Source organism: Spermophilus citellus (assembly GCF_964194105.1).
Source record: "Spermophilus citellus genome assembly, chromosome: 5".
NCBI lineage: Eukaryota > Metazoa > Chordata > Mammalia > Rodentia > Sciuridae > Spermophilus > Spermophilus citellus.
Window position 1 is genome coordinate 41,822,161 of NC_138186.1, and position 72,089 is coordinate 41,894,249.

The 72,089-nt window shown below is 36.8% G+C and overlaps 3 protein-coding genes and 1 pseudogene across 4 annotated transcripts; 1 reads left to right on the forward strand and 3 right to left on the reverse strand.

Moving 5' to 3' along the window:
- Nucleotides 1-4,280: 4,280 nt before the first annotated feature.
- Nucleotides 4,281-5,237, forward strand: LOC308650361 (olfactory receptor 11A1-like; the record flags this gene model as incomplete). Its single annotated transcript, XM_081296416.1, has 1 exon — nucleotides 4,281-5,237. One exon carries the CDS (start codon nucleotides 4,281-4,283, stop codon nucleotides 5,235-5,237), a length of 957 nt encoding a protein of 318 aa, XP_081152542.1.
- Nucleotides 5,238-7,663: 2,426 nt separating this feature from the next.
- Nucleotides 7,664-40,447, reverse strand: LOC308650362 (uncharacterized protein; the record flags this gene model as incomplete). Its single annotated transcript, XM_081296417.1, has 3 exons — nucleotides 7,664-8,624; nucleotides 39,210-40,130; nucleotides 40,398-40,447. 3 exons carry the CDS (start codon nucleotides 40,445-40,447, stop codon nucleotides 7,664-7,666), a joined length of 1,932 nt encoding a protein of 643 aa, XP_081152543.1.
- Nucleotides 40,448-43,601: 3,154 nt separating this feature from the next.
- Nucleotides 43,602-44,424, reverse strand: LOC308649874 (large ribosomal subunit protein uL18-like; annotated as a pseudogene). The gene has a single exon. The product of its transcript is annotated as a large ribosomal subunit protein uL18-like (transcript).
- Nucleotides 44,425-57,205: 12,781 nt separating this feature from the next.
- LOC308649854 (olfactory receptor 2G3-like) lies at nucleotides 57,206-58,138 on the reverse strand (the record flags this gene model as incomplete). The annotated part of the gene is made up of 1 exon (XM_081295703.1): nucleotides 57,206-58,138. One exon carries the CDS (start codon nucleotides 58,136-58,138, stop codon nucleotides 57,206-57,208), a length of 933 nt encoding a protein of 310 aa, XP_081151829.1.
- Between the last annotated feature and the right edge of the window lie 13,951 nt (nucleotides 58,139-72,089).

The following is a 72,089-nucleotide window of genomic DNA, read 5'->3' on the forward strand; positions in this document are numbered from 1 at the left end:
TTCAAGTTCAGCTTTATTCCTTGGCATTTCACAACTCAGTAGCTTCTGCTATTGCTTGACCCCATTCTGTTTTTAAGGAACAAAGGCCTTTCATCCACCCTGCTGTTGCTATGTGTTTCCCATTTCTTTATAGTCCTCACATCTCACTACCTTCTACTTTATCCTCCTCTCCACTCCCAACACTTTGAACAATAGGGCTGGAAATATGGTGTTCTAAAAATTCAGGATGATGCTTGTTTCTTACATGAGAATAATATACATATGGAGGAACTTTTACACATTTCAAAGAACAATATGGCTATGGAGATGAATACAGCCATATATCCATATACATTGTTCACAGACTATGAGCACACACACACACACACACACACACACACACACACACATTTGAATTAGGAGTCCAATTTGGAGATAGAAAGTATAAGGATTTGTTTGTTTGTTTGAGGATGACTAGCTCTTGTGCAAGTGGGTTTTACTACTTTGGCCTCATTTGAAAAATTTCTTCATACCCTAAGTTGTCTATAATAGTTTGAATGTGAGGTGTCCTCTGAAAGCTTATGTGTGGAATGTAGGAATGTTCAGAGGTGAAATTATTAGATTATGAAGCTTATCACCTAATTCAGTGGATTAATCCGTTTGTAAAGACTACTTTACTGGGTGGTAACTGTAGGCAACTGGAGTGTGGCTAGAGAAAGAAGGTCACTGGGGCATGCCTTTGAGGTTTTTATTTATTTTTTCTTTATTTTTAATTTGTTTTAATTAGCTACACATGACAGTACAATGATCTTGACATATCATACATTTGAATCAGATGGGATATAATTTCTCATTTTTCTGAGTGTACAGGTTGCAGAATTACAATGGTCATGCAGTCACGTATATACCCACAGCAACGGGAAAAAAAAGTGAGGTTTTTATTTTGTCCCTGTGCACTCACACTCGCTCACTCCCCGCAGCCCCCCTGGTTTCCTTCAGCTGGGAAACTTTCCTCTGCTACACCATAGTGTTCTGCCCAGAACAATGGAACTAGCTGATCATTGTTCTGCAATCATGAGCCCCAAATAAACTTTTCACCCTCTAAGTTGTTCTTTTAAGGTATTTTGATCTAACACACTGTCCATACAATTTATATTTCAAGTTTTTTCTTTACTTTTTTTCCTCTAAGCTGTTGTTTTTTAACAACAAATCATTATTGTTTAACCTTGTTCAGTGGCTTATGAAGGTAAGTGGTGCCTGGAGATATTACAAATTTTTCTCTTTCCATATTGGTTAAGGGTGATATATTCAAGACTGTAGTCTTTGTGATGTCCTATGGATTGTCACCCTGGATAGATGACTTCAATTTCCTACTCTCTTTACTTTTGCATTTAGAAGTTAATGAAATGTCTTCTTTTTATTTCCCGACTTGCTATTGTCCTAATTCTGCATTTCTTGAAATAGACTGTCCAGAATGATTGGAATGAGAGTGATGATAAAGGTTTCTTTTGAGCAAAGTCATCAAGTAGATTGGAATAGGCACAGGTCAGCTTTACAAAAAATAATTGTGACATTTTCATTTGTCCTTACTACCCTTTCTTCTATCCCTCCTCTTATAAATTTCATGGAACTAAAGGGCTGTCACAAAAAAGGAATTTTCTTTATGAACTAGAGCATAAATGAGAGGAAACTCTCGGAAAGCAAAACCTGGCTCACTTTAGAAACAAATTGCCAAAAGTCAGTGTGGTCCATGATGACACTGGGGGAGTGGTGGTGGTGAGCTTTTTATTGCTGAAAGTGTTCTAGCCTGATTTGTATACTCACTTCTCTTCTGTGAAGGATAATGCATAAATAACCCAAATGGCAGATTGGATGTGGACCAGATAAAATAATCTAGGAGTCAAAGGAAATCCCAGAGGAGTGCTAAATTCATATCACAAGGAAATGCAGATGGGAACAGAGGGTAAGGGAATAGCTTCTAGAGGTAAGAGTTGGAAAATGGTTACAGAATCTGTGGATTTTATGGTCTATAAAGTAAAGAACTTTCTACTTGTTGCATACTGTAGTAGATACAAACTTCTAGTTCCTGGGCTGGGGATGTGGCTCAAGCGGTAGCGTGATCGCCTGGCATGCGTGCGGCCCAGGTTCGATTCTCAGCACCACGTACAAACAAAGATGTTGTGTTCGCCAAGAACTAAAAAATAAATATTAAAAAAATTCTCTCTCTCTCTCTAAAAAAAAATTCTAGTTCCTATCCTAAATAAATTTGTAATCTTTTGGGAAAGAAAAGTGCATACAATAAAATAATTAATGAAGAATTCAAGGCAGCATGCATTTGCACACCAAGTATCAGTTGGGTGGGGACATCTTTTCTTTCCTTCTTGCTACCTGGGATTTAGCATCTGATCTAAATATAGGCTAAGCCATTCCATTCTACTGTTTAAAAGCCTTCAGCTGTACCTTGTTGCCTCTAGGATACAGCTGCTGGTGCTGGCCCTCCTCTCTTGTTATTCACCTGCATCCTAATGCTCCCTCAGAGACGAGTTTAATTAATACTGGATACTTAACCCCCCCCCCCCCACCTCTTTTCCTCTTCACTTTCTGCTGTTTTTTGGCCTCAGTGTCTACTCATGGTTTTCTTTTTACCTGGAATGCTCTCTTCTCCATTATTTCCATTTTCCAGAGTAATGGGGAGTTAGTCTAGCTTCACTTCCTCCTGGAAGATTTCTTTTGGGTTGAGTTCCCTAACTTTCTTTCAGTGTATTGCCATTATCTGATGATGTTACATAAGATTATAAACTTCTTAAGAGCATGGACTCAATTTATTTGACCTGGTATCCTTGGAAACTAGTGTAATATCTTCTACAGACCAGATACTTAGTACTTGATTACTCAAGAAATAAAGGGCTCCATTAGTGAAGGAGGCTTCTTGGGGAGATGAAATTTAAGCTGGTCTTTGAGAATTTAAAAGTGAACAGGGGAGTGGAAAATGGGATTCCTTGCCTTAAAATAACATGCAGTGAGAAGTCTCCCAATGCCTTTGGCCCTGAGTCATTCATTTTCCCACCTCTTAGGTAATTGCCATTCTATGCTGTTTGCATTAAAGAACTTACATTTTATATGATGATAAATATAATATGTTTATGAATCTCATAATACAGAAATCAACACTTAAATTTTATATATGTGAACATATATGATTAGTTCTATTTTTTCCTCTATTATTCTCCTATGCTCTGAATTATACAACATATTCTCATTGTCTTTAGTAAAAAGCACACATCATCTTGGATAGTATCCAAAAATCTGCCCTAATGGTACACAGATTAATTTTTAATATCTTAAAAAATGCCATGCTCAATTATGCCTCCTGACTTTCATATATGCTCTCCTGCTAGGGGTACCTTGCCCAGTTCCCTACCTTTTGCCTGGTCCTCTCTTACCTGGCTTCAAAACAGCCTATAAGTTGCATTCTTCAGGAAGACTTCCCTGACCTTGATTCCTATACCCTTTGCTCCACAGCCTTGGTTGGGGTTTGTTTTATCTCTGCACCCATACTTCCCTCTCATAATCATTTATCACATTTTTACTATTAACTCTTGCACAGTATTGAAAGAATGAAGCTAGTATTTCAAGAAAGTTATTTTGGTAAGAGAGAGTCATAAACAGAGACTAGACGACTACACAGTAGATCATCAGCCTCACGTAAGAGTAGGAAGAGAGGGAGAAATATATATAAATTTCTCAGGGAATAGTTGATGACATTTCACTGATTGGAGAAGGAGAAGAGAAAAGGGTGTTGAACTAAAGATGACTCTGAGACAGTGACCACGGGATTCACATAGAACTTTAAAGCTGCTCATAAAAATGCTGGCTATAGCTGTGGAGGATAAAAGGGTCTGTTGTTTTGGAATATGTCTACCAGACATTTGGAGGAAATTACACTGGTGAAGATGGAGGAAACCATGACTGATTATAGAGATTTGGCTGCTAGAATTCACTGCAGGTGGAATTAGTAGGTCAAAGGGTTTTGAGAGACTAAAGTTGTGTTAAATTCTCTTGAACCTTGAACATGCACAATTAAGGAAGGCAGAGAAGAAAGAGAGCTGGAGAATGAGTAACAACTGAAGAGGGGATAGACAAAGACTTTTTAAAAGTAATTCTCATTTGAAGACCCATTTTCATCCTTTTTGTTTTAGTCCTATGAATCTTACGTTTGCTATAGAAGAAATAGAGATGCACAACAATTTCTCCTAGAGATGCACTAAAATTTCTCCAATTACTGCCAAATAGAAACCTGGATGATCCACATGGAAATTGCCTCCTTAGAAAACCAAACTATTGCTGAATTTGTCCTCCTTGGCTTCTACGACATCCCTGAGCTGCATTTCCTTTTCTTTATTGTGTTCACTGTTGTCTACGCCTTCATTGTCATAGGGAATATGCTGATCATTGTGGTAGTGATTAGCTCCCAGAGGCTGCACACACCCATGTACTTCTTTCTGGCTAATCTGTCCTTCCTGGAGATCCTCTATACATCCACAGTGGTGCCGAAAATGCTGGAGGGCTTCCTGCAGGAGGCAGCCATCTCTGTGACTGGTTGCTTGACCCAGTTCTTCATCTTTGGTTCTCTAGCCACAGCAGAATGCTTCCTACTGGCTGTTATGGCGTATGATCGCTTCTTGGCAATCTGCTACCCACTCCGCTATCCACTCCTGATGGGGCCTAGATGGTGCATGGGGCTGGTGGTCACAGCCTGGCTGTCTGGCTTCATGGTAGATGGATTGGTTGTGGTCCTGATGGCCCAGCTGAGGTTCTGTGGCTCCAACCGCATAGATCACTTTTACTGTGACTTCATGCCTTTGGTGGTCCTGGCTTGCTCAGATCCCAGAGTAGCCCAGGTGACAACGTTTGTTCTCTCTATAGTCTTCCTCACTGTTCCATTTGGACTGATTCTGACATCCTATGCTCGAATCGTGGTGACTGTGCTGAGAGTTCCTGCTGGGCCCAGCAGGAGAAAGGCTTTTTCCACATGCTCCTCCCACCTTGCTGTAGTGTCCACCTTCTATGGAACTCTCATGGTCTTGTATATCGCGCCCTCGGCTGTCCACTCCCAGCTCCTCTCCAAGGTCTTTGCCTTGCTCTATACTGTGGTCACTCCCATCTTCAATCCTGTCATCTACACCCTCAGGAACAAGGAGGTTCATCAGGCACTACAAAGGCTTCTTCAAATTAAAAAAACGGAAACAGTTGGTTGAAGAAAGAGGGTAGTGAAGATTTTACTTTGGACTTTGGACGTCTCCACCGAGAAGTCTCCAGAATTGGCTGGAAAGGAATAACTGTTCTATTCCAACCTTCCCCTTCGGCTCTCCTGTAGTTAAACCAAAATATACCAAAAAAGAAGATGCAGAGCAGTACTTTTCAAATGCTAGTTTAAAAACTTATTTAAGGGCTGGGGAATGTGGCTCAAGCGGTAGCGCGCTCGCCTGGCATGCGTGCGGCCCGGGTTCGATCCTCAGCGCCACATACCAACAAAGATGTTGTGCCCGCCGAGAACTAAAAAATAAATATTAAAAATTCTCTCTCTCTCTCTCTCTCTCTCTCTCCCTCCCTCCCCCTCCCTCCCCTCTCTCATTCTCTCTTAAAAAAAAAAAAAACTTATTTAAACTTCTTTTAGTTTTTTTATTAAATATGCCATAAATATTTCCCTGATTTGATCATTACCCATAGTATATGCTATATATGTATTGAATATGAATATATGAATTGAATTATCACGTTGTACCCCATAAATATATATAGGTAAAATAATAATAAGAAAAATGAAAATATAGAAGCAAAATAGTAATATCAAAACAAATTTAGAAATATTATTGCTAGATGATATTTCAAAATTTCTTTTTACTTATTTATGTATCATAGAGCTTGAAATCTGGTTTTCCATTGAGCACTATGTCATGAACAACTTCCTATATTAAAAAATATCTACTTCTTTATTTTTTTGGGCTTCGTAGTATGGATAACCATGATTTGCTTAAATAATCTTCTATTGGTAGGAATGTTTTAGTTGTAATTAGTTCTTTTATTATGTGTACATTGTGAACAATCAGGTTTTTCTATAATAAATTTTTTGGACATAAATTGCTAGGTCTAAGGATATGTATATTCAAAAATATTTAAAGATGAATTCATTTTACTTATTTATTTTTAATTTTTTATAGTAGAAGATTTAAAATGTATACAAAAATAGAGAGAATGGCACAATGAGTCCCAATTTGCCATCTGGCTTCAACATAAACATTTGGCTAATTTTGTTTGAATTCTCTACAGCTCCTTTTTGCTTGTTTGTTTTGCTAGAAAATAGCACCACACAAATAAAAGTAGATGTAAAGTAATGCATTCTGTCTTATCAATGGGAAGGAAAGAAACAAATTCCAGATGCTGGGTAAATATGTTGTGCACATATATATTCCACATGTATTTAGTATATTCCTTTCCTGATACAGACATTAAAAAACCATGCCCACCAGGCCATTAGAGCACTTAACAAAATTATCAATATTTCCTTAATATCATCTAATACACAAGACATATTCAAATTTCTCCATTGATCTTTAAATAATTTCTTAAAATTAGCCAGAGGATATATCATCTTGGATTATCCATTCAATCATTATTTGCTTGAAAATAATTTTTGAACACCTGCTCTGGCAAGTCATTAGATTAGAATTGAAAAGAAGGTATTAACTTCTAGATGACCCAGGAAGAAAGTCTAGATTAAGATGTGAACGTGGAAAAGAGAATGCAGTCTGAGAACTTCAGAAATATTCTTCTTAAGGCAAAGTTATATCTACCCCTGTATCAATTTATTCATCAACATAGAATTAATCATTAAGTGTTTCAACTGATCATATAATTCATAATGTACAATAATATGAAATATAGTGGATGATACAAATTAAGAAAACATATAGTCTTCTTTTTGATATAATGTATATGGTGTATAAAGGAACACAGGCCAAAAACATCATAATGACTAAAAAAATAATGTGTACCGTTTTTATAATGCAAAGATATCACCCACATCACCTGTTGTCAGTCTGTATTTGAAAGATCAGTTCATTCATAGAGCAATGAACTATTTTATTGTTTTCACTTAAAACAATAAACACAAACATATGTAAGAAATATTCATTTATTCTATCACAAAAAAGAAGTCTTTTCAAAAAAAGTCCTCCTGCTTTTAGCTGTCTTCCAATTCTCAGCCATAGAATCAGAAACTAATCAGAAAGTCTCAAACACTGCACAAACACATGGATATATAAAACATTCTGAAAAGAGAGGACTAAAGGGGGAAAACTGCATTGGCCCAGTTTCCTTTCTCTTATTATTGATGATGGTACTGATGACATCAATTATCTTTTTTGATGACAGCAAAGATGACTTTGACTGTAGCAAGGTGATGGGGAGGATCTTCAATATTAAACCCCAGAGAGAAATGCTCATGGTTATCAAATGTTGCAGTGATGTGAATGTATAATCAAAAGCTATTTAACGAAGAGCCAATTCAATCGAGTATTCTTTTCAGTGGATCATATAATGCTCTAGTACAGCCATGATTTTGACCAACTCTCTTTGTTACTGTGGTAGTGAAATAGGGAGTAACTTTTCTAAAAGTACATGGTTATTGGAATGATCCATAATCCTGAGAACTCTCCATGCCCAGGATCTTTTTCAATGAACTCTTTACATCCTTATTCCTCAGACTATAAATGAAAGGGTTTAGAGTGGGAGTTACCAGGGTATACATGACAGCAGCAACCAGCTCCCCAGAGGAGTGAGAAGTTGATGGGGGCTTCAGGTAGGTGGCAAATACTGTGCTGTAGAAGAGGATGACCATGGAGAGGTGGGAGCTGCATGTAGCCAGAGCTTTCCTTTTCCCCTGTGCTGATGGAACTCTGGCCACAGCATGGAAAATACGGGCATAGGAACTTATAACACAGAAGAGAGCACTGATTCCCAAAACCCCAGCCAGAGCCATTGTCAGGTCCTCATTGAGTTGGGCATCAGAGCAAGAAAGCCATAAGAGAGGGCCAAAATCACAAAAAAAGTGAGGAATATCTTGATTAACATGGAAAGATAGCTGGGATAGCAACAAGATATGGACTAAAGAGACCAAGTGGGCTACTCCCCATGATATACCTACAAGCACTCCACATCTGCAAGGTCTCATTACAAGTGGGTAATGCAGTGGATAGCAAACAGCAGCATAGCGGTCAATGGCCATGATCGCTAAGAGTAGGTTGTCCATGTCAGCAAAAACAGCAAAGAAGTATAATTGGGTCAGACACCCAGAGAAAGAGATGGATCCATTGTGGGTCCACAAATCCTCTAGCATTTTAGGGGCTGTGGTAGTGGTGAAGCAGAGATCCACCAGAGAGAGCTGGCTGAGGAAGAAGTACATGGGAGTGTGGAGGTGAATGTCAATGCCAATGGCCAGCAGAAGGAGTGAGTTCCCAAGGAGGCCCAACAAATAGAGAGCCATAAAGAGACAAAAGAGGAACTGCTGGTTTTCTGGATCACTGGACATCCCTGAGAGGACAAAGTCAGGAGTCTTGCTGCAGTTCATTCTGGTCCTTATTGTGCTTCAAGAAGGATTTGGTGTGAAGAGGATCCACTCCTTGCAGACACAAATGTGCAGTAACCTGGATTCTGTCTTCTGTCAACGTGTCTCTCTTACACCAACTGAGGCTTGAAAACTAAAATATCAATGGGAGGGACAAGAGTTGGAATTTTGAAAGGACAGCCAACTGAGGAGGCACAAAGACAATGGAGTGAGGGGAACAGAGTTTCCCTAGCATTCTATAAGTATGCAAGTTCTGTGTGGATTAAACTTTGTATTATGTGATATTATAACCACTTGTTTGTGATTCTGGTTTTTTTAATATTTATTTTTTAGTTGTAAGTTGACACAATACCTTTATTTTATTTTTATGTGGTGCTGAGGATTGAATTCAGTGCCTCATGCATGCTAGGCAAGTGCTCTACCTCTGAGCCACAACCACAGCCCCTTGTGATTCTGTTTTTGACCATGATTTCTTCAAAAGCAAAAGCTGCATCTCAATATTTAGCTCAGTGTTTGGCACATAGTTGCAGCTCAATAAATGGTAACTATTCTGGTTCATGCTTTGGTTGATTGACTAGAATATCACCAGCCTTCCATCTGGTGTACCATGCCCATTCTTGCACCATCTAATGTGTTGTTCACAATGCGACAGAATCATCTTTTCAGAAAAGAAAATAGAACTATGTTATTTTATTTAGGTAGGCAACCACGGAACCATTGCTTTTATGCAAAATGCACAATCTTTATCATGTGTTACAAATCTCAATGGCTTTTATTTAAAATTTTTTTTTTGTAGTACTGAGGATCAAATCCAAGGCCTTGTACACTAAACAAGGGCTCTATCTTTATACTTTATTCCCGTTCCTCCTCAGTGTATCTGGTTTTGAGGTACCTCCCCAGCCTCATATTACACCACAGTACACTCATTGTCTGTTCTGTAGCCACAGTGGCTGTGCTGTATTCCCTCAAGCATACCCTCTTGCTTCCTTCCACTCTTAGCTTCTACTCATTATATTCGTTTGTCTTCTGTTGATAATAACACAATACCATAGACTGAGTAAGTTATTAAAAAAAGGTTTATTTTGGCTGACAGTTCTGGTCCAAGTTTGAGGCGCTGTGTCTGGTGATGGATTTTTCTGGCAGTGCCCCAAGTTTGTGCAGAGCATCTTATAGAAAGACCTCTGTGTGTGTGTGTGTGTGTGTGTGTGTGTGTATGTGTGTTTTATGTTCTCTTTCTTCATATAGTACCAACAGTATTAAATCATGGGGCTCTACCATAATGACCTTTTCTAATCCTAACGACCTACCAAAGTCCCACCTCTATACACCATAATCACTCTCTTACTACCTCGCATGAGAAATCATATCTTCAATGAATTGTTCTTTGGAGTTTGGGTGGTGGAAAACCATATTCAAGCCATAATATTTCACTCCTGTTTTCCTAGTCTCCTTCTCACATACAAAATACAATGATTCCATCTAAACAGTCCAAAGTCTTTAATTCCTTCTAGAATTAATTCAAAACTTCAAAGTCTAGGGTCTCATTTGATACTATGGCTAACTTCTTCCAACTATGAGCTTATAAAATCAAAACAAGTTATTTACTTCCAATATTTAGTAGTGGGCACAGGGTAAACATTCCATTCCAAAAGGGAAGAATAGGCAAGTATAAGGAGTAACTAACCCAAAGTGAGTTCAAAACCCAGGAAGATAGACATTCACTCTTAAAGTGACATTTCTGGCATCTTGCACACAGTGGGACTAGGGCTGGGCCTCACAAGGCCTCAAGAAGCCCCACCTCCATGGCTTTGTTGGGCTTATCCCACACTTTAGCTCCTTTGGTTTGGAACCTCATGATTGCAGTTCTCTCAGGCTACAGTTCTGGGGTCTTGAGGGTTCTGTTCCCACAGCTTCATTAGGTAGTGTCCCAGGGGGCTCTGTGCATTTCTGCCCATGTGTCAGGCCTCTGTCTGGCCTCCTAGATTTTCCTTTCAACTCTCAGTGGAAGTGGCTATGACCTCATCATTGTGGTGGTAAGCCTGCCTGAACCATGGCTGGAGTGGCTGTGGTGTGCTTCACCAGAGAGCAGGGAGCCAAATCCCAAGTTGGCCCTAGGTAGTGAGCCCATGAAGAGCACACCACCTTTACTCCTTGAAACAGTTCTGCCCTTCTAGGCCTCTGGTTGTGATGGCCTGTGATGGGAGATGCCTGGTAGGCCTTTACCCCTTCTCCTGGAGATTTTAGTGCTTGGCTCTCTTTTATCCATGCTAATTTTTTTAGGAAAGTGGCTCTTGGGTTACATGCTTTTTCTTCTTTCTTTCCATGGTCAGATTTTGAATTTTTCTTAGGTTTTGGTTTTCTTTTCCATTTAATTATGTGCCTGAGTCTGCCTTCAGGTCATACAATTGCTGCTTAATCCTGTTGTATACAGTTATCAAGAAAAACCATGACTGGATTTTATAATGTTGTTTATATATTTTCTTCACTAGCTATCCCAGTTCATCACTTTTAAACCTTTCATAAATCCCTGTGGTATGGACATAGTCCAGCCAAGTTCTTTGCAATGGTGTAGCAAGTGTGGCCTTTACTTTAATTTCCAATAGAAAACCACTCATTCGCACCAGTGTTTTGATCATAACCACTTATCCCACCTGTAAGATGTTCAAGCTCTTCCCTAGTCTTCATGTCTTCTTCTAAACCCTCATCAGAATTTAGCCATTTTATAGCCTGCTCTTCCAAATTCTTCCCACCTGTGCCCATTACCCATTTCCAAAGCCACTTTCACATTTTAAAGTATTCTTTACTAGCAACAGCCTACCTGATCAGTACCAAATTTCTATATTAGTCTGCTTTATGTTTCTAATAACACAACACCACAGATAAAGTTATAAAAAAGGGGTTTATCCAGGCTTACAGTTCTGGTTGAGCGGCCGTATCCCTTGATAGCCTTCTTGCTGATGGAGTCCTAAGGCGGTACAGAGCATCACATAGCAAAAGAGAGTGTGTGTGTGTCTTCTGTTCTTTTCTTATAAAGCCACCAGTATTCAATTATGGGAACTGCACCTTAATGACCTTATCTTGTCCAAAAGACCTCCCCAAAGGCCCATTTCTAAATATCACACTTAGACTAATTTCTACCCTCTTAATATCTCACAATGAAAATTAAACTGCAATATTACTTTCAGAGGTAACAAATCACATTCAAACCACGTACTTATCCTTGCGATCTCAGTTCAGTTGGTGTTATAGAATTTTGATTTTTTGATCATCACATCTACCCTTTATATCCTGACATCATACCTTTATAGATTACCACAGTTGTAATATAGTGGATGCTGTCATATTTATTTTCTTTAAACATTTAGGATTTTTAGTTAACATCGGTCTCCTTCACAAGGCACTGAGGTACATTGTGGCAGAAAGTGCATTTAGTTTTCCTCTCTAAGGTACTCCCTGTGCTTGACAGGAAGAATTTGTCACAAAGTATATAAGTTAATTGATGGAGATGAAAGGCAGGAGAGGATAATACATTGTACTGAACAAGTAGTTCCTTTCCATTTCAATATTTCAAGAATAAAACTCCTTTTCTTCAGGTATTGTCCCAGAAGCATGGGTTGGAAACATTGGTTTATCTATTTCTTTCATTTCTCTCAAGTCCAAATTGAGTGTTTTACATATTTTTTTAAAAAAATGTTTTTCACTTCAGTTTTTTATCACCTTTTGTAAACCTTCTAACTTTGGCTCATGAACTCACTCCCAGCTTATTTCATTAGAAGTTTAACTGGCTCCCCTGACTTCATATTCTCTAATTACTATGAGTCATGCTGCAAGCATTTCACAGAAATTATAAAACTTTCTATGTTTGGCCTGATTTTTCATTGCTTAAATGCCTCTAGCCTTCTTATTTCTTATTGATCATATGTGCCCATCTGTGCCCATCAAGAACTTCTACATATGGTTCTCATACCTACCAACCAAGACTTCACATTCTTCACCATTTTCCTTTCTCTTTGGCTGATCACCTATAGTTCCACTAATATTATCATTTCTAACCTCTTAGACTTACTCCTGTTGGCTTTAACCCCAGTTTTCTTCTTAGTGTTTTTCCTGTCTCACCCAATATTATCAGGCCTTCATGGCTAGTTATAATTTTACCTCCCTCCCCGCCATGAAGCTACCCTTGAATATTCTATCCTTCATTATCTCGTGTCTTCTTAAATATATAGGTAGAATGACATAGTCCTTAATTGGATACTATCCGAATAAGCTTTCCAGTTTCTCTGACATAAATTTTCTCATCTCAATTAAATTATAAATTCCTTGAGAGTCAGAACCATATTTTATTTTTAAATGTTATTTATAGTAGCAGTCAAAGAATTAAACACATAGTCTCTCTCAAGCATTACTGTTCATTGTTCTCTAACAATGAGATTGTCTAATTCACAAGTATAGGTGGGAGAGAAAGTGTCCTTTAGATCATACTTGGCAAATAAATAGGCAAAGTTATGACAATTGGAAATAATTATAACTGAAGACAAGATTTATTAAGATGTGACTTTCATATTCTTTTAAAATGAAGCATCTGTGATTGAAGGCTTATGATGGATCTCATGACAGACACAGTTTTCTTCTCTTTTTCCATTTATATATTTATCGCCTCCTTGTTTGTAGCAACCTTTAGGTGTTCCAAAGGACAAGTGCTTTAGGATAAAGGGACATTGTCTTTCCCCTCTTTTTCCAGGGCATTTTTGACTATATAAGAGCAGAGCATCTAAAACTTTGACATATTTAAGAATCACATGGAAACCTAGTTAAGTCAAGGATATATGGTTCCATCTTAGAGACTGTGTTTTAGTAGGTCTGAGGTGAGATGTGAGAATTTGTGTTTCTAATATCCAGTGATGCTGATGGGGTTAGTCAGCTGAGCTGAATTAAAAATGTAGGGCATTCTATTCTGTTCTTATATATAACAAATTATAATAAAAAACTTTAAAAGAATGTAGGGCATTCTGATATTGGCCAAATTATATTGTTATATTGTGTGTATGCATAAATATGTAGCAACACACCCCATAATTTTGTACAACTACTACACATCAATAAAAATGTAGAAAAAATTAGGGCACTCTATCAACCATAACTTTATCACTCTTTTCCATCTCTTTTTATTTTCCTTCCCATTTTATTGAGAATTGGAAGATTTCTTTTTCTCACGCAAGATGAAGTCTTACTCTTTGATCTCTCAAGAACAATACTTCCTTCAGCCAAAACAGTTCTGTCCCTCTCATGCTTTCACATTTCTTCCTAGATTGGATCATCTTGATGATTTTGCTTGAATACTCTAATTCTATGTTCACCTTTGTCAAATTCATACAGAACATATATTGTTCACATTGGATCTCAGGGCAGGTGTGGTTCAGTATTGAGGCTGAGTAATATTTCAGCATCTGAGTTGTGAGATCCTGTGCATCCATCTCTTAAATTTCATCCTCTGATGGACCAATCTGAAAACCCTGAGGTATCCTCCAGACCTCAATAGCTGTTTCTACACTTTTCTGTGACCTAAAAAAATACATCAAAACCCTAATTATTTCCTGCACTCATTACTTTCCAATTGTTTTATTTTCCATATTCTCATGAACCCTGTTAAACTTTTGAAATTATCATTCCTCTGAAATCACTCTTGTTAATATCAAAATTCAAAGGTCAGTCTTTATTTGGTCTCTTAATAAGACTTAATGCAGTTGATTCTTCTCTATTTCATCTTTTTTTTTTTTTGCATGAGTTTGTGTGATGCTGGGGATGCATTATGCATCTCATACATGCTGGGCAAGTGCTCTACTGTTGAGCTTCACCCCCAGCCCATTTCAAACACTTTCTTTGTAATTTTCAGAACACACACAATACTCTTATGGGTTTCCAGTAATATCATTGATGATTCCTCCTCAATCTCCTTGGCTGGTTTATCTTCCTCTTTTTAATTACTTCCTCTTTTTAATTAAAAATGCATAACATGCATTATGTATGAGGTGCATAATGCATCCCCAGCATCACATAAACACATGCAAAAAAAAGATGAAATAGAGAAGAATCAACTGCATTAAGTCTTATTAAGAGACCAAATAAAGACCTCTGTCATCTAGTTTCATGCTTTAAATATCTATAAACAAATAACTCCCATTATGTTTTTAATTCCAACTTCTTTTCTTAGCTCTAGATGTGCATAAATATATATATGTACATATTATATGTGTATCTACATATAAAACTTCCTAGTAGATATTTCTACAGGAGCAATTTTACCATGTAATATCTATATCTATCTATCTATCTATCTATCTATCTATCTATCTATCTATCTATTTAAAGCAGGTCTGGCTTACATACTACTTTGGATACATACACATAAATAAAATGTCCTTTCACTTGCACCTTCTATGTTCTCTATGTTCTATTATGAAATATGAGTTCATTATTCTGTCAAATACCATATTTGACACTTACCTACTGGCTTCCCTAAATCTCCACCTCATGAGTGATGACCTTAGAAATATTCATTTTATCCAGTGCTGCTGGTGGACCAGTGGAACAGGCGAGAAGCCAGGCCATTTGCCTATGTTGCTGAGACCATATATGAAGGTAGAGATGATGCAGTCTAAAAACTGAACATTACCCAACTTTGTCTCTCTTGGGATCAGAAGGGATTTGGCTGTAGAATGAATCTTTCTTGGCCTTTGAGACCCAGTTTCCAGAGTTACTCATTAGTGGCAAATATGGAAGAATTTTCCATTGAGAGAGTTGCCTGTGGATGGTGTCGAGGAGTAAAATCTCAAATTAAGCAGAAGCATAACATTGATGATGTTTTGGGAGTAAAATTGGAAAGATTACTTAAAACTCACAGCCTATCTCTGGTCATATCCTGCCTCCTTAAGTCAGAAAAACTTGAATGGTGGACATATGGTTATAACATTTTATAGCCTTTAATAGAAACCACTCTATTTAATGTCCATATTTTGGGTTGCCCTCTTTTAAACATATACATTCAAATATTCATGTTGCCTATTGTGTCATCCATTCTTAGACATCGGATGCATCTCAAACTTAATTCTATCTAAATGAGAACTTTTGTTTCAACCCCTTTCATCTTCTCCCTTTCTCACCAATATTCAGCGTTTTAACTAATGGCTCTATAGTATATCATTTGTTGAAGTCAGCTAGAAATCATATTTAGCTGTTGAGTTTTAAATATGTAAAAGCTTATTTTTTTTTCTCATACAAAGGAAGTCCAGAGGTTGGTACTATAGATAGGATGTAGTATATTATAAGGGTAAGAATTATCTTTTTATATCTGCTGTTTTTCAAGTGACTTTAACTATAAATAGTCAATCTGCCAGGGCATATTTTTAACTCCTTCAAGAGGATATGGCCTGTCACATGGCAGGTGTCTAGTGACATTCCACCTACCATGAACAAATACTAATGCTCCTTGACCAATGTTGGGATTACATCTTGATAGACCCATCTCAAGTTGAAAATAGTGTAACTAAAATACATTTCGTACATAGCTGTGATGTCAGAGTAGCATATTTTAAATGTGCCCAGAACGCTTATATTGCTTACAGTTGGACAAAATCATGTATCACAGCCTTACTTTGTAATAAAGTGCTGAATATAGCATGTAATTTACTAAGTACTGCTCTGAAGCTGAAAAACAGCATTGTTGTATGGGTGTATTTTTTCACCATCATAAAGTTAAAAAGATCACAAGTAAGACCATTGCAAGTCAGGGACCATCTATATAATCAGGGGCTTCTTTTCAATCTATGAGGCACAAAGATAGGAAAAAAAAGTGACAATGGTAAGGATAAAGCTAACAGGACATGGCTAAAAATTTTAGCTGTAGGACCAGTCTCCTTCACCATCCAGTTTCATATTTTCATTTAACCACTTTTAAGACAAAGGCAATCAATCACTCATCACAAGGGCACTCTGAGAAGCAGACCACTGATTCAACAAAAGCTTCTGCTGGAGATACAATTTATCAGATAAGACAGAGCTATTGTTATTAGATGTTCCAAGTTCAATGAACCAGATGTTTATGCTAAAAATTAATGAGGCCCCATCTACTGTGTGTGTAAATAAAATGAAGAGTATGCTGTTGAGAAGGAGTGTGAATTTTCTTGGTGTGCTCTGAGTTGCAAACAACATAATTCATTTTGCCTAAGATAAGCTGATCATTATTTATTTAATCATATTTGGCAGCTCACAGACTGTCCTGGGAAATAATGAAAGTCAGACTAAATTTTTCTGTTAAAAGTGATACCAAGGAATGTTGAGAGAGTCTGTCTGGAGAAAATATCTCTGCCATTGAATAATAGCTTTTAGACAACTTGGGACTAAATTCTAGATCTGTCACTCATGCTCCAGGCGAACCAGATTTCACTGCCCCATGTAGAGAAGACATTTCCACATATATAATATTGCTCATGCCTCAGTTTTTAAATTGGTATATTATAGTTGTAAATTTTGATGGTATTTATTGTTACATATTTGCACATGCACACAACATAACTATATAATTTGTCCAATATTACACCCCAGCACTTCTCACACCTGTTTTTAGCTGTTAAGAAATCTAGGGAATGATCACAGTGAAATGAGGGTGTTCATAGATGTTATAAGACATAGTTTATGAATGTCTAGTTGTAATGGTTAATTTGAATTGTCAACTTGACTGGATTAAGAGATGTCAAAGATTAAGAAGCTTCTGGGTGTGTCAATAAGGGTTGTCTAGGAATGATTGGCATGTGGGATAGTGAACTGAAATGGAGACCCTCCCTAAGCATGGGCAGCACCATCTAAGAGGATGATGGCTTGGGTGGAATAAAAATTGGAATAACAAGGAACCAGCAGCAGATGCAAGCTTTATTCTTCTTGAATGGGTTCTTGATTGCTGCTGCGATCACCTGAGGATATCAAACTCTCACTCCTTTATTCTTCTAAAGAGGACTCTTCCAGTGATTCTTCAGGGAGTTTTCAAAGCCTTCAGTCTCAGACAAGGGTTTTTTCCTCTTGTTCTGAGGCTTCAGTCTCTTGGACTGGTTCCTTCAACTCTCCAGCCTTCGGGCAGCCATTATGGACTATCCAGCTTCTGACTGTATAAGACAATTTAAAAAATCTCATTTTTATAATCATACCTCTTATTGATTCTATTTCTCTAGAGAGCCCTGACTAATACACTAGGCAGGGTATAGAAGGATAATGTTGGCTATGAATTTTAATTAAATTTCAAACATGCCAAAAATGTTCTTTCATTTGTATTTCCTCCCACTACTCCCTGTGCTGCCTATGTTATTTTAAAGCAAATTTGAGTCATTATATTATTTCATTTGTTAGTTGGCATGTGTATATAAGCATTAAGTGTTCTGTTTTTTTAAAAAGTAACTTTGCTATGTTTATTTTACTCCAAAATGTAGACATATTTCAGTTATCTTTCTGTTATTGATTTGTAGCTAAATTTCATTATAGTCTGAGAGCAGATATTGGATGATTTGCATTCTTTTAAATTTATTATGATGTACGTTTAGAGCTCAGAATATGGGCTACTTGTTGAATTCTCCATGTGAGTTTGAGAAGAACACATACTCTGGTGTTTTGGGTAAAATAGTCTACAGCTGTTAGTTATATCCAATTGATTGATGGTGTTATGATATTCACTCTTGTCCTTACAGATTTTCTGACTGCTGAATCTTTCTATTTTTGAAGGAGGGGTTCTGAAATCTCTTCCTCCTCCTCCAACAGCAACACAACAACAACAACAACAACACATATGATACATTTATAAGCATATATGATTAAAAACCTTGTACTATTGTTATTTTGAATAAAATGTTGTAGGTCAATGGAGAATGAAAGTTTTTCATTTACCTTCACTTAATCCCTTCTTCCATGATCTCATTTCTTATGTATGTCTAAATTTCTCATGTGTGTAAATTTTGTCTCTCATTTTAACATTTTTGAATTTTTTATTTGCACATTTGAAGGATAGTTTGCAAGTAGGCAATTACAGATTTTTTTGTTGCTTCCTATATGAGGTAAAAAAGGAATAGCATAATTTTTGGTAGTACTGCAGATTAGTACAACCACTCTGAAAAGCAGTATGGAGATTCAACCCCCAAACTAGGAATGAAACCACCATATGACCCAGGTATCCTACTCCTTGGTATGTATCTAAAATAACTTTGACAGCATATGACAGCATATGACAATGATGCAACCACATTAATGTTTGTAGCAGTGAAACTCACAATAGCCAAGATATGAAACCAGCCCAGATATCTGTCAATAGATGAATGGAAGATGAATGAATTAAGAAAATATGATTTTACATAGATATATTTGTTAAATAATTTATAATATATAATCATATACAGATATATATTTCTGTCCCTGGTGCCCCCTTTCCTCTCCCTTTATTCTTCCCCATTCCCTTTCCTCTATTCTACTAGTCTTCCTTTAGCTCATTTATTTATTTTGAATTGATGCTTTGTAGATATACATATAGGTGGAATTTACTATGCTATTTTATACATACATGTAGTGTATTTTGTCAAATTCATTATACATTTTCTCCCATTTCCTATCCTGTCCCATTCATATATATACATACATACATACATACATATATATATTCTATTATATATTTATTATATATCTCTATATATTTGTATATAGATCCTATATATCATATATAATCATATAAATTTTTATTTACTCAAGTATATTTATATTTACTCAAACACAAAGAAGAGTTTTTATTCAATAAAGAGTTTTTATTCATAAAGAAAATTGAAATTATGGCATTTGCTGGTTAATGGATACAACTGTAAAATATCATGCTAAGTGAAAAAGCCAGACTTGGAAAATCAAGAGTGGAATATTTTTTTTCTGACATGCAAGAGCTACAGCAAAGTAAGAAGTGGGTTGTTGAATAACATAAACATAGAAGGAAGATCAGTGCAGCAGAAAAAAGAGATTGGGGGGAGGAAGAAAGGACAGGAAAGGGAAGAAAATGTATAATGAATTTGACAAAATATACTATGTGTATGTATAAAATACCACAATAAATTTCACGTATATGTATATCTACAAAGCACCAATTAATAATAAATAAATGAGTAAAAGGAAGACTAGTAGAGTAGAGGAAAGGCAATGGAGAAGAATAGGTGAGAGGAAAGGGGACACTGGGGACTGAAATGGAGTAAATTAAATACCAGGCATGTATGATTACATCAAAATTAAACCAATTATTATGTGTAACTTTAATACACTAATGAAAGCATAGAAATTTAAAAATTTACATCATAACAGGTGTAAGATGATATCTCATTGTGCTTTTAATTTGCATTCCCCTGATGATAAATATATATGTTGGTCATTTGTATATCTTCTTTTGAGAAAACAACTGTTTTGATCCTCTGCCCATTTCTTAAATGGATTATTTTTTTCTTAATATCAACTTGTAGGAGATTCTTTTGTATTTTGAATATTAGCCTCTTATTGAGACATAGTTTTATAAATATTTTGTCTAATTTCATAGATGGTCTTTTCATTTTATTAACTCTTTCCTTTGCTGAGTAGAAACTTTTTACTTTGTCATAGTCCCACGTGTCTATATTTGCTTTTGTTTCTGAACTTTTGATGTCAAATTGAGAAATCATTACCAATAACAGTGCCAAAACATTTTCTCATTTTTTTCTAGGCATTTACTTTTTCACTTCTTCAGTTTTCATCTTTAATCATTTTGAGCTGATTTGTGTGCCCATATGTGTGTGGCCTACAATAAGGATCCAATTTTATTTTTTTGGCACATGGATATTCAGTTGTTCCAACACCATTTATTGAAGAAATTGTCATTTTCCCTATATGTGTTTTTGACTCCCATGTATATTAATTATATATGGTTTTATTTCTTTACTCTTTTTTGTTCCATTGGTCTATGTCTGACTTTATGCTGTACTATCATAATTAAGTAAAAGGTATTAAAATCAGAAAAGAAGTAAAATTATATGGAGATAGCCTTAAAAACTCCCCAAATCTCTTAGAACAAATAAATAAATTCAGTAAGGTTTTAAGATATAATATCAACACAAAAATTGGATGGGTTTCTATAAACTGACAATGAATTATCCAAAAATGAAATAAGACATCAATCTTACTTAAAATAGCATCAGGAATAAAAATTTAAAATAAGGTAAAACAAAAAGGTGAAAGACTTGTACACTGACATCTAGAAAATACTGATGAAAACTACAGCAGACACAAACAAATAGAAAGACATACTTTGTTCATGGATTGGAATAATTATTATAGCTAAAATGTCTACATTACTCAAAGCAATCTACAGATTCAAGGAACTCCCTATCAAAATCTCAGTGGCATTTTTTTCTAGAAATAGAAAAAATTTATGAGTTTCCTAAAAGACCCAGATCTTTTTTTAATTCTAATTTGTTATATATGATACCAGAATGCATTAAAATTCATATTTTATATAAAGAGCACAATTTTTTATACCTCTGGTTGTACACAAAGTAGAGTCACACCATTCATGTCTTCATATATGTACTTAGGGTAATGATGTCCATCTCATTCCACCCTCTTTCCTACCCCCTATCCCCTTTCCTTCCCCTCCATCCCCTTTGCTCTATCTAGAGTTCATCTAATCCTCCCATGATCCCCGCAAACCCAATTATGAATCAGCATTCTTATGTCAGAGAAAATATTTGGCATTTGGTTTTTGGGATTGGCTAACTTCACTTAGCATTATATTCTCCAACTCCATCCGTTTACCTGCAAATGCCATGATTTTATTCTCTTTTAATGATAAATAATATTCCATTGTATATATACCACATTTTTTATCCATTCATGAACTTAAGGGCATTTAGGTTGATTTCACAGTTTAGCTATTGTGAATTGTGCTGCTATAAATACTGATGTGGTTGTGTCCCTGTAGTATGCAGTTTTTAAGTCCTTTGGGTATAGATGGAGAAATGGGATAGCTGGATTGAATGGTGGTTCCATTACCAGTTTTCAAGGAATCTCCATACTGCTTTCCATATTGGCTACATCAATTTGCAGTCCCACCCACTAGCAATGTATGACTGTCATTTACCCCTACATCCTTGCCAACACTTATTGTTGTTTGTATTCTGAATAACTGCCATTCAGACTGGAGTAAGATGAAATCTTAGAGTAGTTTTGATTTGCATTTCTCTAATTGCTAGAGATGTCCAACATTTTTTCATATATTTGTTGATTGATTGTATATCATCTTCTGAGAAGACCCAGATCTTTAAAAAGAAGAACAAAGCTGAAGGCATCATACATGCTGATTTTGAAATATATAATGAAACTACAGTGAATAAAACAGCATGATAGGACATAAAGATAGACAGATGGGGATTTTAAAGGTGTTGTTCCATAATATTCCGACTCTCAGCCTAAGCTATAGAGAAGCTGTCTTAAGGACATTTGTGGATATGGTATTTGTCTAACTGACTAAAACCCCCAAAGAATCCCTAAATTATGTTAAAAAAGAATTGTTTTGGTATTATCAATTTCAATTATACCATCCTGCAATATGGAAGACAGAGTAAGAAAAATGTCCACAACCAGATTTACAATGGCTATGTGACAGTTATGGGCTGAATTTAGATGAGAAGAAAACAAAACAAAACAAAATACTGAACTTTGAGTTGATGCTATAATGAGATGAGAATCTAGAATTTTAGGTAGAGGTAGTAAGTGAAGTTTGCATACGGCAACAATGCGAATTTTTAGCAGTCAGAAGTGGGAGTGTGGATCTGCGGGAAGATGGCGGTGAAGGGAGTGCATCACCCCCGTGTGCCGCGTCACTGTGCGGGAGAATGATGAGTTAAAACAGCTGAAGGCTGTCTTGTTGGGAATTTCCAGCGAAATTGAGGTGCTCCAGAATCTAGTGGAGGGATTTTCATCGCGTGAGGATTGGCTGCGGGGGCTCGATCGTGGGCGATTTCTCCGCACGGAGGGTCGCATGGCTTGTTCGGCGGATTGCCCCGCTGCAAGAGTCTGCAGCGCGCGCTGGGAAGCGGCGAGGTGGCGGCGAGGAGGTGCAGTGCTGCGGATTCTGTGGGCTCCTGCCAGTGGTGCAATGGCTGCGCTCAGTGCTTAGTTCTGGGTTTGAGACGGAGGAGGGAAGCGGTCCAGTTCCGTTCTCCACACCGGTTGGTCCACGGAGGAGGCCAGCAGCCGCCATCTTTGAGAGCTGATGTAATCATCCCTGTTTTCTACTGATCTCAGCTCATTCAGCTATGGAACAGGTGATTTCAGGCTGTTATTTGCCTGCTTCTCCTAGACAGATAGCACAGGCTCAGGGCTAGAGAACCCGCGGAGACAGCTTCTTGGAGCTCGCCCCTAGCAGGGCGTGCACCGAGCTCTGAGCAGCCGGGTTCTGGCTCCCAGAGCTGCTTTGGCCCAGGGATGGGGAACCCATGGAGACTGCTTCTTGGAGCCTGCTCCTAGCGGACCGTGCACTGAGCTCTGAGCAGCCGGGTTCTGGCTCCTGGAACTGTTTTGGCCCAGGGCTGGGGGAACCCACGGAGTCTGCTTCTTGGAGCCCGCTCCCAGCAGAGCGTGCACTGAGCACGGGGTGGCCGGGTTCTGGCTCCCGGAGCTGCTTTGGCCCAGGGCTGGGGATCCCGCGGAAACTGCTTCTCGGTCTGGGTCCTGCTGGGTGCTGTGGGGGCCAGAGGGGCAGAATGGAGCTGCCGCCTGCACCCAGAACAGGCCAAGCAACCCGCCGGTGTGGTATCACGTCACCCCAACTGCAGCTGGGGCTGAAGAGAGCAGCCGCCCACGCCTGGATCAGGTCCAGCGACCCGATGGCGTGGTAGTCAAGTCACCCCATTTGGAGTAGGGGCCGAGCAGAGCCGCCACCCGAGCCTGCAAGGTAGGCAGACCTGCGACCCACCGGCGGGACAGGCCCGGTGGCCTGCCAGCGTGGTGGACACGTCTCACCGATTGGAGTGGGGAATGAGCGGGGCCACTGCCTGTGCCCGGAAAAGGGCCAGTGACCCACCGGCGTGGCAGTCAAGTCACCCCATTTGGAGTGGGGGCGGAGCAGAGCCGCTGCCCGAGCTCGCAAGTTAGGCAGACCAGCGGCCCACAGGCGGAATGGGCCTAGCGGCCGGCTGGCAAGGCAGACACGTCACACTGGTTGGAGTGGGGGTGGAGCAGAGCCGCCGCCCGTGTCCAGAAAAGGCCCAGCGACCCACTGGAGTGGCAGTCAGGTAGCCCCATTTGGAGTGGGGGCCGAGCAGAGCTGCCGCCCGAGCCCGCAAGGTAGGCAGACCTGCAACCCACTGGCGGAACAGGCCCAGAGGCCTGCCAGCGTGGTAGACACGTCACACCAATTGGAGTAGGGGCTGAGCAGAGCCGCCGCCTGCATCCGTATCAGGCCCAACGACCCGTGGGCGTGGTAGTCACGTCACCACAATTGGTGTGGGGCCAGAGCAGAGCCGCCACCCACGCCCGCAGGGTGGGCAGACCTGCGACCGACCGGCAGAGCAGGCCTAGCGGCCCGCCAGCGTGGTAGACAGATCACCCCAATTGGAGGAGGAGCACAGCCACTACCGGCCCTGCAAGGGAGATTTTTCAACTATACAAGAGCAATATAAATAAATAGGGGGAAAATTTCAAAAACACAACAGTTTTACCAAGCAGAAAGAAACGCGAGCAGTATGAAAAGACAAGGCAAGAAAGGACCACAAGCAATGCAGGTCAACTCAACTTTAGAAGAGGTAATAGCTGCAAAAGATGGAATGTCAGATAAAGAATTTAGGATAGGCCGCCGCCGCCTCCCGCGGAGCGCCATAGAGCAGACTCTTCACCGCGCGAGTGAGCTGCCGAGTTAAATGAAACAGCTGATGAGATGAGTGACAATTTAAAATCTAAGTGATCTGAGAACACACACTGAGCCCTGATCGGCTGAATTCAAGCTCCCGTTCACCTGCTTCCCGCAAACAGCTGTGATTCAGCATTAATCCATCCGGCTGAAACAACTGGTCAGCCCTTCTCATCCTACGGAGGTAAATGCCTACCGAGCCTTCATAAGTAGTGGCCACAGGTTTGAAACGGGGCTTGGGAGAGACAGTAAGGACCCATCCGTTGCATTGGTCGCCCGGCAAAGGGAAACGAACTGTTGCCATTTGCAAGAGACACCACTATGGCAGAGAACTGACGTCATCAGACTGCGGCAGAGGAGATAACTTCATTGAAACCTGCGGCTACAGGTGTGTAATCCCCTAGCCTTCCCTCTCCACACATCGGGGAAACCTGAAGGGCCCCTCCCAGCTCTCCCATGAGTGCTACAGCCAGCCCGAGGGAATCAGAGGTGGTGCGAGACGCGGGACTACCGCTCCCACCAGGGCTGACGGCAGAGGTCTCTTGCACCAGCTACGGGGGAATGGCTACCGGAGAGCAAGTAAAATTCGCTGAGGATTCTCAGCCCCAAGCTCTACAAACTTAGGGTCTGAGGGAATGGCAAACTGGAAGAGTGTGCCCAGTCGTCCATGAAAACAGGGCTCCCGGGAGCAGTAGACCTGGCGTGTAGCCAGTATTGTGGTGAGCGGCACCCGTGAGAGGGGCCTGGCTAGAGGAATAGTGGGAAGTGACTAGACACAAGAGGAGGCCCTAGACACTCAGGATTGGAGACTCGCCCAGTCTGGGAGGAGCTGCTGCACAGTGATTGGTTCTCGCGTATTGACAGGAGAAACTTGACCTGGTGGGCACAGCGCCACCTACTGGAAGAGAAGTTAATCAAACTCTAAGACTGCATTTATCAGGTTTTTTTTCTTTTTTTCTTTTCTCTTTTTTTTTTGATTTGGGTTTTTCTTTCATTTTCATTTTTCTTTCTTGTTGTTTTTTAATTTTTTTTTACAATTTTTTAAAATTTTTTTTCTTCTAATTTTAATTCTAATTTTTTTTAATTATTATTATTTTTTTTAATTTTTTTCTTTTTTTAGTTCCTATTTTCTTCTTCTTTTGTCTTTTCATTTTTCTTATCCCCCTTCCTTGAATTCTACCTGCCTACTCTCATTCTCTTTAGTGACTTCTTCCCTTCCCTACTAATACCTTTCCTCCCAAGCATCAAATTAATTTATAGGAGTAAACAGTAACTCAGCAGTCAAACAGAACAAGAAGTAACATGAGCAGCTTCAAAAAGCAAGGAAGAAAAGGAGTACAAACAATGCAGGACAGCCTAAATATTCAGGAGGACCTAGAGTCATCAGAAAAATGGTCATATAAAGAACTCAAGGAACACCTTAGACAGATGGAATGGAACCTTAAAGAGGATACAAGACAGCAAATTCAAGCAGCGAAAGAACACATTGAGAATGAATTACATAAACAGATAAAAGAAGAAGTTAAGCATCTTTATCAGGAGATAGAGATTATAAAAAATAATCCCAAACAATAATTCTAGAAATGAAGGAAACGATAAACCAAATTAAAAACTCAATTGAGAGTATCACTAACAGAATGGAGCAAGTAGAAGCCAGAACGTCAGATAATGAAGACAAAATATATCATCTTGAAAAGAGTCTAGCCAACTCAGAAAGGCTGGTAAAAAATCACGAGAAAAACATCCAAGAGTTATGGGATAACATAAAAAAACCAAACTTACGAGTCATCGGGATAGAAGAAGGTACAGAGATTCAAACCAAGGGAATGAGGAACCTGCTGAATGAAATAATTACAGAAAACTTTCCAGAAATAAAAAAGGAAACAGATATACAAGTTGAAGATGCATACAGGACACCGAGCACACAAAATCACAGTAGACCAACGCCAAGACACATTGTTATGAAGATATCCAATATACAGAACAAAGAGAAAATATTAAAAGCTACAAGAGAAAGGAGACAGATTACATTCAGGGGTGAACCAATAAGGTTAACAACTGATTTTTCATCACAGACACTGAAAGCAAGAAGGTCATGGAACAATGTATTTCAAACACTGAAAGACAATGGATGCCAAACAAGAATCCTGTATCCAGCAAAATTAAGCTTCAGGTATGACAATGAAATAAAAATCTTTCATGATGAACAAAAGTTAAAAGAATTTGCAGCCAGAAAACCAGCATTGCAAAGCATTTTGAGCAAAACACTACACGAAGAAGAAATGAAAAACAATAACCAAAACCATCAGTGGGAAGTGCCTCTGTAAAGACAGAGGGCGAGGGGAAAGATAATCATGGAGAAACAAACTAAATTTTTTTAAAAAAGGATAAACAATCAAACATGGATGGAAGTTCAAACCATTTATCAATAGTAACTCTGAATGTTAATGGCTTAAACTCTCCAATAAAGTGACATAGGCTGGTATCATGGATTAAAAAAACAAATCCAACAATATGCTGCCTCCAGGAGACACATCTGATTGGAAAAGACATACACAGGCTGAAGGTGAAAGGATGGGAAAAAATATACCACGCACACGGTCCTCGTAAGCAAGCAGGGGTGGCCATCCTCATATCGAATAAAATCGACTTCAAGACTAAGTTTATCAAAAGGGATAAAGAAGGGCATTATATACTGTTAAAAGGAACCATTCACCAACAAGACATAACAATTATCAATATTTATGCACCAAATAATGGTGCTGCGACATTCATAAAACAAATTCTCCTCAAGTTCAAGAACCAAATAGACCACAACACAATAATTATGGGTGACTGCAACACACCTCTCTCACCATTGGACAGATCCTCCAAACAAAAGTTTAATAAAGAAACTATAGAACTCAATATCACAATCAATAACCTAGACTTAACTGACATATATAGAATATATCAACCATCATCAAGTGGATATACTTTTTTCTCAGCAGCACATGGATCCTTCTCAAAAATAGACCATATATTATGCCATAGGGCAACCCTCAGTAAATATAAAGGATGGAGATAATACCATGCATGTTATCTGATCATAATGGAATGAAACTGGAAATCAATGATAAAAGAAGGAAGGAAAAATCCTACATCACATGGAAAATGAACAATATGTTACTGAATGATCAATGGGTTACAGAAGACATAAAGGAGGAAATCAAAAAATTCTTAGAGATAAATGAAAATACAGACACAACATATCGGAATCTATGGGACACAATGAAAGCAGTTTTAAGAGGAAAATTCATCGCCTGGTGGTCATTCCTCAAAAAAAGAAAAAAACAACAAATAAATGAGCTCACACTTCATCTCAAAGCCCTAGAAAAGGAAGAGAAAAACAACAGCAAATGTAGCAGAAGGCAAGAAATAATTAAAATCAGAGCGGAAATCAATGAAATTGAAACAAGAGAAACTATTCAAAAAATTAACAAAACTAAAAGTTGGTTCTTTGAAAAAATAAATAAGATTGACAGACCTTTAGCCATGCTAACGAAGAGAAGAAGAGTGAGAACTCAAATTCCTAACATACGGGATGAAAAAGGCAATATCACAACAGATGCTACAGAAATACAGAAGACAATTAGAAATTATTTTGAAAACCTATATTCCAATAAAATAGAAGATAGTGAAGACATCGATAAATTTCTTAAGTCATATGATTTGCCCAGAGTGAGTCAGGAGGATACACACAATTTGAACAGACCAATATCAATGGATGAAATTGAAGAAGCCATCAAAAGACTACCAACCAAGAAAAGCCCAGGACCGGATGGGTATACAGCGGAGTTTTACAAAACCTTTAAAGAAGAATTAATACGAATACTTTTCAAGTTATTTCAGGAAATAGAAAAAGAGGGAGCTCTTCCAAATTCATTCTATGAGGCCAACATCACCCTGATGCCTAAACCAGACAAAGACACCTCAAAGAAAGAAAACTATAGACCAATATCTCTAATGAACCTAGATGCAAAAATCCTCAATAAAATTTTGGCGAATCGAATACAAAAACACATCAAAAAAATAGTGCACCATGATCAAGTAGGATTCATCCCTGGGATGCAAGGATGGTTCAACATACGGAAATCAATAAATGTTATTCACCACATCAATAGACTTAAAGATAAGAACCATATGATCATCTTGATAGACGCAGAGAAAGCATTCGACAAAGTACAGCATCCCTTTATGTTCAAAACATTAGAAAAACTAGGGATAACAGGAACTTACCTTGACATTGTAAAAGCTATCTATGCTAAGCCTCAGGCTAGCATCATTCTGAATGGACAAAAGTTGAAGGCATTCCCTCTAAAATCCGGAACAAGACAGGGATGCCCTCTATCACCACTTCTATTCAATATAGTTCTCGAAACACTGGCCAGAGCAATTAGACAGACGAAAGAAATTAAAGGCATAAAAATTGGAAAAGAAGAACTTAAATTATCACTATTTGCAGATGACATGATTCTATACCTAGAATACCCAAAAGGGTCTACAAAGAAACTACTAGAACTAATAAATGAATTCAGCAAAGTGGCAGGATATAAAATCAACACGCATAAATCAAAGGCATTTCTGTATATCAGCGACAAAACTTCTGAAACGGAAATAAGGAAAAACACTCCATTCACAATATCCTCAAAAAAATAAAATACTTGGGAATCAACCTAACAAAAGAGGTGAAAGATTTATACAATGAAAACTACAGAACCCTAAAGAGAGAAGTAGAAGAAGATCTGAGAAGATGGAAAAATATACCCTGTTCATGGATAGGCAGAACTAACATCATCAAAATGGCGATATTACCAAAAGTTCTCTATAGGTTTAATGCAATGCCAATCAAAATCCCAACAGCATTTCTTATAGAAATAGATAAAGCAATCATGAAATTCATATGGAAAAATAAAAGACCCAGAATAGCAAAAGCAATTCTAAGCAGGAAGTGTGAATCAGGTGGTATAGCGATACCAGATTTCAAACTATATTACAGAGCAATAGTGACAAAAACAGCATGGTACTGGTACCAAAACAGGCGGGTGGACCAATGGTATAGAATAGAGGACACAGAGACTAATCCACAAAGTTACAACTATCTTATATTTGATAAAGGGGCTAAAAGCATGCAATGGAGGAAGGATAGCATCTTCAACAAATGGTGTTGGGAAAACTGGAAATCCATATGCAACAAAATGAAACTGAATCCCTTTCTCTCGCCATGCACAAAAGTTAACTCAAAATGGATAAAGGAGCTTGATATCAAATCAGAGACTCTGCGTCTGATAGAAGAAAAAGTTGGCTCCAATCTACATATTGTGGGGTCGGGCTCCAAATTCCTTAATAGGACACCCATAGCACAAGAGTTAATAACAAGAATCAACAAATGGGACTTTCTTAAACTGAAAAGTTTTTTCTCAGCAAGAGAAACAATAAGAGAGGTAAATAGGGAGCCTACATCCTGGGAACAAATTTTTACTCCTCACACTTCAGATAGAGCCCTAATATCCAGAGTATACAAAGAACTCAAAAAATTAGACAATAAGATAACAAATAACCCAATCAACAAATGGGCCAAGGACCTGAACAGACACTTCTCAGAGGAGGATATACAATCAGTCAACAAGTACATGAAAAAATGCTCTCCATCTCTAGCAGTCAGAGAAATGCAAATCAAAACCACCCTAAGATACCATCTCACTACATTAAGATTGGCAGCCACTATGAAGTCAAACAACAACAACTGCTGGCGAGGATGTGGAGAAAAGGGTACACTTGTACATTGCTGATGGGATTGCAAATTCGTGCGGCCAATTTGGAAAGCAGTTTGGAGATTCCTGGGAAAGCTGGGAATGGAACCACCATTTGACCCTGCTATTGCCCTTCTCGGACTATTCCCTGAAGACCTTAAAAGAGCACGCTACAGGGATACTGCCACATCAATGTTCATAGCAGCACAATTCACAATAGCTAGACTGTGGAACCAACCCAGATGCCCTTCAATAGATGAATGGATAAAAAAAATGTGGCATCTATACACAATGGAGTACTATGCAGCAATAAAAAATGACAAAATCATAGAATTTGCAGGGAAATGGATGGCACTAGAGCAGATTATGCTTAGTGAAGCTAGCCAATCCCTAAAAAACAAATACCAAATGTCTTCTTTGATATAATGAGAGCAACTATGAACAGAGCAGGGAGGAAGAGCAGGAAGAAAAGATTAACATTAAACAGAGACATGAGATGGGAGGGAAAGGGAGAGAAAAGGGAAATTGCATGGAAATGAAGGGAGACCCTCATTTCTATACAAAATTACATATAAGAGGTTGTGAGGGGAATGGGAAAATAAACAAGGAGAGAAATGAATTACAGTAGATGGGGTAGAGAGAGAAGATGGGCGGGGAGGGGAGGGGGGATAGTAGGGGATAGGAAAGGTAGCAGAATACAACAATTACTAATAGGGCATTATGTAAAATTGTGGATGTGTAACCCACATGATTCTGCAATCTGCATTTGGGGTAAAATTGGGGGTTCATAACCGACTTCAATCTAATGTATGAAATATGATATATCAAGAGCTTTGTAATGTTGTGAACAACCAATAAAAAAAAATTGACACACACACAAAAAATCCAATAAATAAATGGACAAAAGAAAAAAAAAAGAATTCAGGATATACATGGTTCAGATGATCTGGAGTCTCAAGGACGACATGAGACAGCAAAATCAGACAATAAAAGATCACTTTGACAAGGAATTACATAAACAAATCCAAGAAGCAAAGGATCAATTATACAGGGAGATAGAGGTAATAAAAAACAAACAAATAGAAATCCTAGAAATGCAGGAAGCAATAAACCAACTTAAAAACTCAATTGAGAATACTACCAGCAGAGTAGAACACATAGAAGATAGAACATCAGACAATGAAGATAAAGTATTTCAACTTGAAAAGAACATAGACAGCTCAGCAAGACAGTTAAGAAACCATGAGCAAAACATCCGAGAGATACGGGATAACATAAAGAGACCAAACTTAAGAGTCATTGGGATACAGGAAGGCATGGAGGTCCAAACCAAAGGAATAAACAATCTATTCAATGAAATAATATGAGAAAACTTCCCAGACTTGAAGAATGAGAGAGAATCCCAAATCCTAGAAGCCTACAGGATGCTGAATGTGCAAAATCATAAGAGATCCACACCTAGACACATTATAATGAAGATGCCCAACATACAGAATAAGGAGAGAATTTTAAAAGCTACAAGAGAAAGGAAGCAGATTACATTTAGGGGTAAACGAATCAGGATAACAGCTGATCTTTCAACACAGACTGTGAAAGCTAGAAGATCCTGGAATAACATATTTCAAACACTGAAAGAAAATGGGTTCCAGCCAAGAATCGTGTGTCCGGCGAAATTAAGCTTGAGGATGGAAGATGAAATTAAATCCTTCCACGATAAACAAAAGTTAAAAGAATTTGCAGCTAGAAAACCATCTCTTCAAAAAATCCTTGGCAAAACATTACAGGAAGAGGAAATGGAAAATAACAATGAAAACCAACAGTGGGTGGTAGGACAATAAAGGGGGGAAAATAATCAAAGAAGAAAACAAATCAGGTTTAGTAACATTAATAAACAAATATGGCTGGAAGAACAAACCATATTTCAATAATAACCCTAAATGTTAATGGCTTAAACTCACCAATTAAGAGACACAGGCTAGTAGAATGGATCACAAAACAAGACCCAACAATATGCTGCCTACAGGAGACACATTTGATAGGAAAAGATATACATAAACTGAAGGTGAAAGGTTGGGAAAAATCATATCACTCATATGGACTGTGGAAACAAGCAGGAGTGTCCATACTCATATCAAATAAAATAGATTTCAAGCCAAAGTTAATCAAAAGGGATAAAGAGGGACACTCCATACTGCTCAAGGGAACCATACACCAACAAGACATAACAATCATAAATATATAGGCCCAAACAATGGAGCAGCTATGTTCATCAAGCAAACTCTTCTCAAGTTCAAGAGTCTAATAGACCACCATACAATAATCATGGGAGACTTCAACACACCTCTGGACAGATCTTCCAAACAAAGGTTGAATAAGGAAACTATAGAACTCAATAACACAATTAACAACCTAGACTTAATTGACATATATAGAATATACCACCCAACATCAAGCAGTTACACTTTTTTCTCAGCAGCACATGGGTCCTTCTCAAAAATAGATCATTATTATGTCACAGGGCAACTCTTAGACAATATAAAGGAGTAGAGATAATACCATGCATCTTATCTGATCATAATGGAATGAAACTGAAAATCAACGATAAAAGAAGGAAGGAAAAATCATGCATCACTTGGAGAATGAACAATAGGTTACTGAATGATCAATGGGTTTTAGAAGACATCAAGGAGGAAATTAAAAAATTCTTAGAGTTAAATGAAAACTCAGACACAACATATTGGAATCTATGGGACACATTGAAAGCAGTTCTAAGAGGAAAATTCATTGCTTGGAGTTCATTCCTTAAAAAAAGAAAAAAACAACAAATAAATGATCTCATACTTCATCTCAAAATCCTAGAAAAAGAAGAGCAAAACAACAGCTAAAGAAGTAGAAGGCAAGAAATAATTAAAATCAGAGCTGAAATTAATGAAATCGAAACAAAAGAAACAATTGAAAAAATTGACAAAACTAAAAGTTGGTTCTTTGAAAACATAAATAAAATCGACAGACCCTTAGCCATGCTAATGAAGGGAAGAAGAGAGAGAACTCAAATTACTAGCATATTGGATGAAAAAGGCAATATCACAACAGACACTTCAGAAATACAGAATATAATCAGAAATTATTTTGAATCCTTATACTCCAATAAAATAGAAGATAGTGAAGGCATCGATAAATTTCTTAAGTCATATGATCTGCCCAGATTGAGTCAGGAGGATATAGACAACCTAAACAGACCAATAACAATTGAGGAACTAGAAGAAACCATCAAAAGACTACCAACTAAGAAAAGCCCAGGACCGGATGGGTATACAGCAGAGTTTTACAAAACCTTTAAAGAGGAACTAATACCAATACTTTTCAAGCTATTTCAGGAAATAGAAAAAGAGGGAGAACTTCCAAATTCATTCTATGAGGCCAACATCACCCTGATGCCTAAACCAGACAAAGACACTTCAAAGAAAGAAAACTACAGACCAATATCTCTAATGAACCTAGATGCAAAAATCCTCAATAAAATTCTGGCGAATTGGATTCAAAAACATATCAAAAAAATTGTACACCATGATCAAGTAGGATTCATCCCTGGGATGCAAGGCTGGTTCAATATACGGAAATCAATAAATGTTATTCACCACATCAATAGACTTAAAAATAAGAACCATATGATCATCTCGATAGACGTAGAAAAAGCATTTGACAAAGTACAGCATCCCTTTATGTTCAAAACTCTAGAAAAATTAGGGATAACAGGATCATACCTCAACATAGTAAAAGCAATCTATGCTAAGCCACAGGCTAGCATCATTCTGAATGGAGAAAAATTGAAGGCATTCCCTCTAAAATCTGGAACAAGACAGGGATGCCCTCTCTCACCACTTCTGTTCAACATAGTCCTCGAAACACTGGCCAGAGCAATTAGACAGACGAAAGAAATTAAAGGCATAAAAATAGGAAAAGAAGAACTTAAATTATCACTATTTGCAGATGACATGATCCTATACCTAGCAGACCCAAAAGGGTCTACAAAGAAACTATTAGAGCTAATAAATGATTTCAGCAAAGTGGCAGGATATAAAATCAACATGCATAAATCAAATGAATTCCTGTATATGAGCGACAAATCCTCTGAAATGGAAATGAGGACAACTACTCCATTCACAATATCCTCAAAAAAAAAAATACTTGGGAATCAACCTAACAAAAGAGGTGAAAGACTTATACAATGAAAACTACAGAACCCTAAAGAGAGATATAGAAGAAGATCTTGGAAGATGGAAAAATATTCCCTGTTCATGGATAGGCAGAACTAACAGTATCAAAATGGCAATATTACCAAAATTCTCTATAAGTTCAATGCAATGCCAATCAAAATTCCAACGGCATTTCTTGTAGAAATAGATAAAGCAATCATGAAATTCATATAGAAAAATAAAAGACCCAGAATAGCAAAAACAATGCTAAGCAGGAAGTGTGAATCAGGCGGTATAGCGATACCAGACTTCAAACTATACTACAGAGCAATAGTAACAAAAACAGCATGGTACTGGTACCAAAACAGGCAGGTCGACCAATGGTATAGAATAGAGGACACAGAAACCAATCCACAAAACTACAACTATCTTATATTTGATAAAGGGGCCAAAAGCATGCAGTGGAGGAAGGATAGCATCTTCAACAAATGGTGCTGGGAAAACTGGAAATCCATTTGCATCAAAATGAAACTGAATCCCTTTCTCTTGCCATGCACAAAACTTAACTCAAAATGGATCAAGGAGCTTGATATCAAATCAGAGACACAGCGTCTGATAGAAGAAAAAGTTGGCTATGATCTACATACTGTGGGGTTGGGCTCCAAATTCCTCAATAGGACACTCATAGCACAAGATTCAACAAATGGGGCTTACTCAAACTAAAAAGTTTTTTCTCAGCAAAAGAAACAATAAGAGAGGTAAATAGGGAGCCTACATCCTGGGAACAAATCTTTACTCCTCACACTTCAGATAGAGCCCTAATATCCAGAATATACAAAGAACTCAAAAAATAGACAACAAGATAACAAATAACCCAATCAACAAATGTGCCAAGGACCTGAACAGACACTTCTCAGAGGAGGACATACAATCAATCAACAAGTACATGAAAAAATGCTCACCATCGCTAGCAGTCAGAGAAATGGAAATCAAAACCACCCTAAGATACCATCTCACTCCAGTAAGATTGGCAGCCATTACAAAGTCAAACAACAACAAGTGCTGGCGAGGATGTGGGGAAAAGGGTACACTTGTTCATTTTTGGTGGGACTGCAAATTGGTGCAGCCAATTTGGAAAGCAGTATGGAGATTTCTTGGAAAGCTGGGAATGGAACCACCATTTGACCCAGCTATTCCCCTTCTAGGTCTATTCCCTAAAGACCTTATAAGAGCATGCTACAGGGACACTACTACATCGATGTTCATAGCAGCACAATTCACAATAACAAGACTGTGGAAGCAACCTAGATGCCCTTCAATAGACGAATAGATAAACAAATGTGGAATTTATACACAATGGAGTATTACTCTGAATTAAAAAATGACACAATCATAGAATTTGGAGGGAAATGGATGGCATTAGAGCATATTATGCTAAGTGAAGCTAGCCAATCCCTAAAAAACAAATGCCAAATGTGTTCTTTGATATAAGGAGAGTAACTAAGAACAGAGTAGGGACGAAGAGCATGAGAAGAAGATTAACATTAAACAGGGATGAGAGGTGGGAGGGAAAGGGAGAGAGAAGGGAAATTGCATGGAAATGGAAGGAGACCCTCAGGGTTATACAAAATTACATACAAGAGGAAGTGAGGGGAAAGGGAAAAATCATACAAGGGGGAGAAATGAATTACAGTAGAGGGGGTAGAGAGAGAAGAGGGGTGGGGAGGGTAGGGGAGGGGGGATAGTAGAGGATAGGAAAGGCAGCAGAATACAACAGACACGAGTATGGCAATATGTAAATCAATGGAAGTGTAACTGATGTGATTCTGCAATCTGTATACGGGGTAAAAATGGTAGTTCATAACCCACTTGAATCAAAGTGTGAAATATGATATATCAAGAACTATGTAATGTTTTGAACGACCAACAATAAAATAAATAAATAAATAAATAAATGAATAAATAAATAAATAAGAAAATATATTAACAAAGATCTCAGGGAGCTTCCTATCATTCTCCTAGAATGCATGATTCGTTTCCCTCAGCTGGGTAGTGAGGGGTTCTATCCCACAATGTGTAGCTTGAACATTTTCACAGAAAATTCTGTTGCTTAGCTTTACCGGACACCTTTGCATAAATGAATAGTATACCTAAGCCACCTAGGGTTTGCTTTCTCTGAGGTATCCAATTTCCTTGGCCCAGATTTAGCCAAACATCTTTTGTCTTCATTAAATTATCAAAATTTACTGTAAAATTTCACAGATCTGTAAATCCAGGACCTGAAAAATATTACCTCTAGAAGTAAAATAATAATAATAATAATAATAATAATAATAATAATAATAATAAGTTAGATAATTTAAATTTGACTCACAATATTGTTGCCAGTTCTCATTGCCTCAGAGAAACTATTACTATATTCATGGGGTATTATGGGATGAATTAGTGAAAATTCTATAGGTTCATGAAAAAACACCAATTCAATGGCCATTTATTTACAATGAACACAAATAGCTATAGCAATACTCAAAGTAACATACTTACTTATATTTAGAACTTTCAATTTGATTCTGAAATTCTTCTTTCAAAAGTCACAACTTGTTCAATAGGTATTTAAAGTCTTGAAGAGATTGGCAGGTTAGCAAATTTCAGCAGATTAGCAAGAACAAAAAAAAAGCCCATTAAAAAAAAAAAAAAGAAGTGGGAGTGTGGTAGATTAAGGGTGTCCACAAAATCTCTGATGCTTTTTCTTTAGCAGTGCTAACAATTTTCTCTTCCCATGAAGTTAAGTGGGCTTGCAACTGTTTTGGCAAATGGAGTGTGGTAGAAGTTATGTTAATGCTGAATATAGTTCTATCTTTGAGATAACTGGCAATTTTCACCTTGATCTGTTGTTTTCATGAAAAAAATCTGACCTAAGCTTTCCTGTTGAAGGAACACATGAAGCAAATGGAGAAGGATACAGAGAAATAGAGAAAAAGGCCTTGTCAGCTCCCACCTATTCCATGACATCTATTGAATTAATCACAGCCAAGGTCTCAGACAAGTCTGGGGCAGAGTCAACTCCGACTTACAACACTTCTGTGGGTAAAATTAAAAAATTAATTGTTTTAAACCTTTAAATATTTTAGGTCCCGGAGTGTAATGCAGCAATAGTTAACAGAACCCTACACACTCCTTTATATTTCAACTCCATTAACATTTGATGATGTTACCAATTTCACAAATAGAAGTGAGAATAAAAATGATTTATTAGAGCTAGCATAAGCCAGCTCAGAGTAGAAGTTGCCTTTTCCACACAGTCTTTCATAAACTAAATGGGATAAGAGGGACCAAAGGTGGAGTTGAGACACAAGTATAGGAGAAGGGTCAGAATCAAGTTGTTTGCAAAATGAAAACAGACAGAAAAGTCAACATATCTGCTTAAAATATCTCTTTATACAATATGTCTGACTATTTGTAAATTCTGGAAATTACCACTCTTTCAAGGCCAGCTACCACTTGTAGGAACCTAGAAAGTAAGTAATATAATAATTGTTCTTGCCTATTAACTCTAGAAATACTTTTATAATGATGACTTCTATTCTTTTACTTAGTATGAGTTTGGTGCCAAGTAAATAAAAGAAAACAACATTTTGATGAATTCTTTGTATTTAACCTACATTATATCATATTGCTTCACATTAAAATTTGTCAAAATAGGGGCTGGGATATAGCTCTGTCAGAAGAGTGATTGCCTCACATGCACACTGCTCTGGGTTCAATCGCCAGCACCCCTCCCGCCCCCCCCCCCCCCCCGCAAATTTTGTCAAAATAAATATAAACAGTAAAATAAAATTTAAAAAGGAAAAAATTTTGGGAGTCATAATCTTTAATCATCAAAGGCTGAGGGAAAATTGACATGTTAATAAGATAGAGGACTTTTGAGAGTTTTTTTTTCATTCTGCCTTCAATTTTAGTAACATTTTCTAATAATACTTATCAATTTTACCAGATGATTTCTAAAACATCTATGGGGAAAGAGACTCTAGAACTCTTCAGATTAACTCCCAGTTATTTTATTTATGTTGATTAGTTGATTACAATGTCATTTATTTAATTGCTTATTTATCCTGTCTGTTTGAAGAAAAAGAAATTAGGACATACTTCCTAAAAATTATCCTAAAATCATATGTCTCTTAGTGTTCACTTTTCCAATAATGGAAGCCTGGTCTTATATTAAAATCTTCAAAATATAAAAGTATTATAATTTTATTCATCACATTTTGATGTGTTAATCTGGAGGGACCCTACAGCTAAACATACTGAAAAAATATACCCATCTACTCAGTGCATGGATAACATGGGCATATTTGTTTATTTGATTTCATACAAGATATATGAGAAAATGTACCAAATTAATTTTATCAACAGATATCCCATCAAATATTCAGCATTAAGATTATATGACTAATATCCCATTTGTTTAAATCTCCCCTATGCTAGCTGGAATGCATTTTAAAATACAATTAGACCATATTTTCTCTTTATCCAGTTATACATATTTTAACATATCCTGTTATACATATTTTAAATAATTTGAGAAACAATATATTTTCACATTTCAACTTCCTTATTGCCTGGTTGGTTATGTATATTTCAGAAGAGGTCACTAGATTTCTTCAAGTCAGAACCTCCTTCTGATTGCCCTATTCAAGGCACCCTTCACTTCCTTGTTCCTCAAAGTATAGATCAATGGATTTAGTGCAGGAGTGACTACAGTGTACATGATGGCAATGAGCCAGTCCATGTCCATGGAGCTCCCTGAGGTAGGGCGAATGTAGGTGAAGATAACAGGAGCATAGAGAAGAACAACCACCATGAAGTGGGAGGCACAGGTGGACAGTGCTCTATGAAGCATGCTGCAGGACTGGGTCTTGAGGAAGAGGTAGATGATAATGTAGAAGTAGGAGATAAGGGTCAGAAAGAAGGGGCCTATGGCAAGGGTCCCTATGACAGTGTTGAGTAGCCTCTGGTTGAGCTCAGTGTTCCCACAGGCCAACTCCAGCAATGGCTTAACATCACAGAAGAAGTGATGGATGTGGTTGGGACCACAGAAGTTCAAGTGAGATGTCATTATGGAGTGCAGCAAGGCATGGAAAAATCCAATGGCCCAGATGGTGATAGCCATGTGGGTGCAGAGCTGGGGATTCATGATGACAGTGTAATGAAGTGGTTTGCAGATAGCCACAAAGCGGTCAAATGCCATCACTGCCAGCAACAGGGACTCTGTGCTACCCAGGAAGTGGAAGAAATGAAGTTGGCTTATGCATCCCATGAAAGATATTGCTTTGTGTGTAGAGAGGAAGTTCTCCAGCATCTTTGGCAGTGTCACCATGGAGTAGCAGATATCTAGACATGACATGTTTCCCAGGAAGAAATACATAGGTGAGTGGAGTCTGGGATCAGAGATGACAATCATCAGGACGGCTCCATTCCCAGCCACATTCACAAGGTAGATGGTGAGGAGAACAACAAAAAGAAAAGGCTTCAATTCTTGAATGTCTGTCAATCCCAGAAGAAGAAATTCAGTGACTAAAGTTGATTCAGCATCACTTAAAAGGAAAAGAAAAGACAGAGTAATTTCTGCAAATCTATCTCTAATGAGAATCAGTCTTTCTAGCCCAGGATTTTCTTGCCAAGACAAAAATTAGTTGTTTTACATAACAACTGCCTTAGATTGTGTAGTTTTTGGCCATCAGACTATCAAATATTAAAGGTGACTATTCATTTGAACTGTGGCACAACCAGTTTTTAAACTTATTACATTTGTCATTGATTTTGTTTTTCTCTTAGGGATTCAAGACAGGTTTTCAGCCTACCATCTTCTCTGGCTGTGAACATCTACATTCTGATTCAACTCTCCTTTCATCTTCTAAGTATCACTAACAAGGAACAATTTTTAAAATATTTCACCAGGCTGCTATCTCTGGAGTAGTCAGAAGACACCTGGAGGATGTGAACTTGAGAAAAATAGATAAAGATGAACTCGTTATAACCATAAAGTCTTTAAAGACTTTTCTTATTTAAAGAAGGAAAGCTGTTTAACAAATTATAGTTGCACTTATTCATCTGAGTGTAATCAGGGTTAGAGACATCCTCTCTGAGACCTCTTTCTGACCCTCATCTTTGGAAACATCAAGGATCCCTATTGGAATTGGAAACATGACCACATACATGAGGCTGTATCACTACTACATCTGCTGATAGGTTTAGTATTTTCCTATTATCTGAGCCATTAAATATTTTCAAAATACAATCCCAAATTACTTATTTCCTGACAAATTTGGCATTATTATACTTCTATTCTTTGGTTGCCTTGAGACTTTTAAAAAATCCTTTCCTAGGTTCCGGAATCTCTGTATAAGAAAAATTGTTCCTTTGATGGAGTCAAGAATTCATCCTTTCTTTTACCAATACTGAACTCTTCTCAAAATGTCCATGATTTCAATACCCTTGAATTTCTGTCTTATTTTATCCTAAAGTTCTCCTAAAGTCCTATTTTCTCCTAAAGAAGGGCAACCTTTTTTCAGTTAATTTGAAGAATTGAAAAAATAGTCTTTATTTTTTTCACTGCATGTAAAACTCTGAGGAATTGCAACTAAGCTAATTGTTTTTTATTATTATTATTAGTTTTTCAAAACATTACAAAGCTCTTGACATATCATATTAACTAAGCTAATTGTAAGAAGGTTTAATATCTGACCAAAATTGCACAGTTTACTTAAAGGCAGAAAACTATTTGAATGGTTATTTTCTCCATTATTTGCAAAGTACGTGCAATTATCTGTCTCCTTGAGGTACATGAGCAAAAGTAGCCAAATTGTGTGAAGTAACTTTCTCTTTGTTCTTTTCATTTAAAGATTTGGTGGATTAGCTCTTGAGTAGTAGAAGGAAAGAAGCAAACATTCATGGGAAATGTAGAAATGGGAGGTATTGAGAGGATTATGAGAACTATAGGGAAGTTTGTAGGGTGCTTCCTACAAAAGGGTTTCATTTAAGGTTTCTAAAATCATTGATGGGAGAAGAAAATAATTTTATGACTAGAGTAAACAAAATTAACAAACATGGGAAAACCTGCAAGAGAGTACTGGGATTCTAAGCTTTAAATCTGGAAGACATTTTAAGAAAGGAGGAAACCAGTTCTATATCCTGAGCGTTGGGTTTTAGTAATAGCAAGCAGATCAGTCAAAACAAGTTTGTATTCTGTTTCATTCTCTTACCTGGTTTAATGTTCAGAAGCACAGCTAAGAAAGTTTTTCAGATTTATATTCCCAGCAATTATAAAAGTTGAAAAGTATTTGAAATGATAGTCCATATTGTGATTGTGGCATAAGGTTTTCACCTTCAGAAATCTCTCTCTCTCTGTGTCTTTCAGAAATTCTGCTGGTACTTTAATGAGACACAGCTCCCTAGACATAAATGTCCTGAGAGAGCATGTCCCCTGGTGATGAGCAGTAATGTTCTAATAAACAGGAGACTGCTCCATACCAACAATTTGAGGGAGCAGCCTTGGGGAATTGTATATATATATTTTTCAATCTTTCTATTTTCTTTCCTTAGGTTTATTTCTTAGTTTTAGAACCAGGCACAGCACAGGTCTTAAGGGCCTAATATGCTTTCATGAAGTTCCTTTCATTTTCTCAGAAAAAGTATGCGTTTTTTTTTTTTTTCTTATCTTGGTAACTTCCCTGGAAAATATTCTGGTTCATACATTGGAAAGAAATTAGCAATAAAAATTAAGGAACTGTTGGCAGTTGTGCCCATTTGACTGGTACAGAAAGGTGATTACATCTAATATTCTACTCATTTATTATTGTGGTTTTATGAATAGCAAAGAAAGAGGAATGGAAAGAGGTGATTTGATTTTGTTCTTCCTAAATCTGACTCTTCACTGTTGGTGACAACACTATATTATTTTTTTCTTTTTCCAAAAAGTGCATTTGTCTCATGGGGAATAAATCCTGGTCTTTTCAATGTGAATTCTTCCCTACTTGTGACATCTTTTAGGTTAAAAACCTGGGAACCTCTCTGAATTATCCAAAGGATAAATCTATGTTTGATCTGCCATTTATCCAAAGATTCTACTGTTATCCCTGCCATTTACTTTGTCCATCTTTTTATTGAGTTTTTATTCTTATTTCTCATAGGAGTTTATTACATATTCATCACATTAACCATTCATTATTTTATAAATTACAAGTGTAATGCAGATAAATAACATGTATTTTGTGCTCAATAAAGTTATTGTTCTGAGTTCTTTAGATGCATTTGCTTATTAAATTCTCAAAAACATCCTGTGGAAGAAGTATTCAAATAATTTCTCTTTTACCATAAGAAAACAAAGGTTCAAAAGACATAGGTTAATAGCCCCATTTACTGCAATAATTATGAAGCTAGTATTCCAACTGAAGCTCTTTAGTTCTAGAGACTGCAGCTATGCCATCTCCATCTTTTCAAGTTGTGACAAACTTAGTTTTACCTATGAGTTGACTGGAAATCCACAATTTTGATGAAGTTCTTGACAAGCAATTTTTCTTTAAGTTTTATCTTTTGGAAGTCTTGTTTACATACTCTTTCTCAAGTCAAAGTGAATTTATTTTAACATTTCTTTTATTATACAGCAAGCTTTGTCGGCTTATGTGCTGTGCAGTCCCACAGGACACTGCTCTCAGAAGGGTCCTATGCTTGGTTTAGTGCTTTGTGGTCACTATCTTGAAATTCTTAACATTTTTTTTTTAGAAAATAAGGGAACCCACATTTTTATTTAGCAGTGAGTCCCATTCATAAGTAATTCGTCTCATTTACTAGATATATAGTTCTATACTTGCTACTTTGGATCACAGTATTTTAGAAGTTACATTTGCATGTACTGTGAGTTGATCAGACAGAATTGGCTCTATATTTTGTGGCTATTTTTGCCACAGATTTTTGAGATATCTATCTATCTATCTATTTATCTATCTTGCCCAATAAGTTTATTGTCTTTATCTGAAAAAATCTTCATAGAAAAGCTATTGTTTTGTTTAGCTCTCAGCAGCCTGTTCTTGAGCTCTGAGGAAGCTTGCCTTCTTTTGAGCTACATAATCTTTCTTCTGGGAAAGGGACATTTCAGAATGGTTCCACCTTTTCTTTTTAACTTCTCTTTTGGGATTCTCTTTATAGACTGGATTCTCTCCTATAGCAGCATGGGCTTTCTTATACATATCTTTTATCATGTCAGGGGTAACATTGTTCTTTATATACTTAGAGAATTGTTTCTTGTAAGCACCTTTATCTTCTTTAGATAATGCAACATTCTGACCCATGATGTGCTTCCAATATACTTCTGCATTGAATTTCTTGCTTTCAGAATCATAAACAAGGAATTGTTTGGAATAGACAAGCCCTTCAGGGCCCCACAAATTTTATTGCCAGTTGTAGTTCTGGCAAAGCCTGAATCCAAATAGCATGGGAGGCACCAGGTTGACCATCAGTGCTTTTCACATTGTATGCATCTCCAGTCACCTCCACTTGGCCTTCATAGATCTTGTCCATGCAAACCTATTGAGAAGCCTGTGGGCCAGCAGCAAGCCAGTATAATATGATACAGCATAATTCATTGGACCTACTTTCACACCATATTTTGGTAGTTCATAGGCATATGCTGCACAGACTATCATATCCCCTTCTATGTGGGCATTAGAAAAATATGGCAAATGATATCTCTGTTAGTTACATGAACTATCATCCTGTGTTTGGGTGTGTTGTACTGATTTTTGTCCTGCATCACCAAGTGTTTACAAGCATGGGAGTCAGTTTTTCCCTCTCATCTTCTAAATTTCACTTGTTACTCTTAAAGTAGGCCTTATTCTTCTTTAAGATTTTTCAATTTGTTCTTTTTAGTTATATATGACAGTAGAATGTATTTTGACATATTATACATACATGGAGTATAACTTCCCATTCTCTCAGTTGTACATGATGTGGAGTTACACTGTGTGTTCATATATGAACACAGGAAAGTTATGCCTGATTCATTCTACTGTCTTTCCCATTCCCATCTGCCTTCTATTTTCCTCACACACCCTTCCCCATCCAATCTGGTGACTACCCCCTCCTCCTACCTATTGTGAGTCAGCATCTTTATATCAGAGAGAACATTCAGCCTTTGGTTTTGGGGGATTGGTCTATTTCACTTAGGATGACGATCTTCAGTTCCATTGGTTTATCAGCAAATGCCATAATTTCATTCTTATTTATGGCAGAATAATGTTCCATTGTGCATATGTACCACATTTTTATCCATTCATCTGTTGATTGGCAATTGGGTTGGTTCCATAGCTTAGCTATTATGAATTGAGCTATATAAGCATTGACATAGCCGCATCACTATAGTATGCTGATTTTAAGTCCTTTGAGTGTAGACTGAGGAGTGGGATAGCTGGGTCAAATAGTGGTTCCATTCAAAGTTTTCTGAGTTATCTCCATACTGCTTTCCATAGTGGTTGCATCAACTTTCAGTCCTACCAGCAATGTATAAGTGTACCTTTCCCCCTCATCCTCCCCAACACTTATTGTTTTTTGTGTTCTTGATAACTGCCATTCTGACTGGAGTGAGATGAAATCTCAGTTTAATTTCTCCAATTGCTAGAGAAGGTGAACATTTTTTCATATATTTGTTTGCCAATTGTATTTCTTCATTTCACTTTTGTGAAGTGTCTATCCAGTTCCTTTAATCATTTATTGATTGGGTTATTTGTGGGGTTTTTTTTTTGGTACTGTTTGAGTTCTTTTTATATCATGGAGATTAATGCTCTACTGAGGTGTGTGTGGCAAAGTTTTTCTCCCATCCTGTAGGCTCTGTCTTCACATTCTTTATTGTTTCCTTTTCTGTGAAGACTTTTTTGTTTGATACCATCCCATTTGTTGATACTTGATTTTACTTCTTAGGTTTTAGTACTCTTGTTGCGGAATTTGGTTCCTAAGCCAACATGATAGTGATTTGGGCCTTTAATGTAGGCCTTATTCTTGACAACTTTAACAACCCCCATCCTGTGGAACAGAGACCCACATCTGTGGCTTGATACAGATCTCTCACTATACAATATTCTGAGACATTCTAAAAATACATGGTCTGTTCCTAAGCTTTTAAATTATTTCCACTGACCAAGCTGTATCTTAGTTACTAGAACTTTATTCTGTTCTGTTAGAACAGATATTAGAACATGTTGTAGCTTAGGTCTGATCTTTTCTTTTGTAAATGCATTGAGGAATTTTTATAGCTCATTTCCAAAACAATTTCAATGTTACAAATAATTTTCTTTATAGTAGATAAATCTGAGGCCTGGGTAGAATATTCTGCATATGTCTGATCCTTATTCATTTTGAGATATTAACAGATTAGCAGACATATTATTTGTAAACATTGTCTCTAAATTTATAAGTTACCTTTTCCCTTTATTTCATTTTTGATATGTTTTTTAGTTTGATGTTTTCCTAGTTTTTTGGGGGTGGGAACTGGGGATTGAACTTAGTGGCACTCAACCACTGAGTCACATTCCCAGCCCTATTATGTATTTTATTTAGAGACAGGGTCTCACTGAGTTGCTTAGCCTATAGCTGAGGCTGCCTTTACATTTGGGAACCTCCTGTCTCAACCTCCCAAGCTGCTGGGATTAGCCACTGTGCCTTGCAGTTCTACTTTTTTATTTGCTTTATTGCCCATGTTTTTGGTGTCATCGTTGAAAATTTCTGACAATATCAATGTCAAGAAGAATTTCTTTCTTCTAGGAATTTTAAAGGTTTCATGCCTCCTGTTTAAATCATCATTTCCAGTCTAATAAGTGTCCAGTCCATTTTCTTCCTTTCATGTGGCTATCCAGTTTTCCCAACATCATTTACTGAAGAGACTATTCATTTCCCTTTGTTTATTCTTGGCATCCTTGTTGAAGTTGGACTTAGTGTATACATTTGCACTTATTTATTTAGGAAACCAGAGATTGAACTCAGGGACACTGGATCACTGAGCCACATCTCCAGACCTATTTTTTTGTATTTTATTTGGAGACAGGGTCTCCAAATTGCTTAGTATCTCACTTTTTCTGGGGCTGGCTTTGAACTCACAATCCTCCTGCCTCAGCTTCCTGAACTGCTGGGATTACAGGTGTGTGCCACCATGCCTGGCTGCATTTATAATTTATTCAAAATATCAACTCTTAGATTTGTTGATTTTATCCTGTGCTTTTCTTTTTGATTTATTTTTACTCACTTTTTATTATTTTGGCAATTGGCAGAAATAATAACTTTTTTTCTAGTTTTTTGAACTGTAAAGTTAGACTATTTAATATCTTTTTATATTTTTTACTTTAGACTTTATTTTCAATTGACAAATGAAAATTGTGCATATTTATGTTGAGCAACAGATGTTTTCAAATAAGTGTACATAATGGGTGGCTTAATTCAACTAATTAACATTTATTTATTTATTAATTTATTTATTAATTTTTATGGTGAGATCACTTTGAATCTCCATTTAGTGATTTTCAAGTGTATAATACATTGTTATTAACTATAGTCTCCATATTGTACTATAGAACTCTTGAACTTATTCTTCCTACTTGAAATTTGTGTTCTTTGGCATTTCCCCAGTCACCTCCCAGTGATTCCTATCCCCAGGTAAGCATGTGCTATGTTTCCAAATATGAGTATGATCATTCAGTATTTGCCTTTTGTGCCTGGTTTATTTCACTTTGCATAGCATCTTCTAGATTCAGCCATGTTGTCATAATTAAGAGTTTAAAAAAAAATTTAAGGTGAGTGGTATTCTATTGTGTATATATATGCTATATTTTCTTAGGCGTTCATCTACTGATAAATTTAGGTTGATTCCATTTCTTGGTTATTGTGAACTCATCAATGAACATGTGAGTGTAGATATATCTCTTTGAAATAAATTTTGTTTCCTTTGGGCATATACTTATTAGTCGAATTGCAGGATTGAATGGTAGTCTTAGTTTTTATATTTGAAGAGCCTCCACACTATTTTCCATAGTGGCTATTCTGATTTACATTCCTACTAACAGTGTACAAGGGTTCCTCTTTCTCACCATACTTTCCAACATTTTAATTTTTCTTCTTTTGGATAATAGCAGTTCTAACATTCTAAGTATGGAGTGATATCTCATTGTGGTTTCAAGTTGCATTTTTGTTATGATTAGTGACATTGAACAATTTTATCTTTGAGAAATGTCTATTCTGGTACTTTGATACTTTTTAAAGAATATTATTTATTTTCTTACTATTGTGTTTCTTCTATGTTTTAGATATTAACATTTTATCAAATGTTCAGACATTTCCCCCTGTTATATTGTTATATTTCTCTTCACTCTGCTTATTACTTTCTTTGCTGTGCATAATTTTTTAGTTTGATATAGTTTCACTTGTATTTTTATTTTTTGTTTTTGTTGCCTGTGCTTTTCGGGGCCATATTAAAAAAAATTCATTGCCCAAATCAGTATCATTTCCCTTCTTCCTTTCTCCTAATTATTTTATAGGTTCATGTCTTACTTTAAAGTTCCCAATCATTTCAGCTCATTTTCATATACCTGGTGAGAAAAAAGTTTATTTTCTTTGTTTTGCATGACTATTTCCAATTTTTCCCACATCATTTATTGATGAGACCATTCTTTTTTTCCATTTTGTGTTCTTGGCATCTTTGTAAACAATCAATTGATTGTAAGTGTATGGATTTGTTTTTGGATTCTCCATTCCACCCCTTTGGTCTATGTGTCAGTTTTAATTCTAGTATCATGATATTTTGAAAATCTATTTTACTTTCACAGATTAACAACAAAGAGAAATTTTGTTTCAGGATGAATCATAACTCAGGTTTCACTCATTCTTTTTTTTTTTAATTAATTGTTTATTTAGTTTTTTTTCGGCCGACACAACATCTTTGTTTGTATGTGGTGCTGAGGATTGAACCTGGGCCGCATGCATGCCAGGTGAGCGCGCGACCACTTGAGCCACATCCCCAGCCCTCAATCTTTTTTTTTTTTTAATAACACATTTATTTTATTTATTTATTTTTATGTAGTGCTAAAGATTAAACCCACGGCCTCGTGCATACTAGATGGACACTCTGCCACTAAGCCACAACCCCAGCCCATCACTCATTTTTAATGAATCTTTGAACTAACGTTGATGCTGAAAAAAGTTAAGTATTAAGTGATAGCAATTCTGTATATATAGCATTATTTTGGTGACATGAAATCTTTATTTTGAACCATTTCTTAAAGGAGTTGATAAATTTCCAATTCTCTCTCTTCTTTTATGTTCAATATCAGTCTATTTCTTCCTCCACTACTCTCTCTTTCCCAGAAAAATCTGTTTGGACAGTTCTTTTAAGCATAAAAATTGTATATATTTTTTTGAATCCAGGGCTGATCTACCACTGAGCAACATCCATAGCCCTTTTAATTTTTTAGAAAATTTATTTTTTTATTTTTTGGTACTGGGGATTTAACCCAGAGGTGCTTTACCAACAAGTCACATCCAAAGATTTCCCCCACCCCCACTTCCCTTTTTGAGAAAAAGGAAAAGAAAGGTTTATTGTTTTCATAGCAAAAGAAGCAAGGAGGATTCCAGCACAGAAGCTGTGGTTCTGCCCATCTAGGGGAACAGGAGGTTTTTAGATAGGCTACATTCCATGTGTTTTCTGTCTGGAGTTGTAATTTTCTTGTTAATTTAGGAGATGTTAATTTCTGGGATCTTTGTTGCCATCTTCAAAGTCTGAATTACTTAATTCCTGTGGTGGGTGTGTGCTCAAGGACAGATAAATCTGCCTAAAATGGGTAGAAAGATTATCATGTTTCCCCTGATATTAGGGAGGGGGAGAGATTAGGGAGGAGTAGGGAGAGAGGAAGAGAAAGAAACATGTCTTTTAAAAAATAAGTTTCAGTAGCAGAACAGCAATGATTAATTCAAACCATAAAGTGGACCACTGTCCCATTCCCCCATTGTCAATTTCTACATTCCATTTCTATGGAAAATTGTTGACAACATCTCCAAGCTGCTTCCTGTTGAGAGAGGTTGAAGTTGTGGGGGAAGTGAACAGAAATCCTTATTCTCTCTCAGGTTTGGTGTGGACAGTTAAGGATATTTAACATTAGGGCTTTCCAGAGGTCCATGGTGACAGTTGGTGAGTAACTTGACAAGGCATGTTTAGGGCACGGATCATGTTAAAACAACAATAAACAAGACATGAAAACATTACTTTTTTTGTAAACAAGTAGCACAAAAGCAATTAATATTTCAGTCTCTGAAAATCATGAATACAGTCACCCATGAACTTTATCAGTGAAAAACACATTGATTTTATCTGTGTAGGGGGTTAAGAAGGTTTGGAGGTCTATGAGATCAGGCTAAAATTAACTCAAGACAAACTTGTGATTCTAGAGTCCTTTGTGGTCATTATCATTAGGCACTCCCACACAATAATCCTTCCTTTATAGCCTCCAGCTTTACTTACTTTTGGTAGGACTGACTCAAGTGTACATCTTAAGTTACATTAAAAAATGTCTTTCCTTTTAAATGTCCATGTAGACTCTCCTGCCACGTGTTTGAGACCAAGCTGGTTAAAACTGACCTTGTTTTTATTTATTCTTAAGAGCAGCTGAGATTCCTCAGAGATCACTCTTGGAGACCTGTGGGAAGTCTTTTGGTTCCTTTCCTTTTTCAGTGGTGCCACCTGCCAGTATGGATCAGTGTCTTGTTGACTATACATGGCTTATCTTGGAAGCATGAGAGATATTTACGTCTCCAATGACCCTCCTCTTTGCAGAATGTGCACTGGTTGGCTTCCTGTTCTCTAGGGTCCTCTTGATTTCTCCAGTCAGCAGATCAGGTGATTCACTGGAGTTTCAGGGCCCTTAGAGGAGACCCATTGTTCTCTGGGTCCTGTCTGACCTTAGAGAACAAGGGCCAACATATTGGCTCCTTTTTCCTTGGCCCTTTTACTTCCTTGACTTTGGTCTTCCAGTTTTTGGTTTTAAACATCCAGCAAGCCAGTTTCAGTCTTAATGTAAGAGTAATGGGTTATAACTTCAATATCTATCATTTTAGAGTTATCCCTTCCATTTAACTGGAGTAAATATTGTACTGGAAGTCAGCATTATATCCTATCTGTCCTACAGGTGTTGGTTTATTGTATCTATGATAGTAGAAGTAAATGTGATTCCATTTTGTTTTATGACTTCATCCTGTAAAACAGCCATGCCAAGTAGAAGGGTCATAACCAGGGAAAAATGTTCTTTTCCTTTTTACTATAGAAACCTTTAAGAACACAGAACTATCTAATGGGACATTGTTTCTGTAACTAGGATATCAGGGCTCTGTTTCTGTAACTGGGGTGATTGGGCTAACTGTGATTGGCTAAGCATCCCTCTGCTTGACTGCACTCTCCTGTTTCTGTAACCTGGCTTGCTTGCATTGGCTAGACCCCCAAACATCCCTTTTGTGGTTTTCAGGCTTATAAGGAGGGCCCTTGCAATTGTTTGGGATGATCAGGGGAACAGTTTTATGTTCTGGTCAGCCGCCACCGGTGTGCTTCAATAAAGGCTTGATTTGTTTATACGTGAGTGGTCTGGAAGTCAGTTTATGAAACCCCAGGACAAAGCTTTAACTATAACATATCAAATCAATTCAGGTTATTCTGTTAGAATTAGTACTTCTATAAAACAAAAGCTTTAACTATAACATATCAAATCAATTCAGGTTATTCTGTTAGAAGTAGTACTTCTATAAAACACTATCAGGCAACAGTTATAAAGTTTTACAAAGAAAACCCACTAATGTCTATTTAGCCTTTACAAAGACTCATATATTTAACACTTAATTATATACAACTTTTACTTTTTTTTTGTACCAGGGATTAAACCCAGGGGCACTTGGCCACTAAGCCACATCCCCAGCCCTATTTTGTATTTTATTTAGTGACATGGCCTCATTGAGTTGCTTAGTGCTTCATTTTTGCTGAGGCTGGCTTTGAACTCGTGATCCTCCTGTCTCAGCCTCCCAATCTGCTGGGATTACAAGCATGTGCTACTGCACCTGGCAAGTTTTACTTTTCTTTCTTTCTTTTTAATATATATTTTTTTTGATTGTACATGGACACAATACCTTTATTTTATTTATTTATTTGTATGTGGTGTTGAGGATCGAACTCAGTGCCTCACATGTGCTAAGCAAATGCTCTTCCACTGAGACCTAGCCCCAGCCCCAAGTTTTACTGCTTTTAAAACACTTTTACAAGCCTAAATACCTTTTACAATTTACCTAAACCTTTACATAAGTTTTCTATTATATTCCCTGTTTACTTTGAGATCACAGTAATTTTTATAACAAAAAATTTATCTTTTGAAAACAACTTTAAAAAAGCTTAATTCTAGCCTACTTCAGAGCCATCTTAACATAGGGAAGAACAGGAGGCTTAACTCAGGTGAGGCTGACCTTTTGACAAATCTTAAAAAGTGTTTTATTTCTGAATCTGATCTTTGCTCCCTTATAAAATATCATTCTACAAAGTTCTCATGTATTATTTCCCGAGTCTAGCTGAACATCAGTTAACATAATACAACATTATATCTGAAACAGCCAGAGAGGTTAGGAGAGCTCTTAACTTCCCTTTTGTGGAAAAGGTGGCAGAATGTTTTCATGTTCCCCATTGTCAACCTTTGAACAAATCAGGCTCTACTTATTATCTTCCAAAAATAACATTTAAATTTTCATCCCAGTGCAAACAGTAACACAAGTTTTATATATAACTTATTGATAACAGGTTTTCTTTATTTAGTTAAAAAACCTTAAATGACCAAAAAAAAAATAAAAAAGAAAAAAGAAAGAGAAAAAAAATTAGCAGCCACATTTGTTATTGCTATATAAATTTGAAGGAGACTATTGCTACAGACAATTTTATATTGAAAAACACCAACTTGGAAAAGTGTTCTATTAAGCTTTATATTTAACTAAGTTTAACTTTTAAAGTAAAATTTAGAATCCATAGGGTATGGTAACCATAATCACAGGTCTACATGGGTGAGCAGTATTAACAAAAATCAAAGAATAACCTTGAATCTCTTGTACATTTAGAAAACAGTGTTAACAAACAGAAATAGACTTAGTCAAGGCCAACAGATATAAGACAGAGCCCTTTTTATTTATATCTAAATATGTATGTATTTATTTATATCTGTTGGCAGAGACTGCCATCAAAACAGGGGTTGACTGTAGTTTCTGTTTTATTCTTTTTTTTTTTTTTTTTGATGTAGTTGTTCATCCTGCCAGGACCCACACACATTTAGTTTGATGGGATACTGTCATAACCAGAATTGCTCTCCTCCAATGACAGATATTCCCTGGCCAAATGCAGGGTCCTGTCAGATCTTAAAAGTGGAGACTATTTCTGTCCCCAGGTCATAAACTAACAGTGCTGGAACTTACTGCCATGTCCTTTGTGGTCAGTAGCCTCCACCCTCCTATGTGCAAAAGGGGTTGAAAGAGTAGAGGCCAGATTCTCTTTGCCCTCTGCCAACTTTTTTTCAGGTCAGGCAGCTTTCCTGGGATTTTTTCCCCAGCCCTGGGCTGGTGTCCTCTTGTCCTTGCACACCAGAGGCAGTGCCTTTTTGTGCCTTCAACTTAATGCCTTAAGACTCCTTATCATGCAACTTCACAAATGCCTATACATGGAGAATCTCTTCCATATACTTTACCTCTGGTAGACAAAGTCCAAATGTAAGATTGTATAATAATCCAGAAAACAATTCAAAGCCACATCTTTCTCTTAGATAGGAGTATGAGGAAGAGATAGGAGGGCTTAGGGAGCCAGGGCAAGGTGGTGAGTGAGGAGGTTGGAGGCAGGGCCAGAACAAAGGTGCATGGAGAGGGTCTTCTGATGAGGTCAACTTCCTGCTTTAGGAAAGTGCTGGTAGACACAAGCAGGGGACCTAATCAGACAGATACTTTTTGTACTCATGTTCCTCAACTGGGGATCCAATAGAAAAGCTAAAACAGATATGTGGACAGAGGAGGCACCCAATAAATAATAGTGAGAAGAGTGTGGACAGGGGAGAAGATAAGGAAATGAGGAAATTCCATAGACCATAAAAAGAATGAGCCCCCAACTCACCAATTGGATCTCAAGCTCTGGAGTCTCTTCTCTTTGGAGATGTCTATATCTGTATCTCTGTCACTTTTGCAATGAATCTATTTCTTGCTTGCTATCTCTGTGTCCTGGTCTTCAATTATTTGGTAAATGGAGACAACAAACCCAGAACCCTTAGATGGTAACAGTTATACCCAATAGGTGGCCTATTCAGCCAAGATCTCTCTTCTCAAGAGACTACCTACCAGTAAGATCAATGCAGCATGGCCCATGTCTTAAAAGGCCAATAACTGATACAAAAACCAGAGTCAGACAGAGGATCACTGAAGCCATGGTTGACAGAAATGTGGTTAAATAGAGAGACCTGCATAAACAAATTTCTTCTGCTTAGTTTACCTTTGAGAGCTCAACTCCAAGTGCCAGATTGTACAAAAGGAAACACACAACCAGAAAGGATCTCAAAAACCATGGCCAACAAATGGGAATCTTTAAAACAGAGAGAGCAGCCAAGATCTTTCCCAAGGGGCTATCTATAGGATCAACACAGTATTGCCCATATCATAAAAGGGACAGCAACAGACACAAACAAAAACATAGATAGACACTAGAGAGAATTCCCAAACCCAAGGTCAGCAAACAGATGAGAACCCAGAACAGACCTGAAGGGTGTAAAAATACCTAGGTTCTTGAGTCCTGCTCAACCATGACTCCTACACCAGTGGAACCACAGATGCCTCCACAAGGAGGGACCAGATGTTCCCACAAAGAGGAGCCAGATGCGTGGAATCAGGAGTCTGAGTGTGCACACTGGGGAACTTACCTGGTGCCTAAGCGTGTCTAAGCGTGACTTCACTAAGTCAGTTTCCTTTTTCTCAAAGAAGACCAAGAGAGAGCAACCTGTACCTTTTAGGGAGAAAAGGCTGGAGTTCCCCAAAGTAAAAGGAGCTGTGGCAGCTGCTGGGATAGTCCCCCAGTTCCTCCCTTTATTCACAGGAATAGCTCCTCTTGTTCAACCTGAGGCAAACTCACACAGTCTCCTAACTCATAGGCAGTCAGCTCTCTACGTGTTTGGAAGTGGGATTTTTTGGACAGCCAGGTCTTCCCAAGAAAGCCAAAGTGAAGGCAGCTCTCAGGCCCCATCTGATGTGTCAAATTCGTTACTGAAAGTTTGATCATCATCCCTGATAGCAATTTAATAATGAGGACACAGTATTGAGAAAAAGGAAAAAGGTTTATTGTTTTGCTAGCAAAGGAGAAGCTCAGAGACTCCAGTCTCAGAGGCTGTGGTTCTACATAGTCCCCACCCTCTTAAGTTTTGAGCCAGCATTTAACTAACTTTCAGAGGCTGGCCTCAAACTTGCCATTCTCCTGTCTCAGCCTCCCAAGTCACTGGAGTACAAGTATATAATACGAATTCTATGTTGAATAAAAGGTTAACTAAAGGACCCACCACCTTCCAGTATTTCACCAAAATGACAAACACAGGGGGAAAGAGAGGCACTTGATATATGTTCTCTAGACCTTTTATAAATCATGGAACTGTTCCTTTGGCTACATATATGTGAATTTACAAGAAGGGTTATATTGTAGATGGCAAGTGAATGTGTATTGTTCAGAAGGGACTGCTACAGTGTTACCCAGCACACTGTTGGTGCTGTTGTGAACAAACAAGTTAAGGGCAAGATTATTGCTTAGAGAAATAATATGATTGTTGAGCATATTAAGCCCTCTAAGTCAAGGTAATTTCCTGAAATGTGTGAAGGAAAATTATCAGAAAAAGAGGGAAACCAAGAAAAAGTTCCCTGTGTTCAACTGCAGCATCAGCCCACCCTGTCCAGAGAGGCACACTTTGGAAATCCAGTGGGAAGGAGACTGAGCTGCTAGAAATGAGTCTCATTTAATTTATGGTATAACAGGTATAAAAAAGCCAATTGAGGCTGAAAAAATGTTAGGTAAAATGTTTGGTTAAAATATAATGAATACATAGAAAATATTAAGAGTTTTTACATTTTTCTGGGTATTGGAATATAACTTTGGTTTTCATATTTATTGTTTGAAGTTATGAGATTTTGAATTGTTTAGGTAATTATAATACTCATTAAGCATTTGGTTATCCTAATCCACCAATAAAAATTTAATTTGAATATGAGTAGTTATAATTATGAATGTCAAATTACATTTTATGAACAGAGAAATGCAAGGTTTACAGAAGTACTTCCTTAGTTACCTTATCAATCTTTTCTGACTGCACATCATGTTTTTCTTTTTGCAATTTTTTTATCATCCACTTACTCTTTACTATATTCACCTAGAATTATTTATATGTATTTAAAAGATTCTTCAGAATCAATCTCTGTTAAAACTTTTATTTTATTTAATGAAGTGACATCCAATAATAACATGTTGCAAGTATCTAAAGTTCATAAGGATCATAATATTTTGTAAGTAAAATATTGTGAATATTTGGAAAACAAGGCAGATTGTTAATTTTTTTAATTATCAAATTTTAAGTATCTCATTAGATAGAACAGATAAAATCTTTTTATTAAATATGAAGATAAACCATCTCATAAATTCTACAAATTTATAATATAAAAAATGGTATATAAATGGCAAAGGCAAACATTATTGTAAAGCTGCATTTACTTTTGTGAAACTTAAATATTCAGACTTAGTAATAATACTTAAAATTGTTTTTGCATTGTCTTAGAGTACAGATTTAGATCTAAAATATTTATTAAAAGAGTCGGACTGTCATTTTATGCTGATAAAATATGCATAAGAGAGTTACCTAAGTTAACTTATCAATACTTCACTGTCTATCAGTATTAAATCTTCTGTCTCATCTCTGAAGCTTCCTCTGTGAGTGAGAAAGAGCAGAAAATTTTCTGGTTGTACATAATCTCAGATGCTCCTGCTCAAAGAAAAAGAATAAAATATCCCCCAATAAGGCAAATTGTTAGATAATGATGTTTTCTATTAGGCCTTCTCACTTTTAAATAAACTACAGACATCCACTGCCTATAATGCTATCAAATGTGAGCCCTAAAAAGGAACAGGAATCATTCTCAGATAAATTTAAACTTCTGAAGTTATGATCCAAATCCTACCTTCACAAGGTGTAGGATTTCCTTTTATGATAAAAAAATGTATTTGTCATAACCATGTCAGTCATGTTGTTGGTCATTAGAGTAGTGACACTAAGATTTATTTACACATACACATTCCATACACATTGGTTCACCTACAAATATTTATTTATTTATAAAACTCTTATATGAAGTACTGCAAAAAGAAGATGCATACATTTCTTGAAAGGAGGATAAGAAGGACTTAAAGTAGCTAAGGTCAGGATGTCATTAAGGAAAATTCCCCACCTAGAATATTTAAAGTTATGCTCCTTGTAGATGAAAAAAGAAACTATAATTAGATAAAACCTACAAGTCCCCAAAGTCTGAGAGAATGCTTGGGTGTGTTTTGCATTTCTCCCTAACTTGGGTCTCTTGCCAGCAACCTTTTTATTGCCCACTTAAATTCTTTGTTTCTCAAGGTATAGATCAAAGGATTAAGTGAGGGTGTCACCACAGTATAGAAAAGGGTGAGGAATTTTCTGTGATTCTGTGTGTACTTGCTCTTGGGTTGTATATACACAGAAATTATAGTCCCAAAGAACAAAACCACAACAATCAGGTGAGATCCACAGGTCCCAAAAGCTTTCTTCCTGCCTTCAGTGGATTTTATCCTCAGCATACTCCTAACAATGCAGCCATAGGAGACCAGGATAAGCCCCAGAGGTATAACCACATAGAGGACAGTAGCTATGGAGAGCTCATTTTCCAAGAAGGTTGTTTCCACACAAGCAATTTTAATCAGTGCAGGCTCCTCACACATAAAATCATCCACTCTGTGGTGGCTGCAGAGAGGCAGCTGGAAAACAAGGGTGGTCTGAACTGTGGACTCCACAAAACCACTGGTCCAGGCCACAGCTGCTAGTTGCTGGAGAAGTTTTGGGTGCATGATAACACCATAGTGGAGTGGTCGACAGATAGCATTGAAACGGTCATAGGCCATAACAGTCAGGAGGACACACTCTGTGGAGCCCAATCCCAGAGCAATGTATAACTGGATCACACAACCAGTGTAACTGATGGTCTTCTCAGGGCCCTTGAGATTCCAAAGCATCTGGGGGACAATACTGGTAGTAAAACAGAGGTCCAGGAAGGAGAGATTGGAGAGGAAGAAATACATGGGGGTGTGGAGTTTGGGATTCAAGTATGAAACAAGTATGATCGCTGTGTTCCCCAGCAGTGTCAAAATGTAGGTAACAGAGATGACCAGAAAAAGAACCATCTCCAACTGTGGCTGATCAGAGAATCCCAGTAAAATAAAGCCTGCTGGGTTGCTAAAATTGAACCCCTTCATTGTTCCTCAATTGAGACTCATCTTTCTTGATAATTTGTATTTTGTTCCTGTGGGAAGAAAAAAATCCTATACTATAACCAATAGAAAAATAATGAGCATTTCAATACTGGAATTATATACAGAGAAGTAATATGCACAAATAAGAAATTGTGTTTTTATATAGAACAAGAGACAAATGCATATAATTAACATGCTAAATACAAAGCAGAATAGACATTAGGGTCATATAGCAAAACAGATTTGAGACATACGTGAACTATCTGAAACTAAAACACATAGGCCATCAACGTGGAAACTGTGAAAAAGCAAAGAAGTTGAAAATAAAATGATTTCTACATGCATAGATACATGATAGTTATAGAATAGATAACACAGATACATAAACTGAAAAATACATAGACTAGATCAGACTTAGAGAACATATATCTAGTTGAGATACAGTAAGATTAATTATAATATTAAGCAGGAATTGTTAGATATGACTATCATTCATATTCATTGCTTTTCTGTGAAGCAAACAATTACTAAAGGTAGAAGCAACCAGCAGTAAAACTAAGGATAACTTCTGTGTTTCTCTATTGGAGATATTGGTCTGATTTACAAATATTGCTCTCTAGGAAAACCTAATGCATAGTTTTTAATAAGCAACTATTACCCTTGATGATTCTTAGGCCCACAAGCTTTAAGATGCTTTTATTGTAAAAGTACACAAAGTCAACCACCTTTTATAAAGTAAATTATATAGACTATATAATTCAAACTATTAAATTGCAAATATTAAGAATTGTGGTTATGAAAATCTACTTCTGATTGGTCAAGTTTAGTATCCAAAAAGACTACAGCATTGATTAACTATGAGAGTTAAATATAAAAAGATTCCTTTAAAAAATCTTCCTTAGAAAAATTTTCTGGTTGCTTTCAAACAACCTAATTAGAAAACAAATACATCCAAGAACTTTTGGCCATTATGCCCAGATTCAGGTAATTATATAGACCAGTTTAAGAAGAATATGTGCCTAATTTTCTTTGGCATCCATGGTAGTAATTGCATGCTTAAATTTGGATAAGATGAAACTATTACATATTTTGAGCAATTAGTTCTTCTTCCAGAATTATAAAAACAAGAAGAAAATTGACATTGATCACATTGTTTAGCATCTCTCTATCTGGCCAAGTACTGTGGTAGTAAAATAAAAATCCTGAATGCTTTAATGTACCTGAAGTGACCTTGATTTTGTTGGCATAGTCTTTCCTACTGTTGGATAACTTGAACTATGCTGTGTTGAAGTATTTGATGTCTACTGGAAGAACAAATAGATGAGTGGTCACATTTTATTTGTATAACTCTACATAGTCTCAATTTGTTCCTTGTATATTTATTTATGAGTCTCTGAGTAGATATTTTCCAGGAAAACACCACTATGAAACTTCTTCCTCCCCCTTTCACATTTTGCTAATAAAGATGAGGATAAGAGGATTTTTGTCTGAGAAAGAGAAGACATTAGTCAATTTTTATGGCTAAAAAATAGTAAATGATTATGTTTGCTAAATAAGATAAAATTCCCTTTATTTTTTTCCCATAACATGAAAAGAAATCCTACCTTCAGGGCTGGTGCTGTAGCTCTGTGGTAGAGTGCTTGCCTAGCATGCATGAGGCACTGGGTTCAATCCTCAGCACCAAATGAAAATAAACAAATAAAATAAGGGCATTCTGCCCATCTACAACTGAAAAAAAAAAAAAAAAGAAAGAAAGAAAGAAAAGAAAGCCCTACCTTCCAGGAAGAATGATGACCTAGCCGTAGAGGCTCCTGTGGTTTTGATGGAAAGGTCGTCCATGAACACAGTTCCAGGAGAGGTAGTGGAGGCACCCTGTGAGGCAACTTGTTAGCACCAACTCTCTCCTGCAATCTCTTCGCTCAAACCATCCTCAGGTAGATGTTGTTTAGCTTGTTTATTCAGTCACCATCTCTGGAGCTATTCTTCCCAGGCAATTTCCAATTGCTATATCAGAGAGGGAGATAGATCTCTGGAGAGAAGAATTGCACAGACTTGTGCCTCTGTTTCTTCTAGAAAACAATCAATTGTACTAAGCAAACAAATACAAATAAAGCTATCCAAAATGGAGAGGGAGGGTAATTAAAATTCCAGGCAGTGACAACATCCTTCATTTCTACTCATAATGAGCTTTGCAAAACATGTTAAGGTCATTCACCTACTTCCTATCACCTATGCTACTAAACGTATAAAATTATTTCGATGATTTCTTAAAAGTTTTTTTTTGTTAGTGAATATATGTTTTATAAAATGTGTATGAGGAAATGTGTATATCTGTATAAACATTCATGAAGTTAAAATTCATTTTCTAACTGGACTCAGTGGGATGCACTTATAATCCCAGTGACTTTGGAAGCTTAGGCAGAAGTACTGAGGCCATATTCCACAATTCAGTGAGACCAGGGCTTAAAAGAAAAAGTAAAAATGATTGGGGTTTAGTTCACTGGTAGAGCATCCCTGTGTGCTAAAAGAAATACAATTATTATAATCTAAGAACTGCCCCAACAGATTTCTGGAAAAGAGGCAATAATGGGGGGAGGGAAATGGATTCTGACATCCAACATAAAAGAAGGGAGAGATTGGAAATTCATTAACTCTTTTAAGTAATGGTTCAAAATACAGTCTTCATGTCACCATAAATAATGCTTTTAATATAGAATTGCTATCACTTAATTCTTTTTAGTATCAACTTTAAGTCCAAAGTCTTATCTAAATACTGGTTAAATTATGAATGAGTGAGACTCAAGTTATGATTATCCTGAGACAAAATTCCTTCTTGTTGTTGTTAATCTGTGAAAGCAAACAGATTATGTGCTTCCAAAATTCAAAAGTGGAACTAGCACAGGAAAGACGTTGCTATACCAATGGAGAAACTATAAGGAAAAAGGGGATGGTAGTGCTCAGACAATTCTAAAAGCTAACAAGACAAATCTGATTTGATTCTAAGGTTCAAGTATAATTCTCTTTAATTTGATGCTCTGGGCTCCAGGCAACAAGGCTGTAGTGCTGCCTCCTCAGCTCTGGGCAGTGTCTTATTCCTGAGTGTCTGAGCCTCAGCAGCCTGGCCTGTCTCAATCTAAACCTAGATTTGGTCACCCTCTGTGAATACCAGGACAGCCTTTGGCCAGCCGGTCTATGCACTTTGGGACTAGGGTGGGAGGAACAGTCCTGCTACTCTGTGAATAATCTTTGGAGTTCACTCTTTGCTTTTCTTGAATGATAACACATATTTATAGTCAAATAGCTCTGTTTCCCCTATGCTAGAGAATCCCAGATGTCTGATAGTCTTCCTTCATTTTGACCTACTTCTGTCCTTTAATTCCAAGTTGATAGTGTGTCCACTGGTATAATTCAATTTCTTTAAAATTTTTTTTCTTTTTATGTACTCTTTTTAGTTTTACATATCATTAAGATTTATTTAATTATACATAACTTTAGAATTAATTTGAAATATGTACAAAAGCATGGAATATAATTTGCTCTAATTCAGTTCCCAGTACTCTCCTTCCCCCTCCCCCCAATCCCTTCCTATACTCTATTGATATTTCTGTTATTTAGTTTAAGGAGTTTTTTTGTTAGTGTTTTGTGGATGTACATGATAGTGAGATTCACTGTGGTATACACACACACACACACACACACACACACACACAGGAAAGGTCAGATTTATTCTGCTGCTCTTTTCTTATCTGGTCCCTTCTCTCTTACACACAATTCCCTCCATCTAGTTCACCAATTTTCTTTTATTTTGATGGAATCCTGCCCCCTCTTCCCTTTCTTTCCATCTCTTTTACCCCTTATTTTTGACTAGATTATTAGAGAAAGCATTCAATCTTAATTTTCCGAGTTTTGCTTATTTCACTTAGCATGATAGTGTCTAGTTCTATTTACCAGCAAATGCCATAATTTCATTTTTTTGACTGAGTAAAAACTCCACTGTGTATATATACTACATTTTCTTAATCCATTCATCTGTTGATGGGAAACTAGGGTGGTTCCATGGCTTAGTTATTGTAAATTGTGCTGCTATAAATATGGATGTGGCTACATCCTTATAGTATGTTGATTTTAGATCTTTTAGATATATACTGAAGAGTGAGATTGCTGGGTCATATGGTGGTTTCATTCATAATTCTTTGAGAAATCTCCCTACTGCTTTCCAAAGTGGTTGCACTAATTTTCAATTCCACCAACAATTTGTGTATACCTTTCATCTCCCCCATCCTCACCAACACTTATTTGTATTCTTGATAATTGTCATTCTAACTGGTGTGAGATGAAAATCTAAATGTAGTTTTGATTTGCATTTCCCTAATTGGTAGAGATGTTGAAACGTTTTTTTTTTTCATTTATTTGTTGGTCACACGTATTTTTTGTTTTGAGAAGTGTTTGTTTATTTCCTTTTACTATTTGTTAATTGGGTTATTTGTTTTATCAGTATTAAGTTTTTTTAGTTCTGTATATATTCTGGATATATCTGAGGAGCAGGTGGCAAAGATTTCCTCCAATTTTGTAGGCTTTTTCTTCATGATCTTGTTTTTTGCTGTGCAGAAGTTTTTTCATTTGATGTTAACCCACTTATTGATTTTTTGGTTTTATTTCTTGTGCATTAGGAGTCTAGTTAAGAAAGTTATTTCCTGTGCCAACAGGTTACTGTGTTGGACCTACATTTTATTTTAGCAGTTGCAGTTTCTGGTCTATTTTCTAGGGCTTTGATCCAGTGTGAGTTGACTTTGTGAAGGATGAGCGGTAGAGGTCACATTTTGTTCTTCTACATCTGGATATCCCCACCCTCCTTGGGTTTGAGGGTCAGTGTCTTGTGCATGAGTGTGTCTTGCTACAGCCCCATTGGTGAAGCTATGCTCACCTGTTTCTTTGTAATATAACCCTTTGCCTTGTTTAGGATAGAATCTTCCATGGAAGTACCTTGTGTGTGTCCCCTTCTCTTACTGTGCCCTTGGGTGTGGCCTACCCAGGTGTCAGTGAACCTGCTGATAGTAGATAGCATGAAGATAGACTCAACCCCCTGAATCCTGACCCCTTGCCTCATTTGAATAGCTTCTCCTCAATAAAAGGGCTCAGCACATGCTCTTTCTCTCTCTCTTTTTGCAGACCCTTAAGGTCAGAGGAGCTGTCAAAGCAACCCCAAGAAAAAGGTACTTGTTATTTTACGCAGCCCAGTTAGCCCAGTTCAACTGGAGTAATCCCTGAGCCTTTTAGTCACGAGAACAGAAACCTGGCATAGTATCTTAAAAAAAATGTTGCTAAGAAAACTGGAAATCCATATATAGCAGAATAAAATGTAACCCCTGTCTCTCATCCTGAACAAAATTCAAAGTGGATCAAGGACCAATGTGTAAGGAAAATGAAAAGGAGACAGAGATAAGATGTAGAGGCACAAAATATGGTAGAATTTCAGAATGCCCAAACTACCAGCTTTATTTATATCAATAGGTTACATTAGGTCACTGGCATCAGTAGCACATTATTGTTCATAGTGTCATTAAGCAGGTTATATAGTTAGCAACATTATGCAGTTTATTCCTCAGTTACATACTGTAGTTGCAATGTGCAATGTTAGGAGCTTAGTGTAGCTCTCAAGAAAGTTCATTATTAGTGTTATGTGGACAGATTCAGGTGCAGTGGAGCTTGGTGAAACATTGTGGTTGCCTAACAAGAGAGTTTCTTTATTCCCAGGAGCTCTATGCCTGAGATCAAGGCCAAGGCTGATAAGACTCTAACACAGAGCCTCCTTAAGCAAGGCATTGCTACAACAGTCAGGCATCCTGTGTCTTTGCACAGAAACTCCCTAGCCACCAAGAATGCCACAGTCATGAAGTTATCAGAGACCTCATTCCCAAACACAGAACCCTTACACCTAGGCATTAATTCAGAGAATCTGCACCTACTATAGAAAATGTAGGCCCAGCTCTCCATCTTGTCAGTCTAGGGATTGAATTCCTCATGAAGACTCCCAAAGCTCAAATCAAGAATCAATAAATGGGATGGTATCAAACTTTCTTCACAGTAAAGGAAACAGTTAAGAACATAAAAAGAGAGCATATAGAATGGGAGAAAAATCTTTGCTACCTGCAACACAGAGCATCAGTTTCCAAGCTGTACAAAGAATTCAACAAAATCTAACACCAAACAAACAAATAAAAGTACCCCACCCCCCGCAATAACCTTGTCATCAAATGGGCAAAAGAACTGAACAGGCACTTCACAGAAAAAGGAATACAAGTGGTCAAGAAATATATGAAAAAAATTCTCAATATCTCTAGCAATTAGAGAAACGCAAGTGAAAGCTACTCTGAGATTTCATCTCACTTCAGTCAGAATGGGAATTATTAAAAATACAAGTAATAATGATTGTTGGTGAGGATGTGGGGGCAAAAGTTACACTCATATTTGAAGGTGGGATTGGAAATTGGTGCAATCTGGAAAGCAGTATGGTGATTCCTCAGAAAACTTGGATACTGGAACCAATATTTAACACCTTTATCCCATGCCTTGGTACATACCTAAAGATGTAAAATCAGCATACTACAGTGATGTAGCCACATAAATATTTATAACAGCTCAATTCACAATAGCTAAGCTATGGAACCAATCTAGGTGTCCTTTAACAAATTAATGGATAAATGCAATGTGGTATATATATGCACAAAATGAGATATTACTCATCTATAAAGAGGAATGAAATATAACATTTGCTGATAAATGAATGGAACTGGAGACTGTCATGCTAAGCAAAATAAGCCAATCTCCTAAAACCAAAGGTCTAATAGTCTCTCTGATATGTGGATGAGGAGAGGAGGATAGAAGTTCATGTATTAGAGAAAGGGGAATGAAGTGAAGTGAAGGGTAATAAGAATAGGAAAGACAGTAGAATGAATTGGATATAACTTTCCTATGTTCATATATGAATACACAGCCAGTGAAACTGGCCTTTAAGGGAAAGTTCTTACTAAGCCCCCAATTCTTTATCAAAAACTCCTAGAGCCAAATATATTTATTTATTTTTATTACTTTGGTACTGGGTACTGAGCCCAGGGTGGCTTAACCACTGAGCCACATCCCCATCCTTTTTTTTATGTTTTATTTTGAGACAGGGTCTTGCTAAGTCCTTAGGGCCTTGCTAAATTGTTGAGGATGATCTCCAACTTGCAATCCTTTTGCTTCAACCTTCTGAATAATATACAAGTAATAATATCTGGCCCAGATACACTTTAGAATTTGGAAACATTTGTGTTTTAGAAAGAACACAAATTGCTTTTATACCCAGAGGTAACTGGAGTTGTAAAATATAACAATTTATAAGTGAAATTTATAAATAAATTGGATAATTCTGAAATCAGTTTTTATATTTATGCATGTAATAAAATTGTAAAATGAAGTATACTATCTAAAGTATACATTGATAAATATGGGCTCTATTTTTAAGGAAATATTTCAGTAAAATTCTAAACATACATAGGTTTGAACATGTCAAATACTTGTACTTATACATTGAGTAAATACAGATTAATACTGTTTTTTTTGAGAAGTGTATATTAATATTGACTTTGCTGGACATTTGATGATGATCCACAGAATTACAGAAGTAAAGAATTCTGTAATTTTGTAATTACAAAATTCTCATATAATAAAGTATTATAAGATCTGATAGCTCTAAAGATATACATGTATTCATTTAAAACAATATTCAGTATAAGAACCTAAAAAATAAAGCAAAATAGGTCAAAATCCTTAATTACATACTACAGATATAAGCAATTTTATTTTTTTTCTTTTACAGTAATAAATAGATGATCTGTCTTTACTCTTTTTCAATCTCTATTCTTCCTTCTTTTTCAGAATTCTGAACATGAGTATTATAATCCATTTTATATTTTTATGCTCATTTTTTAAATCAAATGTTTTATATATAATATTCTTCATTTAATTTTTATATAGTTCATTAACTGATGACCTTTAACCATAACCATTATACTAAGCCTCATCCCTTTTCAATTTGTTTGACACTATTTCTAAATGGCTTCAGGATCCCAACCCAGGAACTCCTGGGACCAAATTCTGAAGGAGTTGCTTGCTCCTTTTGAAAGAAGAGTCAACTCATTTACCCAAGCTTCATTTTCCCATCTCTAAAGAATAGATAATAATTTTCTTCAATGTCTGAAGTAGGGTCAGTTGAGATGATGCAAGTAAGCATTTTTGTGTAACTGCTGAGCTAACTCAAGAAAAATTAGGGTGGTAAAATGATGGCTGTTAGACTACTAATGTTTTGTCATTTATTTTAGGTATTTGTTCCTTTTAAAAAAATATTTTCTCATATTTTATGATTTTTTTCTCTTATAAACAGAATTTAACTTTTAATTCTATCATTTTCTGTTGTTTTTAAAATTGCATTTTCAACATAGTATTTAATACAATTATGTTTTCTGGAAATCTTATTTTTAAAGGACTGATTTAGGGAAAATGAAAAATTTTTTTTTGGATTAAAGATTTATTTTTTTTATTAGTTGCTCATGAAAATACAATGATCTTGACATATCATATATTTGATTCAAATAGGGTATGAATTCTCATTTTTCCATGTGTACAGATTGCAGGATCACATTGGTTATACATCCACGTGTATACATACAGCAATCCTAGTGTCAGTTGTATTTTGCTTCCCTCCCTATCCCTCCACCCCTCCCCTCCCCTCCCATCACCTCTCTCTACCTATTCTACTGTGACACTTATCTCTTTTTTTTCTTCCCTTCACCCTCAAACCATTGTATATGTATTTTGTGTAACCCATGAGGGTCTCCTTCCATCTTCCGTGTAATTCCCCTTCTCCCTCCCATTCCCTCCCACCTCTCTTCCTTGTTTCGTGGTAATCTTCTTCTCATGCTCTTCCTCCCTACTCTGTTTTGAGTCACCTCTCTTATATAAGAGAAGACTTGCAGCATTTGTTTTTTAGGGATTGGCTAACTTCACTTAAGATTTACAGACTGTGCATTTTGCCTACTTTTATGTATGCCACATAATTTTCTACAAAAGAACTCTATAAAAACGCCTTAAATAAATGGAAGGTATTTTCTTGTTATTCAATAAAACATCAATTTTATAAAAACACAATACTATTTAAAATATTCTAGCTTTAAAACATGTGACTTTATGGTGTGAACATTTACTTCCACACCAGTTCCATGCTACTCCTCTCCTTTCAATCTCCTTTCCCTGTCTGACATTTTATTCCATATGCATTATTGAACTATGTCAAATTACAGAAAAATTTATTGATATTTTAAAACTTTACATAAAAAATTTTAATCCACTCAAGTTTTTTTTAATAATTAAATTAACTTGAATTATTACATTGGTGACCTAAACATGTTGTTATACTTATACCTATGTATTTGTCTTTTAAATTTTTTAAAAATTTGTTCTAATTAGTTATACATGATAGCAGAATGCATTTCAATTCACTGTACACAAGTGTAGCACAACTTTTCTTTTCTCTGGTTGTACACAATGTAGTTGCACCACATGTGCAATCATACATGTACCTAGAGTAATGATGTTCATCTCATTTCACCATTGTTCCTGCCCCCATGTCCCTTCCTCTTCTCTCCCTCCCCTTTGCAAAATCAAACCTCCACCCCCATTATGCATCAGCATCCACTTATCAGAGAGAACCTTCAGCCTTTGATTTTTTGGGCTTGGCTTACATTGTTTAGCATTATATTCTCCAACTCCATCCATTTACCTGCAAATGCCATAATTATATTCTCTTTTAATGCTGAGTAATATTCAATTGTGAATATGTACTACAGTTTCTTCATCCTTTTATCTGTTGAAGGGCATCTAAGTTGGTTCCACAGTTTAGCTATTGTGAATTGAGCTACTATGAACATTGATGTGACTGTGTCACTATAGTATGTTGATTTTAAGTCCTTTGGTTATAGACTGAGAAGTGGGATAGCTGGGTCAAATGGTGGTTCCATTCCAAGATTTCTAAGGAATCTCCATACTGCTTTACATAGTGGTTGCATGAATTTACAGTCCCACCAGCATCCTCCCCAACACTTATTATTACTTGTATTCTTGATTATTGCCATTCTGACTGGGGTGAGATGAAAACGTAGTTTTAATTTGCATTTCTGTACTTTCTAGAGAAGTTGAACATTTTTTTTATATATTTGTTGATCAATTGTATATATTCTTCTGAGAAGTGTCTGTTCAGTGCCTTAGCTCACTTATTGATTGGGTTATCTATATTTTTAGTGTTAAATTTTTTTGAGTACTTTTATATATCCTGGAGATTAGTGCTCTATCTGATGTGTGTGTAATAAAGATGTTCTCCCACTCTTTGGGTACCCTCTTCACATTATTGATTGTTTCCTCTGCTGAGAAGAAGCTTTTTAGTTTGAATTCATCCCATGTATTAATTTGTGGTTTTATTTCTTGCATTTTAGGAGTATGGTTAAGGAAGTCAGAACTTAATCTGACATGATGAATATTTGGGCCTACTTTTTTTTGTATTAGGTGCAGGGTCTCTGATCCAATTCCTAGGTCTTTGATCCACTTTGAGTTGAGTTTTGTGTATGGTGAGACATAGGTGTTTAATTTCATTTTGCTGCATATGGATTTTCAGTTTTCCCAGCACCTGGTTAAGAGTGCTATCTTTTCTCCAATGTATGTTTTCAGTACCTTTGCCTAGTGTGAGATAACTATATTTATGTGGGTGTGTCTCTGTGACTTCTATTCTGTACCCTTGCTGGGTCACCTCTTTCTTTTCTCCTATTAACAGCCAACTTCTCCAACTCTATAGGTACCTCTCTTACTCTGTAGGTACCTCTTTTGCCTCTCTCCTGCCTCTGCAACAAGATGGTGGCTATTAGCACACCTAGCAGAAATACCTGGGGTGTAACCAAGCCTACAGGGACCTTGGTGATGGTCTTCTGGGTCTTGGCTATTATCCCTAGATGCAATGGGCCACATCCATAGTTGGTGGCAGGGTGGAGTCAAACCTGTAAGTACCTTGGTGTTGAGTTTCCAATCACTGGCTAGTGTCCTAAGATAGAATCTGCCATGCCTGAAGATGGTGGTGGCAGCAGTGGGGGTAACTTGAGATGGCATTGAAGGTATCCCAAGAGTGTGGCAACCACTTTAGAGATGGGACTCAATGCGCAAGCTGAATGATGGCTTTGGGCTGCCTGTTTGGAGACGCAGTGCTGTGATGTGTGGCATGATCCTCAGTCAGTGGGCCATCTTGTGCCTGGGCCTGGCCTCCTCGTGGGTTGGCAGTGTGGTCCAGGACCTGGGCTTGGGCTCCATGCTGGTTGGTGGTGCTGTCCTTCCTGGGCTTGCCGGGTCTCTGTACAAATTGATGGGGCTGTCCTGGGCCTGCCTGGTTTCCACAGGGATGGGCAAGATTGTACTGGGCCTGCTTTGGCTCAGAGGGGATCGGTGGGGCTATCAGGGCCTGATTGGGCTCTGTGGAGATGTTCCAGGCTGTCCTGGACCCACCTAGTCCCCAAGGGGATCAGCAAGACTTTCCTAGGCCAGCTTGGGCTTTCCTTGTTTCCCCACAGATTGACTGGACTGTCTGGGCTTGCCTGGTCTCCTGTATTTGTCTTTTAATTGCTATTGTGTATGGAATACCTTTTTAATGTTTTTAATAGTGCATTGTAGTTATATATAATAGTGGGCTTCATTTTAACATGTAAATAGAATTCTTTTTTTTTCAATGCCATTTTTTTGATTTTGACATATCATACATTTGAATAAGATGGGGTACAATTTCTCATTTTTCTGAGTGTACAGCTTGCAGAATCACATTTGTCATGCAGTCACGTATATACATACAGCAATAATAAAGTCTATTTTATTCTGCTGTCCTTCCTTTCCCCCTTTCTCTCCCTTTCCCTCCCATCACTTCATTCTACCCAAACTAATGTGACACACTTCTTCTTTTTTTTCCATTCAGAAGTTTTATGATCTCAGAGGCAGAAATATCAATCATACTTTTATGTGTGTGTGTGAAATAACAAAAATCAATGCAAAGACATTCTTTTATTTTTTGTTACAGTATTTTTATTCTTCATGAACCTCTTATCCTTATTTCTCACCTAGCTTCCCCAAACAGCAAAGTATCAGGATACAAGATCAACATACAAAAGTTAATAACTTTCCTATGTACTAATAATGAATCTGCAAGAAAGAAATCAGGAAAACAATCACATTCACAATAACCTCAGAAAGAAAAAAAATGAAGAAAAAAATTTAGGAATATATTAGAAGATGGAAAGGCCTCCTATGTCCTTGGATAGGGAGAATTAATGGTTATACTACCATTATTGTTACACAGATTCAACAAAATCCCCATAAAAATACCAATGACATTCTTCCCAGTAGAATTTGAAAACAGTAATTGGGTAAGAATTCTATAACATATATCTTTAAAAAATTTTTTTTGTAGTTGTAGATGAACACAATACCTTTATTTTATTTATCTATTTTTATATAGTGCTAAGGATCCAACCCAGTGCCTCACACATGCTAGGCAAGCATTCTTCCACTGAGCCATAACCCCGGCCCCTATAACATCTATCTTACATCTATGTTAAAAATCAAGTGAAATTAAACCATTAAAGACAACAGTAACAAAAATAATGTAAAATTTGTATGAGTATATATAATCAGTGAATATATTCCTGGAAAACATATCATTGAAAAATTCATAAGCTTTGTAACAAAAATGCAAATATCAGAAATTTCAACATGTCACATAACTATATTTCAAATTAGTGAGGAAATATCATTTAATGGGACAAATGATGATTCATCAAAATAATGACAATATTAGATTTCTGACTTATCAGTTTAACTAAAATATACATGAGACAAATATATGAGGATTTCACTGCAAACAATGAATCTCACAGAATAGGGATAAAATGTAGACAAATACTTTTAAAAAGGTATTCTTAATGCAGATTAAAGGCCATAGTGATGTGTAATTTTTTACCCAGCTGATTAGAAAACAAAAATAATCACTGAATTGGAATGATTGGGGAGATTCTTGTTCACTGACATAATGGGAAATAGATTTTTTAACTCTTTAAAATATAAAATTATGATTCATAATATGAAAAGGTCCTTATTAAATATATAATAATGTATTCATTCATTAATTATAAAACATATCTAATTATAAAAATATTTTATTTCAGAAATGTATAATATATGGTAAAATTATAAACAAATCTAATGTATATAAATGTGGAATATATTAAAATAATTTGGTCTACCCTTATAATGGGATATTTGTGCGACACTGATGTTATGGTTAATAGTTACTGACGTTGAAAAAGTTTATATTTGTTAGTGAAAGTAACTGGTTACAAAAGAGACAACTGGTACAAAATAATTACAAAATTATTTCCCAATTATGTAGCTAATTTTTAACAGCAATGACAATGACTTCACCCACAGCACAATAGCAATGAACAGAAGAACATATACAACTGAGAAATCTGAATATTGGTAAGAGAATTTGTCTGACAGGAAAAACAAACAATGTTCCATGGAGAAATGCCTTCTTTTATGTGTCTCCCTTGAGAGAGCAAAGTTCTGGACATTAATCAACTCCATGATAATTAGAAACGTGGAAATACAGATCCCAACTTGAGAGAATCCTTATCCTATATGTTTTTTATTTATTCTAATCTGATTTTCTCCAGGGAAAATTGCTCAAGTCATATTTACTTTCACCTGTGATGAAAGTGATGTTCACTCCAGGAGAGAAACTCAGTTATGCCAGAGTAATGTCAACAGCAATATTCTCTACATGTGGATGAATGTGAAAAGGAGAGGGGGATGTCCTAGAGAATGTGAGTAA